The sequence below is a fragment of the Protopterus annectens genome, chromosome 1.part1 (genome assembly GCF_019279795.1).
Source record: "Protopterus annectens isolate FY-2018-M chromosome 1.part1, PAN1.0, whole genome shotgun sequence".
Lineage (NCBI taxonomy): Eukaryota > Metazoa > Chordata > Ceratodontiformes > Protopteridae > Protopterus > Protopterus annectens.
Window position 1 is genome coordinate 1,776,688,366 of NC_056726.1, and position 72,089 is coordinate 1,776,760,454.

Below are 72,089 nucleotides of genomic sequence, written 5' to 3' on the forward strand. Positions count from 1 at the left end.
TCAACATGCAGGTGGTGCTGTCACGGATCCTGGACACTACTCGCCCCATATGTCTGACTAGCTTTGTCTGCAAAGCTATGGCAAGGATCATCATGAACCTCACATATCTAGATATTGTGGACCTGCAGACATGTCACCATACACAGTTTGGCTTTGTCAATGGCAAATCCTGCCTATCAAACCTGTTTGCTTTGTTTGAAACAGTCACCAAGGCCACTGTCAAGGGGTAGGAGGTCCACACAGCCTAACTGGACCTTGCATAAGCCTTGGATATAATACCCCACTTGTGCATTCTAGGGAAGCTCACCAGAGTACATAATAACCCCTATGTCACTATGGGTATTGCACAGTGGCTCAAGGGCAGAACACACATGGTAGAATTGCTGGAGCCATGTCATCCTCCAACCTGGTACAAGTGGTGTCCCACAAGGCACAGCCCTAGGAGCTGTCATGTTCATTATATATTTGTCATAGGTACAGGCCAACATGGAAGTACTGTGGCTCAGCAAGTCGCAGGTGACTGCAGACCGAGCACCATAATCAACTCAACAGCTAACACACGCATCCTCCAAATGGGACTCTTGCAAACACACGACTTGTGCCACAGCCATGGCCTCAACGTGAATGACAGAAAGAGTATAGTCATCCCCTTTGTCAAACACTAAGTGACCACAATGTACCACATATGTGTTAATCCAGTAAGTGCAGACCAAGGAATTATGGACCTTGGGGTACGAGGTTGATAGCATTCTACCATTTGACAACAACATGGACAAAGTGGTTAGGTAAGCATGTTATATGGGCCACATCATCATGGGATCCACATGTAGGCCAGGGAGGACATTGTGCCCCTTTACTCATCCCTCATCATGCCCATAATTGACTATGATGAACCTGTCGGCATGCACCTTACCAGACACCTGCAGCAACTGGGGCTACCACATATGTACCTCGACAAGGGGATCAAAGTGCTCAAACAGATGCCACATACTGACTGGTTAAAGTAGCAGCAGCTCTACTCAGTGACATACTGCCTCTTCATAGGCAATCTGTGCCTGACATAGAAGGCCAGGTCATACCCTCACGTAATGGCCATGCTGCATCTCAGAATATCCAGATCCCACCAGGATACACGCTGGAAATACTTGAACCTCAGGAGTGATATACATAGGACATGGTGGAGGGGCACATTCACAACTCAGAGGCTCCCTTCATTCCTGATTATTATCCCAATAGAGGTTAGGCGGACTGACTCAGTGACTATCTTCAAGAGCGATATTAATGACTGGATGTGACATTGTAGGGTTACCCTGGGTATCACTTATGTGTCACTGTGAGAAAGAGGCACAGTATACTAACCTTGGAAAAGGGCATAGCAAGACAGATTCACAATGCATGTTGAAAGGCACGCACATTTTGGCTAGGTGGATACATGCCCTGGGCAGATATCCCTGTACGAACCTATGGACCTATGTCTCTTTTTCACCATTGGCCCTATGTGCTGTCAATCACCAATGTAATCTCAATACTCCGGTAGCATGTGCAAAGGTCAGTTGTCAGTTACCTCTATGGTACAGTTGTGGAATATGTGTGTCATGTAGTAATGTCACAGCTGCCACATGTACACAGTCAACCCTATCACCTACCCATTGATGTACATCACATGTATGAGATGGAAACACATGGCCAAACTGTAACAACAACATACAAGTCAGTCAGATGCATGGACACATGACTCAGTCATTGTCCATGCCACCACAGCTGATGTGGGATGTCGCTCACTGGGATACATGATAGGGAACATGGAAGGGATCACTGAGCAAGTGACACAGGCTGGTAGACCCCTGACCTTGGTTGGCATCAGACCCTCACCAGGGATTCCGACAAATTAATGAATGCTAATGAATAAGTGTAGCTACAACACCCTAGCTGAATGGTTCTTAGCATGCAGTCACTGCATTGCTATGGAATACTGTCTTACCACTCCCACAACAGGTGAGAACATGCAGCTCCTGTACATTAACAACATGTAGACTTTATGCCCCAGACCAGGTGTGCATCCCTCACTACTAGGCTGATAGCATCTACATCTCACACTGTATATACACATCCCACATGCAGCATCTGCACAGAAGACCACGGTCATAATGTTACCCTGTGCAAATACCATGTATTCACATGTGGCAGGCATCAAACATGGTAACTATTGAAAGTCACAGGTACATATGTGTATTTGGCACACACATACAGCATGTGTTCATTGCCATAACTGGTGTAATCAATGTCATGCATTACTGTGAGGGACAACCCACACACATGGGCATTCTGTGTGTGCACAACACACATGGCATGTCTGTAATCAAAAGCCATACATAATTGTGATATTGTTTAGAAAGGTGTATGTGCATCCTGTAGTGTGTTTTCACAGTTGCCAAAAGGGATATATCAATCATACACACTTACCCCCCTTCACACACACTTGCTACCTGCTGGATTCAAACCCCTATCTAACTATGTTAAGACACTACAGACGGACGCATTAGCACAGCGCGCTATTCGCATTACTGGGGGATTTCCTTTCCCCTGATATACTTATAGGGTGCTGACATCATCAGAGTCTAGAAAGTGGAATGATCATCCTGTGGTGTGTTTTTCCAGTTGCCAAATGGGATGTTTCTTTCATACACACTTACACACACACTTACCCCCCTTCACACACACACTTGCCACCTGCTGGATTCAAACCCCTACCTATGTTATGACACTAGAGACGGACGCATTAGCACAGTGTGCTATTCGCATTACTGGAGAATTTCCTTTCCCCTGATATACTTATAGGGTGCTGATATCATCAGAGTTTAGAAAGTGGAATGATCATCCTGTGGTGTGTTTTCCCAGTTGCCAAAAGGGATGTTTCTTTCATACACACTTACACCCCTTCACACACACTTGCCACCTGCTGTATTCAAACCCCTACCTAACTATGTTATGACACTAGAGACGGATGCATTAGCACAGCATGCTATTTGCATTACTGGGGAATTTCCTTTCCCCTGATATACTTATGGGGTGCTGACATCATCAGAGTTTAGAAAGTGGAATGATCATCCTGTGGTGTGTTTTCCCAGTTGCCAAAAGGGATGTTTCTTTCATACACACACACTTACCCCCCTTCACACACACTTGCCACCTGCTGGATTCAAACCCCTACCTAATTATGTTCTGACACTAGAGACGGACGCATTAGCAGAGCGCTATTCGCATTACTGGAGAATTTCCTTTCCCCTGATATACTTATAGGGTGCTGACATCATCAGAGTTTAGAAAGTGGAATGATCATCCTGTGGTGTGTTTTCCCAGTTGCCAAAAGGGATGTTTCTTTCATACACACTTACCCCCCTTCACACACACTTGCCACCTGCTAGATTCAAACCCCTACCTAACTATGTTATGACACTAGAGACGGATGCATTAGCACGGCGCGCTATTCGGATTACTGAGAGAATCCTTTTCTCCAATATACTTATAGGGTGCTGGCATCATCAGAGTCTAGAAAGTGGAATGATCATCCTGTGGTGTGTTTTCCCAGTTGCCAAAAGGGATGTTTCTTTCATACACACACACTTGCCACCTGCTGGATTTAAACCCCTACCTAACTATGTTATGACACTACAGACAGACACATTAGCACGGCGCGCTATTCGGATTACTGAGAGAATCCTTTTCTCCAATATACTTATAGGGTGCTTACATGATCAGTGTCTAGAAAGGGGGATGAGCATCCTCTGGTGTGTTTTCACATTTGCTAGGGGTAACATTTGGACCAAGTGTGTGAGCATGCCCAGTTCAGCCTTCCCGTGGCATGTTGTGTGAAAGATGTCTCATTTATCTAAGTGTGTGAGCATGCCCAGTGTGGGCTTTACATATGTTGAACTCTGCAGCCCATCACATTTGTGGATGAGTGTGACCTTCAGCAAATACCTGCAGTTTATGGTTGTGTGTTCTGTGCCATGTTGTGTAGTTACTGTCCGAATGCTTTTTGTGAACAAAACAGGGAGTATACTGTGCCTGCAGGTTTTGCATGGGATACTTTGCACACAATTGTCAACATCCGTTCATACTGACCTAACACTGTAGCACTGTCTAGTGTAGTGTTTCAGTACTTTCACTGTGGTGGTCAGTATCCTGGGCTTTAGTCCTATCACTGCTTTACATTTCCATAGTGTGCACAACAGCCTGGTTAGGGTCCAGTTGTGCACATCTGCACAAAGGCAGTGCCTCTACAGACCCTGTTAATTGCTGCCCCATAAGCTTAACAAGTGTAGTCTGCAAATCTATGGAGAGGATCATAATTGAGCTCATAAACAAAGATATAGGGGACATGCAGACATTGTACCCATCCCATTTTGGCTTGGTCAGGGGCAGATCATGCCTTTTGTACTGGGTTGACATCTTCAAATTGGTCACTTAGGCCATTGTTGGGGAAAGGCAGTCCATACAGCCTACCTTGGCCTTGCAAACACTTTCAACACAATACCCCACTCAGGTATTGTGGAAAACCCTAACAACTGAAATGTAAACCCATATGTCACAAGATGGGTTGCAAACTGGCTTAAGGATGGGACCCACAGGGTTAGAGTTGCTGGCACTATGTTAGACTCCAGGCTGGTCACAGGTGGTGTCACACAGGGCTCAGTCCTTGGCCCCCATTGTTTGTCATGTACTTCCCAGAAGTACAGGCCAACATGGGAGGACTTTGGATGACAATGTTAGCAGATGACTGCACACTGGGCACCATAGTGGACAGTGCATCACACACAGATATCCTTCAGAAGGGACTCACAGTAACTGATAGCTGGTGCCAGGGCCATGGCCTGAAGTCAGAGTGCACAACATGTGTAGACATACCCTTCAGGAAAAGCAAGGTGACCCCAAGCTACCATATAGGTGGCAATCCTCTAAGCACAGAGGAGGTTATCATGGACCTGGGGACCCAGGTCAACAGTCACCATTCTTCTGAGACTCACATTGCTAAAGTGGCTAGGAAGACCTTCTACATTGCCCACCTGATCAGGATGGGATTCACATCCAGATCTAGTGGGTCATTGTTCCCCTGTACTTTTCACTTATCAGACCGGTGATCGAGTCGAATGCCCTATTCTGGCTGTATCTCACCCAACATCTGCAGCAATTGGAGACACCCTGACTGTCCCCCACCTAAAGGATCAAGGAACCCCAACAGCTGTCATATGCTGCCAGATTGAAGACACTCACACTCTATTCACTCACATACCGTCTGCTTAGAGGTGACATGTGCCTGACATGCGAGGCCATGTCCAAACAGAGATTAATGGGCATGCTCCACCTCAGACTCAGAAGATCCACCTGAACCACTAGTGCAGGTGACTTACACCTTAGCAGGGATGTATGTTGGACATGTTGGAGGGATGGAGTTATCACTCAGAGACTCCCTATGCTGTGGAATACAATCCTGGTCCATTTGAGGCAGAGCACCTTGCTGGCTGTGTTCAAGAGGTATCTTGACCTAATGCTAGTCGGAGAATGTGTTTGTCCATCAACACATTGTAAGCGTAGTTCGACATGTCATATGTCTTGTTTAGTATACTGTGCCTCTGTCTACCTGTGACATAACATTGATACCCAGGGTAAACCTCCCATCTCCCATCCACTCATTAGGATTCCTGTTGAGGGGACTCAACCAGTGTCTCTATGGACAACCTGTTCTGGTAGTTTACTCATGTGTGCGGGTGGCTTCTGTGTTTTGGATAATGCAGTACAGCCTGTCCTATATATGTCAGTGCTGGGGTTCAGGTCCCTCATGTGCATAGCTCCCTGCCATTCAGATTGTACAAGGTGCAGCATGTGCATTGATTCCAGCTTGGACACGGCTTTCTACATCAGGCACAGCTTGCATCTGGGTGGACAGCATGGCAGTGTGTGGAGCTGCACTCTGTTTAATCAGACTACACATTACATGTGTTCCAGCTCTGTCATACTCCTGGTGAGGTACTGTTGTGGACTTTACAGGTGCTGGATGTGTGTGCATGAGGTACACCCACAGGGGCTGTTGTGGTCATTTCTAATGCTGATGAAAGATAACTGCAGAACCAGAATGACCTCCCTTAGCTAGATGTCAGACAGCATGGACCATACAATCACAACTGAAAACAGAACCCTCTCCACAAAGGGAAAGTGTCCTGTCTGGTGGACCCCAGCCATAAACAAACTGTATGACAGATGAGGGTTACTAATGCAAGACAGAGCTACATCTCCAAAAGGGAAGACAGCTGTGATCAGCACTAGTAGAAAGCTACATTATCTCATAAAGACATGCAAGGTCAACTTGGGGACATAAATCACCAAAGACAATGAAGGTAACCACACTGCTTTCTTCAGTTATGTCAGACACCTGGTTGTGAACCCTCGGATATGCTCAGAGTTGGTACACAACAACATATATTCCAGTGACCTGACAGATATTGGCAACATTCCCGCGGACAGCTTCAGTGCCATTTACCCCTCCCTCACCCCCAAAACAAGATAGTTATCACTGCTGTATGTAACCTCACTGTCATCTTGGATGTCCATGTGAGAGCCACACTCAGCAAAGACAAGTACACAGCATCCATGGGACCTGCTGGTATCTCCAGTTGCATGCTATGTGAACTCCAGAAGGGGCTGGACCCATATATACAACTGCTATTTAACCTTAGTCTTGCTACAGGATATGTACCTGAACACTGGAATACGGCAACAGTGGTCCCACTCCACAAGGCGGATGCCTCCACAGACCATGGCAACTACCACCACACAGGCTTAACCAGCCTTGTCTGCAAAGATATGGGAGGAGTCATGGAGCTCTTACACAGACACATTACTGACCTACGGACCCTTGTTCCCACCTAGTTCAGCTTTGTACAGGGCAGATCCTGCCTTTTGCACCTTTGCACCCGAAAAGTACCTACCATGAAGATCAGGGTTCTTCAACACATGTCATATGCTTCCAGAATAGAGGAAGTCCAGCTTTGTTCAGTGTCATACCGCATACTTACAGGTGACCTATGCCTGACATACAAGACCATGTCCAATCAGGATTTGGTGGACATACTCCACTGCAAGCAATCCAAATCCACCAGAGCCATGAGAGCTGAGTATTTGAACCTCAGCACATACATGTATAGGACATGCTGGAGGGACAGAGTCATAACTCAGAGGCATCTCACACTCTAGCAGAGTATCCCAGTTCATGTTTGACAGAGTCCCTCACTGACTCTCTTCAGGAGACATCTGGACAACTGCATATGAGACGGAGGCACAGACTAGACAGAGACACAGTCATGTTATTCAATTACGTAAGGGGTCATAATGTGTCACTACTAAGTCAGAGGCACAATATTCAGAATCTATTCTGTACACTTATTACCACTATAAGGGGTGGCAATAGCCACATCACTATGGCTAGGCTTATACATGCACTAGGGCAGATAGCCTAGTAGTACACTATGACACTATGAAACACCGGTGTATGTGTAGCTATTGTCAATCAAACAGTATGATGTGGTTTGGGGGGCTTGATATCTCCCTGTATTCCAACATTGTTTTGTCTATTCCTTCTAGCATGTCTAGGGATCAGTTGCTAGTGTCCTCTCCTGCTCAGCTGGTGAACCTGGCAATATTGAGGCACTGTTACAGTTGCCTCATGTACACTGACAACCCTCTCCTTCTGCCATAAAACACACATACATGTGAGAGATGCAACTATATAGCCAAAGTGGAGGCTGAGCTCTCTCAACATAGGACTAGCAAGACCAGAGAGAGGGTGAAGGTAACCACACACACATCTTTAATCCAGTCTCACATGGCACTGTCACAACTTAAGATCATACACATAGACACACAGAGACACTCTCGGAGGCTCTGATCAGAAGTCTACCAGAATGGCGGTGGCCACCACAGCAGACACTCACACAACTGCCTCCACAGGGCACAGCACATGCAACACATTGACCACAGAGTCGGTGTGCCAAACAGTCACAGCCCTTAAGGCCAAACACAATGCCAGACACACTTGTCATAGGTGACTCCATAGTCAGACACACTGATGTCCCACTCACCAGATCAGGTACAGAGGAGGTCACAGTAAGCTGCCTATCGGGCACTGGAATCCACCACATAATGCAAGCACTCAGGTCACTAAACTGCAAGTACAGGTCTGACCCAGTCATAATCCATGCTGGTGTGAACGACCTGAGATGTACCTCCCTGGACTACATGGAAAGAGACATAGAGGATCCCTCTGATTATGTAGGCCAGGCAGGTATGACCCTGACCTTCGGCAGTATCCTACCTTCACCAAGTATGATGCCACATAAACAGAGACAAGATGATCAGCTGTAGTATTTTGCTTAGACTATGGTGTCATTCTAAGGGGGTCCAATGTCTGTCTACCTGGGATGACATGCTGGACAGGCCACGGTGATTTACAAGGGACGGCTTGCACCTGTCACCCCTGGGCTTCCGGATTTCAGATGATGCTCTTGCCACCCCATTGTGCCTTTTTTATACAAGATTCAGATTCTACACCTACCACCCTAGAACACAGTAAAGGAAAGACACTAAGGGTAATGCTGCTCAATGCCCAAGGTCTCAACCTCAAGCTGCACACACTCTATGCCCTTCTCAGTATGTAGCACATTGATGTCTGTGCTGTGCCTGAAACCTGGTTCACAGCTTCTGACAGCACCCCGGCACTATCGGGTGTTACCTCATATCATGCATTCCGGCACCAGCATCCTGACAACACCAAGAAGGATGGTGGGTGTCCATATTCATCAAGGACACCCTCACCTCATGGTTGGTGGCAACACACGATGCATCGGAGACCATCCAGGTGCCAGTGACCGTAGGCAAGACTGCTCTGCAGTTTGTAGCATGTTACATGCCACCCGCTCAAACTCAGGTACCTCACACAGCTATCCTGCAAACACTGAAGGGGATAAATGTATCTCCAAACACCATCCTACTGGGTGATTCCAACTATCCACATATAGACTGGGATCACTAATCATGCCACAACACTCTAACACAAAGGTTCCAAGAGTTCATACACTGAAATGCCATGGAACAACTGGTCCCAATCCCCTCAAGTGGAGGCAACATACTAGAACACATCATCACGAACATGGGGTCACACTGTTCAACACCAGACATATACCCATCATTGGTGAGATCAGATCATGGACTACTCTCAGTGGGAGTCCACATCCCACCCACACCCCAGATGGGAAATGAAACGGTGAAGACCTTCTCAAATGCCGACTTCACATCTCTGAGGACTGGTGTGGTCTCTTTCAAGGCCCCCAGGCCAGCAGACACCATTACCCAAGCCACTGTATCACTTAGAAATGCCTTCTACCAGCACCTCCAGGACTGCATGGTTCAGGCAATCCCAAATAATAATGACTCTTTGTACCACAGGCAAGCATCCAGTCTGGTGGACCCTAGCCATAAACAAGCTGTACAACACAAGGAAGAAGCTACTACAAGATAGAGCATAATCTGTAGGGGGGAAGACACCCCTGCTCATTGTGAGTAAAACACTGGGTTCCCCCATACAATCATCCGAGGCATGTTTTGAGAGTAAACCCACTCAGGACTCCAGGGACAATCATGAGGCCTTTTTTACCTATATTTGAAACCTGGGAGGAAACTCCCAGATATGCTCAGACTTAGTTCAGAATAATGTTGATATCACTGCACCTACAGACATTGGCAACATACTGGCTGACAGGTTCAGTGCAGATTTCTCCCCTCCCCCCAACTGGGGGGGTATGTTCACCAGAGGATTGTAGCCCCCCCCAAACATCTCCACTGCTGGGGTGGGAACTGCTCAATCCAAGGCAGAAAACACTTTATCCATGGGACCAGATGGTGTCCCCAGTTGTGTGCTCCATGAACTCAATGAGTAATTACACCCGCAGTTAGGGCAGCTGTTTAATCTTAGCCTCACCTCAGGATATGTTCCCAAGGAGTGGCATACAGCAATGGTGGACCCACTTCACAAAGGAGGTGCCTCCACCAACCCCAGAAACTACTATCCCATCAGCTTGACAAGCCTGTTCTGCTAAGCTATGGAGAGGATCATAATGGGAATTCTAAATGAAGACATAGGGGACTTGCAGACATTGGATCCAATCCAGTTTGGCTTTGTCAAGGGCAGATCATGCCTTTTAAACTTGGTTGACTTTTTCAAAACACTCACCCAGGCCATTGACGTGGGCAAGGCAGTCCACACAGCCTACCTTGACCTGGCAAAGGCTTTCGACACAATACCCCACTCAGGTATCATTGAAAACATCACCAGCTTAATTGTGAACCCATACATCACAGCATGTGTTGCAAACTGGCTAAGTGACGGAACACACAGGGTCAAAGTTGCTGGTGCCAGTTCACACTCCAGAGCTGTCACAAGTGGTGTCCCACAGGGCTCAGTCCTGGGCCCACATTTGTTCAGTATCTACTTTTCAGAAGTACGAGCAAACACAGGGGGATTATGGCTGACAACGTTTGAAGATGACTGCAAACTGGGAAGCATAGCTGGAAACCCATCTGACACAGACATCCTTCAGAAGGGTCTCATAGACACAGATAACTGGTGCCACGGCCATGGCCTTACATTAAACACTAAACAATGCATAGCCATACCCTTCAGGAAGAACAAGGTTACCACTACTTCCCATCTAGGTGGCAATCCTCTAAGCACAACGTAGGTTATCAGGGACCTGGGCACCCAGGTTGACAGTGACCTTTGCTTGACACTCACATTGCCAGGGTAGTTTGGAAGGCCTTCTACATTGGCCACCTCATCATGCAGTGATTCACATCTAGATCAAGGGAGGTCATCGTTCCCCTGTACTCATCACACCAATGATTGCATACACTGCCCCATTCAGATTGGATGGGCCCACAAATTCCTCGACAGGAGGTGAAAGGGTCTCAAACATATTTCTTATGCTGCCCGACTGAAGGTATTCCAGCTGTATTCAGTCACTTACTGACTGCTCAGAGGTGACCTGTGCCTGACATACAAGGCTATGTCCAACCCAGAATTTATGAACATGCTTCACCTCAAGACCTCTACAGCTATCAGAACTACAAGGGCAGGAGACCTAAACCTCAACACAGATATTAATAGGATGTGCTGGAGGGACAGATTCATCACCCAGAGAGTCCATATGCTGTGGAACATGTGGGGCTGAGCACCTCACTGGCTTTGTTCAAGTGAGATCTTGACCAATGGATGGGAGATTGCAGGTATACCCCAGGGATAACCTCAGTATCACTGCTTGACAGAGGCACAGCAAAATAATGGGCATATTATCCATCAACTTGCAGGGGTGGCAGAAGCCACAAAACTCTGGGCTAGGCTTATTAATGCCCTAGGGCAGATAGCCTAGTATGAACCTATGGACATAGGCCTGGGGCAGTTCCTGCTATTAGGACAGTGGTCTGCAGCAGGCTATATAGTAGTAGTCGGTTTTAGCCATTGGTTTTTGACCATGGCTATTCCATGTTGCTTCTTGTTGTGGTACAAACATGGGTGTGTGGTTATCCATGCTATTTATTGCTAGACACCCTCATTTTGTATCTTGTTCCATGTTTTTGCACATGTACATCACTGTATGACATGCAGCTGTTTCCGCAGGGTCATATGCGTGGATATGGATGTTAGTTGGGGTCCTCAGGTGTGCATATTGTACATGATATTACATTACTTAACACATGGCATTCATGCCTCAGGTGGTGCTGCAGGGCCACCTCTGTCGGATACACATACTACACTCCCTGTACATTTGGAAGCAGGTTGTGTCATGTTAGGCATCCCTGTTACTGTATGAGTGAGTCAGAGCGGTATCAGTCCCAGTGTTCCTACTGACCAAGCGTATGTGCTATCGTTGCCTCTTTGCCAAGGCCAGGGCATACTGGGCACGCCTCCTTCTGCCTACTGGGACAAGGTCAGGTTGTTCCTCCTCCGAGTCACCCCTGCCTGTGGTGGCCTTGGCAATGGTGGGGATGTTTGGCCCAGCCCTGTGCTGGTCCTGCTGCAGCTGTTTCCGCAGGATCATATTATGTAGCATAGCACATATCATGATCATTTGGGTACATGTAGTTGGTGTGTACTGCAAAGCTCCACCAGATGTGTCCAGACACCGGAACCGTGACTTGAGCAGCCCAAACACACGCTCTATGATATTACGTGTTTGTGCGTGTGCCTCATTATGGCATTCCTGTTCAGGTGTGTGTGCATTTCTGATGGGTGTCATCAGCCACGGCTCAAGTGCATAACCTGCATCCCCACTAGGTGTCCGTGTGGGAAGTCCCCATTGGCAAATGATTGGTACAGCTGCGTCAGATGCCAGATGTGGGAATCGTGGTAGCTCCCAGGGCAGCCAGCACACACATTCATTATTATGCCCTGGGCATCACACACGACCTGGCAGTTGATGGAGGGGTATCCCTTGCGGTTAATGTAGACTCTACCCGCTCACCGGCTGGTGCTTTGATGCATATGTGCGTGCAGTCTATTGCACCCAGCACCTCAGGGTATCCCGCTATTTGCTGGAAGAGACGCATATTGCTGGACACAACCTCACGGTCATTAGGGACATATATATGATCACTGACATGTGGTGACATGGCATCCAGGAACTGGTGCAGTACCCTGGAGGCTGATGCCTGTGATATCCCCATCATATCGCCAGTTGGTCTCTGGAAGGTACCTGTTGCTAGTATTCTTAGGCCAACACATACCTTGGTTTCCACTGGGATGGGTTCCCCTCTGTTGGTTCTGTGTGTGAGTTGTGGCCTGCACAGCTCAACAATCTGCTGCAGGAGCTCTCTGTCCACTCTATAGCTCTACTATCTCCAGCTCATGTAACCCATGGTAGGTGACCCTGGGCCTGTATACTCTTCTCCTTCTCCTCACTCTGGGTTGTCTGTCAGCGTCTGCATTGTCACCACCCTCAGCAATTCGCCTATGCCTGATTATAATAGCCATGGCAGCCCCTAGCATTTCTGCTCTGAGTTCAGCTTTTTTCAGTTTTCAATTCTGATAGCTTAGTTTCTGGCAGTATCTCTTGTGAGAAACAGCCTTCACTGCTCTTTGTTGTGTTTTAAGTGCTGGGCTGGGCTTCTAGTCTGCCTGTGTAATTGCCTGCTTGTAATTGTTTCCACCAATTAACTCCAGCAGTATTCCTGGCAGTTTCCTGTATTTTGGTTGTTTCCTGTTTCCTCTCTGTTTCCTGAGGGGAGCAATGTGCACACCAGCTTAAACACGCTCACAGTCACTTAAACGCGTACACATCCCTACATGGTGTTACACGCGCGCACACATCCTTACACGGTGTTAGCTAGGCTGATTCATGCTAAAACACGCGCACACTGCCTTACACATGTGCACGCCCGCGCAAACCGTTGTAAACAGTTTGCAACACGCTCCCACATGTTGAACCTGCCTTACACGCCAAGCACGCCACAAGATGCACGTATATCAAGAAACTTTGAGTGTAGGGATAGCGTACACCCTCAATTTCTTGACTTTCCTAGTGTTCTGTTGGGACACACCTCCCTCCCTGATGTCTGTCTGTCATCTGTTACCTTACATTGCCCTCCAATCTGGTACATTTCTTTCTATCCTTTCCCTCCGTGATGTCACCTACCTCTTACTCTGTTCCTCCCCCTTCTCTAACTCTTACACTACTCAGAAAGTGCTCATTACCTATGTGGCAGTGTGATTCAGTATTGTAACCCTCATTTACATAGGATTGCCTAGTAATGCTTAGTTACATATCTTACACGGAGCTTCCCCCCCTTGACAACCACTAAACGGAGGCCATATTGTTTTTAGTCTGCAAGTCCCTCCATTGACATTCCATGTAATACATAAATCCCACAATTGTGGGCTTATAAGCTTCGGTTTTCAGTTTTAGGTAGCGCACCCCATTTGCGCGGGTGTGCGCTGCAGTTAAACACAAAATCCCGTGAAAAAAAAGTTAAATAACTTATTTTTGCAACACTTTTCATGCCAATGGCCACATATTTGGCCATTGGCATGCTTAATGACACATATGCACCCTTTATTTGGAGCTGACCTAGCTCCTTTTTGATTTTGCAGAAATGTACTCAGTTGTCAGCTGAGTACATTTCTGCAGCTAACACGTCCGTTACACGGACTGGTTTCTGCTTCGTGGATCGCTCAAATACCTCATTTGCATATCTTGGAGCTGCAAATGAGGTATTGAGCATTTCCGCCAGTCCGTGTAAGAGACGTGTTAGCTGTCTCTTACACGGAGGTTTGGGCTGTACCTGAATCGGGAGGCTTACACGGAGGCTTACACTACTCTTGAACTCCGTGTAAGCCTTCCTGAATCTGGCCCAACATCTATAACAACAACAAAAAATGATTTGATGGTAAAAAGAACAACATCTAGTCTGTCTATAGGAGAAAGTAAAAAGAAAAAAGAGAATGTCAGTTAATACTTTTTTTTAATAAGGTTGTTGTTGTTGTTGTTGTGTCTTTCGGCTTTTCCCAGTTAGGGGTCGCCACAGGGGAACTCCAGTCCGCTAATGATTGGCAGTTGATTTTTACGCGCTGGCTTGCCGGGCCTAACGCACAACCTTCAATGAAGAAACACCCATTCACGCATGAAATACATAAATTAAGAGATTTCTTAATAAGAAGTTGTGGGAAGATTCATTCCTTATATTTAAAAGTAAATTTATACTAAGGTAAGAAGGGAAATAAAGGAATCAGTTTGTTATATTTAAAATTTACCCAATATTTTGTTAAATTATATTTGATTTTATTAGAATACAATACAATTTTGCAGGCTTTTAAGTATTAAGTAGCCATAAAATGCATCCAATGTAACTGACTTTAAGTATAGCCAGGTTTTAGTAATGATTAGGAGTATAACCAGAAATGAAAATAACTATAAAACAAAGTTGCTTCAGAAGTGCAGCTGTACAAAATAATTGTACATATAACTTCAAAACAGAGTTTGGTTCTTTTGTGATCTGCAGAAATAACTGTGAAAAATAATTCACCTAAAAGAGTATTCTTTTTTCCTGAGGTGGTGTCACTAAGCAGGGGTATGTAGGGAGACATAACCTGATATAATGAGGGAGCTGCTATACTCCTTTCTGCAAAAGCTGCCTTTCAGGTTTTTCAGGTGATTTCCATTTTATATTTATACATAAAATGTGTTACAATATGGAATTCTGCTTTGCTGTTATGCTGACTTCAGCTTTCATTTGACAACCCCCTAAAATATGATATTTCTCTTTGTGCTATCACTAAAAGACAATGGATGGCAGCAATGCAGGAATGATGCTTAAACTTCCTTTCTGAAGAAAAAGAAAGTAAAATTGTGTAAAATCTTACCATAACAGTACATGTCCTTCTTTTCACGTTGCAGTATTCATAACATGTGGGATCTCCTGCCAAGGATATCTCAAGTTCCAGCCAGTATGCCAAAGACTTTGCATCCTCCTAGTGTTATCCGTCAGATGTATGCTCCCTGTGTAGGCATAAGGCATAAAGGTGACGCATGAATGATCCATACTCAGAAATGAAGCACCACAGTAGAAAGAACAGGCACAGCCAGAAGGAAAAAGAAACAGAAGTCAGAGTTAAAGAGTTTCCAACAGAAGAAGAAAACAAAGGGGGCAGGAGGTAGGTACTGAATATAGCAACAATGAAATGAAAAGAAGGATGTCTACTGTTATGGTCAGATTTTACAAAACTGTTATTTGTCTTTCCATATCACTATTGCAGAATTCCTATTATATGGGAGATTACCAAATCTGCTGAAATGGAATTGAGGAGGAAAGCAGAAATGAGCTTTCCACAAACCCATAAAGGATAGCTCTGGCAAATCCTGCCCTGGCTTTGGAAATGGCATCCAACGTGTAATGTTTGGTAGACGTGTGGACAGAGGACTAAGTGTCAGCTTCAGGGATGAACTCAGTATCCAAACCATTGAAGAAAGCAACAAAAGAGGCCACTGCTCTCGTAGAATGAACCCTAACTGAAGCAGAAAGCTGTTTTTCATGAAAAGAATAACAAAAGGAAATGGCCTTAGAAATCCATGAGGATATGGTTTGCATAGAAACCGCCAACCCAATGTCCTGCTATGAAAGGAAACAAAAAGCTGCTCAGATTTGCAGATAGCCTTTGTCTTATCCAAATAATACCTGAGCTGTCCTATGAAGATCCAAGGTGTGAAAAACCTTCACACTAGCATTTTGTGGGGAAGGAAAAATAGGAGGGAGGATGGATAGATTGATTACAAGACAACTCACTGATTGCCTTAAGTATAAACAAAGGATTAGTATTGTGAGATACCCTGTTCCTGTGGAAAATCAAAAATGGAAGAATTCGTTTTCTTTGAGGTCTGATATGAAGGATGCCTCTAAGGAATTGTTTGACCTCAAATGGAGAGGCCAAAGGTGGGTTTAAGGTCAGATAAGTCAAGATTGCAAACAAGTGAGCTTTAGCAGAAGAATATGCTAAGCCAGCATGGAACAGTTCATGCAAGTAAGTAAAGATTAAAGGGACCCCCACTGAAAAGGAATCCTGGTCATGCGTGACATACCAAACAGAAAATCTGTTCCTTTTAGTCATATAAGATTTTCTGGTAGTGGGTTTCCTGGCATCCTGCAGAACTCTAAGCACATCCTCAGAAAAAATATGTCTAAATGGGATCAAAATCCTATCACCAATAGTGTCACTTGGAGAGTAGACAATTGATGGTGAATGACAGACCTCTTGTCTTGTGAGAATATCCATCCCTGAGGTAACTTGTGATGATTGCCCCTGGCCAGGTGAAGGAAAAGGGGGATCAGTGCTGTCTGGGCCAAAAGGGAGTTACCAGCAAGATTCTTGGGGAGCCCTTCCTGATCTTGTGCAGGACCCTATGAAGAAGAGGAAGAGGAGGTTAAGCATAGAGGAACAGCCTCTCCCAAGAAAAGGACATTTCCACCTTCCAAGTCAGAGGACTTGGGACTCTGTAACAGATGCGAGAAAGTTGCCTGTTCACAGGGAAGGCAAAAAGATCCACATGAGGAGTATCCCACCAATGTACCATGTCCAGAACCACCTCTCTGTGAAGCATCCATTCATGAGGTTATGTCCTGGATGTGCTCATTGAGTCTGCCACTAAGTTGTGTTCTGAAGGGAAGTAGACCACCTAAAAGATTACCTGATCACAGTTAGACAAATTCCAGGCCTGAAGGGCTAGTCTGTAAATAAAATAAGACCTTGTGCCCTCCTCTTTGTTGAGGTACCACCTAACTGTGTGTTGTCTTTAAAGTTCTATAAAGGACCTGGAGACCAAAGAGAGTAGAAGGCCTGAATAACAAGAATGAGCACCCTCCTTTCTTTTATGTTGATGTGTTCTGACCTCTGATGAAGGGTCCATAAAAGCTGAACACAGAGATTGTTGGATGAAGCTCCTCACTCTAGATCAGGAGCATCTGTGAATAGCTCCTGAGTAGGGATAGGAGTCTGCAAAGGCAGTCCTAGATTGAGGGAGATTTGCTGAATCTACTAGGGCAACTTGAGTTTGAGACAAGAAAGTAAGGGAAATTAAACTCCAGAGAATGCAATGTTGGAGCCACTCAAGCTTCCTCATGTGACACTCGGCAAAGGGGAGCACGGGAATGGCATATGCCATGAAAACAACGATTCTGAGAAATTCCTTTGCAGGAATGAAAGAAAGGGCAAGCAGATATTGGAAGTAGGTTGTCAGAGACAGAACCTTGGAAGAAGAAAGATAAACCAGCACTGGAATGGATTGAATTCTGCAATGCATAAACATGTGGTCTTGCAAAGAAGTCAGACTGGAGTTCTTGAGATTGATGGTAAATGCCAGACTGCAGAAAAGGTGCATGGTGAAGTTCAGACCCAAAAATCTGGATTGAGAGGGAGCCTGAGAGACAGAGGAACCTGACCAAGGGGGGGGGGGGAGGGGGAGAAAATATGTCAGATTGAAGCAGATTTGTCCTGAAAAGGGATCTTTTGAGTTTTAGAAGTCTGGGTAGGGTTATCAGCAAAAATATGCTTAGGAACCCTCTTCTGTTTAGAAGGTTGATGAGTTTGCCTATGCACAAATGCAGACTTAGAGGGATAGCTTCTCTGAAATTTGGGTATAGGAGAAACAAAGATTTGCTTAAGATCCTGCATCACTTTACTTTTGTCTTGTAGAGTCTTAAATAAGTCAGCAACGGCTGTACCAAAGAGATTCTGATTGTCCAAAGAAACATCTAGGGACCATAGAAAGACCAAATTGCAAAAGAAAGATCTGAAAATGAGAGGAAGAAACAGAGAACTTCTTGGTCATCTGTTTAAGAGATGGCTGTACCCTGGAGTGGGCAGATTCATCCATGGTAGCTTGGGTCAAACGTTTGAGACATTGGTTTTCAAGATAAATGGACAGAGATGAGAGATGGCTGCAAAGTGTTTTGGCCTTAATATAATCAGGCAAAGCCCTGAGGCGAAGCCAAGACTATCTCCTTATAACTGATGCAGAAGCAGCAGCTCTAGAGAAGACATCAACTGCATAATAACTACATTTGATGGAGTGATGGGCAACCTGAGAAGTAGAACTCAGTAAGGAGTGGGCAGCAATCTCTCCTTCAGAGTCTGGAAAAATAGACAAATGCCTCCTCCACAAGCTGTGACAAAAAGGCCAAAACACCTGTGGTAATATGGGTTGGATAATTAATGGCTCTGAAGGGCAGAGTGGCAGAAGTATACATTTTTCCTCAATCTCTCCATAACCCTACTGTCATTATCAGAAAGAAAGAGTTTAGAAGAGGGCAAAATCTTGTCTGACTTGTCAGCAGAAAGAGACACCACAGCTGGGTCTGAAGAAGAACACTTGTAGAGGAACTGAAAGGCCTCAGGTAATTTATAAAAATGGTCAGGCTTCTTAGGGGTTTGAGGTTAGGAATTGGGAGCCAAAAAAGAAGCTGCAAATGTACCCAACAAGGCATCCAACACAGGGGAGACAGCAGAAGGTTTAGGAGATTCAGTCTGTAACACCTCATAATACCTCTTTTGAATATCTGGGACTTGTGAGCAGTCCCACTTAAAATACTCCATCGTGTGAGCTACTGTGTCCCCACAGGGCAATTCCTCAAAGGGAGATTCAGGACTTAAGGAATCCTCTTCCATGGACCCATAGTCTAAAGGAGAAGTAATTTGTGAGGAATAGGCCAACAGCTCATCCCCTGAATCCACCTCCTCATCTGAAGAATCATACTCCATAGCCCTTTTAGCTAGAGTAGGGGACCAAGGAGAAGCAAGAACAGACACTCCCTGAGGTGGTCTTAAGGCCATAAGGGCATTGAACAAGCCCTGAGTAAAATCCTACCATTCCCTCTGAGGATCCTGGGCAATACAAGGAATGTGCTTAGTTTTCTGCTTCTTCAGTTGGACATCTGCTTTGACCAACCTGTAAGGCCTGGAGCCATGCCTAGACTCAATAAGGGTATTAGAGACCTCTTCCCTCATCAGAATTGGGAAACCCCTAGGCCCTTCAGAAATGATCGGCCGTGGTTTACCCTCAACATCTACTGCAGATGTTTGCATTGCTTCAGAGGACATGTGAGAAGCTGGTTCCGTGCTAGCCTCTGATAAGATTATCGTAGAGGAAACTGGTGTTTGCCCTGGACAGTCTACAGAGTCTTTACTTACCTTGACAGTGATGTCTGGCAGAAGATGGACAGCAGCAGAGTCAGACTGAGGCTTGGTCATCTTTTTAAGAGATGGCTGTACCTTGGGATGGGCAGATTCATCCATGGTATCCAGGGTCAAACGTTTGAGGCAATGATTCTCAAGATAAATAGACACAGATGACAGATGGCTGTGAAGTGTTTTGGGAACAAAGGACTGACAAATGGTACACTGATCCTATGAATCACATAGGCAAAACAAACACTTCTCATGACTATCTTTATTGGGAATCTGCCCCCCCATACTGACACTTTTCCCATTGTGGATGACATGAACCCCAAGTACACAGGTAAAGGAAGAAAAAGAATGAACCCCAATGGGGCTCTTATCTGTAAATGGCGTGATAAAAAACAGCTCAGTGAAGGGTGTTCAGACTGATGTTGAACTCTGGCTTTCAGACTGGTGACAAAAAAGCTCTGAGTAAGGAGTGTGTGCATATGTCCTACACTTACACAGGGTGCATATGTCTGATGTACTTCAACAAAGTATTAGTTTAAGGGTGTGTACACACAACAAAGTATTAATTTAAGGGTGTGTACACTTATGCAACCAGTGTATTGTACGTTTTTTATGTTTTATATTTTTCCCCTAACAGATTTATTTGTTTTTCAATTGAATTGTACAGGTTATAGGTCACATTAAAAGTGAAAAACATTTTGAAATGATTTATTGTGGTCTCATTTTTTTATATCACAAAAACCTGGCATTTTAACAGGGGTGTGTAAACTTTTTATATCCACTGTATATATGTCTGCTACTTCTTCTGTGAGTTTTAAGTCTAGAAATGTTTGCATCTCTCCAGTATAGTATTGTTTAAACCCTTTAAGGTTTGCTATATAGACTAGAATTCTTATGATTGTAAGTTTTTCTCTTGGTTAAAATCTATATCAAAAGTTATTGCATTATGATCTGAGAAGGGGCAGGTGATTGTTTTGACTTTGCTTATTTTTGTGGTAAGATGTTTTGTTATATACACTATCTGTTTTGGAAAAGGTGTTATGTCTATGTGAGTAATGTGTGAATATCAATTAATCTTGTTCAGCATATATGTTAATGTCCATTAAGTTATATGAGTCAGTAAACTCTATAAGCAATTTTGATAGTAGAGATTTCTTGCATGTGTTTTTAGCATTTGTGTTCTCTTCTTTCATTATACAATTGAAAATCTCCTGCAATTATTGTATTATCTTTGGAATGTTGTATTATGTTCTCTAAATGTTGTTTGGTTGGCCTGACACCAAGTCCTGGTATGCAATAGTCGTTTACCAGGGTATAAGCCAAACCATTTATTAATATTGACACTAAACAAAACATTCCTGAGTTATCATTGACTGCATTTATGATCTTGGGCATCAAGATAGTATTTCTAGATAATATTGCTACACTTTGCTTTTTATTATATTCTAAACTTGCTAGTAATGTGTTATTATAGCAATAACCCACGCCTGGGTGTGAGTAATGCTGGATTTACCCACAGTTGGTGTGGTTTGGTCACGAGGGCGAAGCCCGAGTGGCCAAACAAAGCCAACCCTGGGTAAATCCAGCATTACCCACACACAGAAGTGGGTTATTGCTATTATACAATGACATTATTTAAGGAAAAACAAAAATTACTTTTCTTAAATAATGACATTGTATAATGCCTCCTTGCTGCCCTTCCGCAGCTGTCTGGTATTCTGCGGCAGTTATGATGTACTGCACATGCGTATGCCTATGCTGTACATCAGAGCTGTGGGCAAAAGCAACAGAGAAAGCAAGATCTCCATTGCTTTTTACTGTTTCGCTATGTTAAATGGGTTTAACATAGCGAGACAGCTTTAAAAAAAGCAACGGAGATCTCCGTTGCTTATTTTAAAGCTGTCTCGCTATGTTAAACCCATTTAACATAGCGAGACAGGTTTAAAAAAAAAGCAATGGAGAAAACAAGATCTCCGTTGCTTTTTACACACTGTCTCGCTATGTTAAAGCAGTTTAATATAGCAAGACAGCTTTAAAATAAGCAATGGAGATCTCCGTTGCTTTTTTTAAACCTGTCACGCTATGTTAAACTCCTTTAACATAACGAGACAGTGTTTTAAAAAAAAGACTTATACTAATGGAAAAAGTCCGGGCGACCGGACCTTTTTCCATTAGTATAAGTCGATTTACAACGTGCACGCTGACCAATCAGCATGCACGTTTTGGAATATTAATGGAGGGTCATGGTATAATATGCATATTAATCTTTTTATGTCTTGCTGTATAAGATGTGGTTCTTGTAAACATACTACTTGCGCTTTACATAGCTTAAGATATCTTTGTAAGCTTCCTCTTTTACAGTTGTTATTTAAGCCATTGACATCGATAGAAATGCATTTCACAGTTGGACTAACTATACCTTTGTATTTAACCATTGTTCTGTTTTGTGTTTGTACATAACCTTGTATGTGTGCTGAAAACTTTTTACCATTCATTTCATTCTCTTCATAGGAAGACCTGCTGGAAAAACGCTATTCTGCGTTATGACAGCATTCATCCTCGTCATGTTTTTAGAGGAATAGTTAAGAGCCAATTCAGTAGATTGTTAAAGGTATGTAGGGACAATATGGTTTTGTCAATGGAAGCAAATAAGATGGAGAAAATATTTGCCGACAGAGGCTATGATACTAAGATGGTTAAACATGTCAGAGCCCAGGTTTTGGGGGATGTTCAGATACCAAATAAGACCAGTACCTTTAGGGGATATACTGGTGGGCCTAAATATAAGCATGATAAGGGTACATTTGAGACTCTGCGGTTTAATACCACTTACACTAATGATAGAGCAGCCATTAGGAGGATTATAAGCAATAATTGGGGAGTATTAACAGTTGATGATAGGACAGCTAAAGTGGTTGGTTCCACTCCCTGTTTTATTTACAGGAATAATAAGAGCTTGAAAATGATTTTATGTACTAACCCGAGGGCTGATGATGTATTAAGGGTTGGGGTTTCAATGAAGCTAGGCACGTTTCCATGCAAACGGTGTAACTATTGCAGTTATATTTCAGATGAACAAGAGTTTACACATCCGGTTTTGAATTATTCATTCAAACCTAGGTTTTATGCCTCGTGCAAAACCATGGGTTTGATTTACTTAGCTACCTGTTGGTTATGCCCCACCTTCTATATAGGGCTAACAAAGAGAAAGCTTAAACAAAGAATTTATAATCATATCTACGACATAAGATGCAAAAATGAACTTAATGCATTAGCGAAACATATTTGTCAAAATAGTGATCACGCTTTCGTATTTAGAGTTTTACAGATTGTTCATTCAAATAATAGAGGGGGGGATTATATGAATTTCCTAGAGCAAAGGGAACTTGAGTGGATCCTTAGATTAAGAGGTCATCATCCACCTGGACTGAATGTGTATGTCTCTCTTAGATCCTTCCTTAATTCCCTCAGGTAAAAGAGGTCAGTGGGACGAACTCTGATATTGTTGTTGTTTCTTGGTTTGGCATATTCAGATACATGTGCTCCAAGAGTGTTTACATATAAATTTGTACTCATCCTCAAACAGAATATTTTTATTTATTACATATTTTATAATATTTTCATAATATTGTCTAAACGGACATTTTAATATTTAATATGTGTGTTTTGATGGAATTTATGTTTTTACATTTGATGAAATACATGATTTCGTATTGTTATTTTTATTTTTATTTTTATTCAGTGTGATAAAATTGTTGGGTTACTCATATATACACTCTGCCACTCAGAAGAGTGATTTGTTGGGTAAATTGAACAATGATTTAATTGTGTATTGACTAATTACTTAATTGAATTTAATTGAATGCTTTTGCCAGTATATATAAACTTGACAATTTCATTGTATGTCATGATCTGAAGAAGCGTATATTTTATACGGGAAAACGGTAATCTTTTGTGAATTAAAGCTTCTGCTCAAAACGTTGGTTTGTTCTAGCTGTTTTATATCTGTGGTGAGTCTGGATGTGTTGCTGGTTCATTTCATATATGTTATAAATGTATTGCATAGACATCCATTTACAAGGTACAAATAAAAACTGTCTGCCTTAAAAGTGGTTTTCAAAATATAAACAACCAATCATTCTCTTCATGGGAAAAAACACCCCGTCCTTGAATAGGTTTACCATTCAACTGACCCCTCTTATCCCTAGTCACTATCTTCCCTTAGCAACAACAAATATAACTAAAAGCATCAAATTCTTATTGCTTGTGTGCTATCAAACCTTAACTATTGAACTGTATAATATTCAATTAAACACTATTACAAAGATTGTTATATGATATTACTGTCTATAGTTAAATAAAATAGTGCAACCAACTTTAAATACAACATTATTCTAGCATATACATCTTATATTTTATCTCACTGTATTATTTAATGTCCTTCAACCAACATCTGTTTTCAGTGTAACCGTATCTATTGTATAGTGTCAACATTGTTTTAGACAGCACTTTATTATCAATGCATTTCTTGCTTCATTTATCAGCATTGTATACATATATATCATTTGTCCATATGTATATTTCTAGGTAACCATTTTATTTTTAGTGTTTCTTTACACCAGATTTAATATACTACTAAGATGACTGTTAGTATTTGTTGCAAACCCTATGTGTACACAGTCCAAGTAGGTTCATATTTCTTACTGTTAAAACAACAGAGCCTTATGAAACTTCATTTGTTTCAACATCCAGTCAAGTTAATGAAACCATTGTTATTGTTGTTATAAACTGTAGATTTTAATATATAATAACATTCTGGCTTCTAATGTAATTTCTATATATAAAATAAACAACACTTTTATATAGTACATTCATCTGTTCAGTTGAATTCTTTACATCTTTAAATTTAGGTCTGTTTGTATTTATATTATAGGCTTTCATAACGTTCTTGTTTAATATATAAGTTATATGTAATTTTTGTGATATTTTATACTTTAGATAGTATCAGCAATTAATATGAATTTATTAAGGCTTCATCTGATTCATGTAATCTCTTACTTTTAACTTTTCTTGCACCTTGTTTTTCTCTACGAAGCACAAAAGAATCCTAAGCATTTCATAAATAATATCTGAACTGCTCTTAGTATATTAAACATATCGGTATTGCTGTATGTCTTGTTTAACAATTGAACTTAATCTAGTCATCCCCATAGTTAATGACTAACTGTGGACTGACATCAGACTTATTCATGTTTATCACATATGAGTGTTATTTCTTATTTACCAGTCTTGTTAAGTATGCCTATTCTTATAATGCTTTCATGGCATTTAAATTTGTGTAGATATATATTTATGTATTTATTGGTTTCTTAGCTGTTAAATTATTATTACTTTTGTTGTTATAAGTAGTCATGCTTTCTTTTATAGCCATGTGTCCTAGTATGCATACATGTGAATTTGCAGTAACTGTTTACATCAATTGCTTCTATCTTGTTCATGATGTAATTTTCTTTGAATATATTATAGTACTTTTGTGGTAATTTCTCTTATTTCCTTTTAGAATTATTAAATCTATGCTATGTATATGTACATACTCAATAATGCTTTGAAGCACTTGCATTTTGGTGCAAATATGTACTTGTCGCTTTAAGAGCCTTTTGGTTTAAGTTCATAGGTTCATAAGTTAAGCCCCATACTGCTTTGCTTCAAGTGCTAGTCACGCTCTGTAATCAAGTACTTTTGTTTTTGACCATTTATGAACATGCAAATGACTCTAATGGACTCTACCATTTTTTTTTTTACTATAATACCTCAAGATGCATTAAAAACATATTTTTCCAACTTGTGGCTTTGGCAGGTAAGCAGAAAACTATAAGTGAAGCTTTTAGACTTCTAGAATAGGCCATGAGCTTAAAGAGCAGATTTTTTTACTTTCAATTTCTTCTAATTCATTTAAAATGACTACCAACACCCACTGCACCACAGAAAAGTGCCCCAAACAACATTTTTTTATATTAATAGCTCTCTTTTAACTATTATTAAATAGCTTACAAAGGAACAAATCATGAACATTTAGTTTTTAAAGTTATATCATTTTATATTTCCTAGACCATTCACACTAGAGTCAAAAGCAGTATAGCATTGTGTTATCAAACTATTAAATCCTGAAAGCATGTATGGTAATTCCATATTTCATAAGTTAAGACATGGCAAGTTAGTACTACTTGTTCTAGATATTAAAGCAGTTCATTGATATTTGTCTTATTTTATATACTTAATATTGCATTAGTATAAATAATAAAAGGCATTTACCTTGTCATTCATACCAGAGTCAAAAGCAGTATAATATTGTGTTGTTAAACTATTTAAGCCTGAAACCATGTATGGTAATTTAATTTTTCATATGTTAAGACATTGCAAGTTAATAATATGTTCTAGATATTAAAGCAGTTGTTTGATATTTGTCTTATTTTATATGTTTAATACTGCATTAGTATAAATAATAAAAGGCATTTACTTTGTAAATAAGATTATTTCCAAACAGTATATGTCACCCAGCTCATTTTTATATTCATGGTGGTTTTGTTGTAAAATCTGGATCTATCTAACTAAACAATTGAATGAGTACTTCTACTCTAATATTTGTTTAAACATCTTTAGATTTTCATCTTTGTCTCTCAGCTTATTTTTCTTATTATTTCATACCAAAAGAACTCCAATCCATTTCTTCTATCTTGTCTAAGACTTTATTAGTTGATAGGTGAGTCACTGATGTTTCTATTGAGTCAAATATTTTTGGGGCATCACTGAAGAAGATTTTAATTCTTCCTGGAAAAAGCAGATGTACTTTTAGTTGCCTTTTTTTAAGTTCTTTTATTAGTGGTAAACACTCTTTTCTTTTAGTCATCACCCCAGATAATCATTATCAAACCGGATTATGTGCTTTCCAAATTTGATCAGGGAATTAGACCTGCCAGTTTTTAATATAAGTTCTTTATTTTGAGATGAAAAGAGTTTGACTATGACTAACCTGGGACTGTTTGTTGTTTTGTTTGATGCTGAGCTTTAAGGATCTGTGAGCTCTCTCAATCCCATAGGAGAGAGCCTCTGGAAGCTTCAAAATGTCTGGAAGCCACATATTAAGAAGGTTCACCATATTACTACCCTCAGTTCCTTCTGGTATTCCATAAATCTGGAGATTGTTGCGTCTGGAGCTATTTTCTAGATCTTCAATTTTGTCCAGTAGTGAAACATTTTATCTGTTTAGTGTGTCAATATGCTTGTCATAGTCAGAAATTCGGTTTTCTATATCAGTTAATGTTTCTTACATATTTTCTATCTTCAAGTTCTGTTGCTTTGTAAAGTCCTGTATTTGGTAGATTAGCTTTTTACTATTCTTTTCAAAAGTATCCAGTTTCTTGTTCATTTTATCAAGTTTCGGTGATAAGTCCTGAATTGTCGTTAATAATGATTGTAAATCCTTCTTTATTGTTTGGTCAGACATAATATTTTTTGTGAAGCTCATTTTTTCTCTGGTCCTGATGCTTTCTCTTCATGTTTTTGACAGAAATATTTGTAGAAAATGCCAACATTTTTTTATGTAGACTTCTTAAACCACTAGTTGTGATTTTCCAGCAAAGTTGAACTGCCCGCGATCCTGTCAGAAATAGATTTTAAGGACAGAGCTGAAGAACTGCCAATCAGTTCACATGCTGGCCACACCCCTCTGTGCGCTGCAGATTTAACAACTTTATTATAGCTTTGTTCAAGTTTTAATTTTTTGTGAAGCCTGGATGTCAGTATGGATGGGAGCACAATAAAGAAAATTAGTGGCAAGTGCAGTTTTAATTGTATTGGTGTGAAAGTTTTCTTCTTCTTCCATTTCTCTCAGGAGTTATCTAGCAGCTTAGAATATCAATGAAATAATGGTCACAAACACAGTGGGCATTTCTAGTAGTGCAGCAGAAACAGACCTACTCCAGGAGAAGCATAGATTTTTTTGTTGTCATAAAGTAAGCAGTTCTGTTATGGCGGTACATCTTTGCCACAACTTCTTCACATTTGGAAAATCCAGGTTGTACATGAATAACTTAGTTTTCAAGGTTTTGGACCAAACATTACAGACAGTGGATTAGCAGTTTATTATTAGGTGCTCACCCTGAGCCCCCTTGTAAATAGGCTTTGGCCATTATAGCTAACAAACCCAGTTAACTAAATATAAGTAAGCAAAACAATCAACAAATAAATACATTTTACTTTGCTGACTGGGTTGGGTGTATTGATCACAAGTGAACACTCTTGCCATGACCTGGGTGTTACTACAGATACCTTTAATCTTACTTAGTTAACTTAAATGCTTTAGTTTTATTTTTTGAAGTAACCACTAGGATAAGCTAGTTCAAACAGTGCCCCAGCCCACATGCAAACACAATACCAATACTTGTAACTGCAAATGTTACTTTGAATCCAGATGATAAGACAAAGAAACAAATGCTGAATTATTACACATTTATCCTAATCCTTGTTGCTTTGCACTTTAGGAAAAAAAACTACAATGATGTCACAAAAAATAAATACATAAAATTGCTCCCCCACCATGTCCCTTTTTTTTCCTTATTGTTCACTACACCCAGCCTTGGGTTGCCACCTTTTCAAATGGCCAAAGTGGGACTTTTTGTAAAAAAGTGAGATTTTGCAGGACAAAACATACCTACGACCAGTGCAAAGGACAAAGCTTCACTTTTTTTGTCAAAATAAAAGCATATTCTTGCAGCATTAGAATTGCTTATGCTATTTCATACAGCATTTAGTTGCATACCTCTCAACCACTTAGATCAAGAAATCAGGAAAAAGCCATAAATAAAGGGGGAAGTCCCACAAATAGGGACATTTTTAAAATATTGCTCTTACAGACTTAGAAAGTTGATAGAAAAGCAGGTTTTGCATCTGCATGAATTTTCTGAAGGATATAGGTTCATAGGTTGGTACCAGGCTATCAGCCCTAGGGCCTATACAATCCTAGAACCATAACAATTCCCTGGATATTTTTCCCACAATATTTACTTTCCTGGACCCCTGTCTAGCAGGGTGATTAACTTGATCCCGGGGGTGAATTTCCTATCTCCCATCCAATCATCAAGGTTCCTTTTGAAGAGGGCTAAGGAAGTGATCTGCTTGACATGTATAGGCAGTCCGTTCCCGAGTATGGGAAGTTTCTGGGTCAGGAACCTATCCCTCCAGCATGTTTTGTTCATTGTGATGACAAGGTTTAGATCCCTGGAAAATGTGGCTCTGAAGGATTGGGATTTCTTTAAGTGGTGCATGTCCAACACCTCAGGGTTTGACATGGCCTTGTATGTTAAGCATAGATCACCTCAGAGTAGACGATATGCCACAGAGTATAGCTGGAGTTTTTTTAGAAGGTCAGCATAGGGCATCTGCTTTAGGCCTGTGATTCTTTTAGTGAGGTATTTTTGTGGCCTTTCCAGCTGTTGCAGATGTCTTGTGAGGTACATACCAAATGGGGTGTTGTACTCTATAATGGGTCTGTGATGACTGGGGAGGGATGGGCGAAGGTTGCCAGCCTAGTCAAATAGAATTTGGTATATAATTCTATCAACCGTATAAATAAATGTAAAATGCAGGCTTGTGTTTTTAAATGTAGGAAAACACTGTGAAATGTGGAACTGCAAAATATGTGACAACATTGCACTTTACTGGCCCAGTGAAACATGTTGTATCCTTTCATGTTAGAATTTAGCCCGAGGGCGGCTGGATGAATTTTTCATGCCCATTGTTTTAGGCTAAAGTTTATGACTAGAATTTAGATATGGAAGGTGCTTTATTGCTTTAGTTTCTGTTAGTATATACATATGAAATGTCTTCTATTGTTGTAAGTTTCTGTGCAGGTGTTAGATTGCTAAATAATGCAGTTTATGGCCTGAGAACTCAGACCAGGTGTAAAGATGATGCAATATGAATACTTCGAAAACCTAAGTGTCAAAAATGATGTAATTTTGGGAGGGCCTTAGAGACATGTTTGTTAGTAATGTTTAAATACTATTTCTCACAAGAGACCAGAAAGCATTTTGATCTGGACAGCTAACTTATCAGTACTCTGCTTATGCTCACATGTAAGTTTTTAGCACTGTGATATCTTGTAGGAATAGTTAAAGCTAGTAAAGATTAATTAGGTATTTTTCTTTGAAACCAGACCTGTCCTACTGTATTATTTTTAAGTTTCTGTTTGATCTGTGAACTCTTAGATATCTCTGTGGTATAGTAGATTTGTCTTGTGTTTTAATTATTTATTATTAAATATTTTTAAAACCTTCTACCTGTGGTTGCTTTGTGCTCTAGAGTACATTGCATATTTATATAGAGTTTATTGTAATAGGCCACTCTGATAAGCCTTAGACTGTATAGTCACATTACCATTGGATATTAGTATTGCATAGTAATAATTGGACACCCTTTTAAGGGCCTTTTAGTAACTGGTATTATTAACTGGTTGGTGGCAGTAATTACTACCGTATAGTCTGGGTAAAGGGGCACAGCTGGAAAATCTGTGTCAGCCTTTCCCAGGAGTGTCTGCGAAGTTGTATAAATACTTATCTCAAAGTGTGTGTGTGTGTTGTGTCAGCTACTTGGGCAGGGACATGAAGCGCTGGTTGGACAGAGAGGGTACTGGAGGTTCTAGCTTGCCCAGTTAGGCTGAGACCTGGACCCTATAGCTGTGCCAGTGGGGAGTCTTATTGGGGACCTGGAGAGCAAGGGAGCGACCAGCCCCAGACTGACTGTGATCTCTGTGTGCACTTAAGGGAAATTGTACTTTACAGTGTGTATTTGTTATCCTTTTCTCCTCTAGAAGACAACCTCCCTGGTGTTAGTGGTGAGGATTGAGGCTCCTTGATTGCTGGGACAGGGCACGGTCATCACAAGTGTTTGGCATTAGTGGGATCTACTTCACATACTAATTGGCTTGTAGTGGTGTGGGGTATAGCGAATTCCTGTAGCTTATGTACAGTGATCTCTAAGAGTGTTTTGTACTCTAAAACAGCCACGCAGTGTATACTAAGAGTTCAGTTCACAATTGTTTATTTCTTTTGTTAGCTTAGTTTTAGTCGGGGTGAGCAGGCAGCATATCAGCAGAAGAGTATGGAAAGCTGACAAGGAGCCGGCTGGCGGAGATGTGCCAGGCTAGGGGGCTGGTGCATGGAAAACTGACTAAGGCAGACCTGCAGCCCTGGTTACAGCTGCATCAGAAACAGCAGCCTGGCAGATAATCAGACTGACAGTGAAGATACAATATTCTCGGAGAATGTACATCTCAACCTTTCTGCAGTGGACTTAAAAATCCAGCTGGAGCTAAAGAGACTTAAGCTGGAGGCCAGGCGCATGGAACTAGAAGCAGCCAAGAGAATGAGGAGCCTAGAAGCTGAAGAACAGGAACAGCAGAGAAAACATGAGAGGGAAATGCTGACTCTTCGCCAGAGTCATGGAGGTAATGGGGAAGGGAGTAACCAGACCCCAGAAGCACAAAAGGTCAGTAAATTTCTTCCACAGTTTAAAGAGGGGGATAATTTTGATAGCTTCATTCATTTGTTTGAGTGGGTATGTATACAGTATGAAGTTGACCAAAGGCTCTGGGTACAGTTCCTGACCCCCCTTACTCTATGGTAAAGCTGTAACTTCTTTAGCAAAAATGCATGACACTTGACTGTTTTGATTATACTGCTGTAAAAAGACATTTGTTAGAATGTTTTAAGCTAACACCTGAAATGTATAGGAAAAAGTTTTGTGAGCATAGACGCAAGGCAGATGAAAATGTATGTGAATATGTTGTTGAACTGAGCACTTATTTTCATAGCTGGGTGAATGGATGTCAGGTCACTACTTTTGAAGGGCTGGCAGACTTTTTGGTAAGGGAACAAGCCCTTAGCACTTTGCCTGAGGACATGAGGATCTGGTTAGCTGATAGACAGTGTGCTACTTCAGAGGAGTTGGGGAAGAAGAGAGACCTATACCTAGCAAGCAGGGCAGCCCTGCACAAGAAAGGGACCCCCAGTACTGCTCATGGGAATAAAGGAACCCATGGTGGGCAGCACAGACTGCCCCAACAGAATCCGCCAGAAGCAGGGAAAGCCGCTAGTCCAGGTATATGTCCAGGAGTTAGGGTTAAATGTTTTGAATGCAACCAGTGGGGCCATGTGGCATACAGGTGTCCATGGAGGCAAGGTTGGGAATCCAAGATGAGAGAACCAGTAAGTGGGAAAGACAAAATGCCAATAGTAGGTTGTCTTGAGACAACAGGGGCATGGAACTACCATCCTGCAGATGCCCTGAGAGGGAAGGATTTGGATGAGGCAGTACTATGTACTTATGCAGATACATGCAGTAAGGCTAGGAGACAAGCATGTTAGTCTGGTAGCCTGGGGGAGACTCAGACAGACTGCATACTTGCAGCCAGGACTGCTGAGGTGGTTACTTCAGGGAGTGAGCTACGCTGTAGCAGTGAGACTGAATGTGAGCCACAGCTACTTGTGGGTACTGATGTTCCCTTGGACAGGGTAACTGCAAAGACAGAGGTGAGTAGTAGTACCCAGGCTGACAGTGAGGCACCGCTATCAGAGGATGCCAGACTTCCTGTGGAAGGAGAGCTGGGAAGGGTTACAAGGAGAGACTTGAGACAGGCTTAACTCTCAGACCCTACACTGCAAGGCCTGAGGCAGGTAGCTAGGTAGGCACCTGATTTTCAAGGGAAGGGGCAATCTGTATACTGGAACAAAGGGTTACTGTACAGAGAGTGGACCCCTGAGGGAGGGCTAGAAGGTGAGAGATTACAGCAGTTGGTAGTACCTAGAGCTTACCATCTGGCGCTTCTAGCCATAGCCCATGAAATTCCCTTCGCAGATCATATGGGCATAAAATGTACAAAGAGGTGTATTATGCAAAATTTCTATTGGCATGGAATTTCCAGAGATGTAACAGGGTACTGCAGGACCTGTGAGCAGTGCCAAAAGGTAGGCAAGGCAGGGGACAAGGTGAGAGCCCCTTTGATGCCTTTGCCTGTGATTAAGGAGCCATTTCAGAGGGTAGCTATGGATATTGTGGGTCCTCTGAGTACCCCAAGTTCCACAGGGAAAAAGTATATCCTAGTGATTGTAGATTATGCTACACAATACCCTGAGGCAGTGGCTTTGTCCTCCATTGAGGCAGAGAAAGTGGCAAATGCTTTGCTAGAGATTTTCAGCAGGATAGGTTTCCCAGAGGAAATACTGTCAGACAGAGGTGCCAATTTTATGTCAGACCTGCTGGCTTGTCTATGGAGGTCCTGTGGGGTGAAGCACATGAAGACCACCCCCTACCATCCCCAGACTAATGGTCTTGTTGAGAGGTTAATCTCTACAATCAAGTCCATGCTACGGGCATTTGCAGATCAGTTTAAGAGGGAGTGGGACAAATATTTGCCCCATCTGTTGTTTGCTTACAGAGAGGTTCCCTAGAAATCCACAGGTTTTTCACCCTTTGAGTTGCTGTATGGGCATAGGGTGAGGGGACCTCTAGATTTAATTCGAGATGAGTGGGAAGGTGAGTGTGAGTCTCACAAGGAGTCTATTGTGGCATACGTCCTAACCCTCAGGGCAAGGCTCAGGGAACTCATGGGCTTGGCCCAGGAGAACCTGGCAGAAGCTCAACAACAGAAAAAGGTGTTGTATGACAGGAATGCTCAAGCTAGGGAATATGCTGTAGGGCAGCAGGGGATGGTTCTCATTCCTGTCAGACACAACAAGTTGCAAGCAACTTGGGAGGGACCCTACAAGGTGGTAAGAAATGTAAGTGAGGTTAACTACATGGTGGCAGTGCTAGGCAGACAGCAGGGGCACAAATTGTATCATGTTAACATGATGAAACCTTACCATGATAGGGAGGCCCTTGTGCTGAAAATCTGCAGTGGATTGCAGGAGGAGTCTGAGGGAGATCTGGGGACTGATCTCCTCAGTGAGGCTCGGGCTGACACATCAGTGGAAGGGGTAGCAATATCCCAGCAGCTATCTCCTACCCAGGATCGAGAAATCCGAACAGTGTTGCAGGAGTTTGGGGGCATGTTCATCGGGAAACCAGGGAGCACCCACACAGGGTGGGAAACAGGACCCCAAAGGCCTATTAGGCAGGTCCTTTATAGGGTGCCTGAGAGAGTCAAACAGACTCTGAGGGAGAAGGTACAGGAGATGTTGGAACTAAGGGTGATTCAAGAGTCCAACAGTCCCTGGGCCTCACCAGTGGCATTGGTGCCAAAGAAGGATGGCAGCAACATGTTCTGTGTGGATTGCAGGAAATTAAATGGTCACACAGAGTCAGATGCTTACCCCATGCCTAGGACAGATGAGGCCCTAGAGCAGCTGGGTGGGGCTATGTATCTTACAACCATTGATCTTACCAAGGGTTACTGGCAGGTGCCCTTGACTCCCAGTGCTATGGAGAAGTCAGCCTTTGTGACTCCTTTTGGCTTGTATGACTTCACAAAGATGCCCTTTGGGATGCAGAATGCCCCAGCGACTTTCCAGAGGCTGATACATCATATCTTAGTAGGAGCAGGAGGGTTTGCCCTTGCTTACATGGATGATATTGCTATCTACAGCCATTCCTGGCAAGAGCACCTTCAGCATGTCAGGGAGGTACTGGGCAGACTACAGAGGGCAGGGTTGACCATTAAGCCGAGCAAATGTCAGGTGGGTATGGCAGAGGTCTCCTACCTAGGACATAGACTGGGGAGTGGTAAGATAAGGCCAGAACCTGTCAGAGTGGAAGCTATTCAGGCATGGCCTGCACCTGTTGCCAAAAAGCAGGTGAGGGCATTCTTAGGGACAGCAGGGTAATACAGAAAATTTGTTCCCAATTATAGTACCATAGCTGCTCCCCTCACAGATCTGACAAAGAAGAACAGGCCAGATAAGGTAGTGTGGACCCCAGCATGTGAGCAGGCATTTCAGAAGCTTAAGGAAGCTTTGGGAGGACCCCCTGTGTTAGCCAGTCCAGACTATAGCAAAGAATTTGTTATGCAGGTGGATGCTTCAAACTATGGGGTGGGGGCTGTACTTAGCCAGATTTCTTCAGAGGGAGAAGAGCACCCTGTGGTTTATCTCAGTTGTAGGCTTCAACTCAGGGAGGAATACTATGCAGCGGTAGAAAAGGAATGTTTAGCCATAGTGTGGGCACTACAAAAACTTCAGCCTTATCTGTATGGAAGAAAATTCACTGTGATGACAGATCACAACCCTCTAACATGGTTAAACAGAGCCAGTCAGCAAAATGCCAAGTGGCTAAGATGGAGTCTGGGGTTGCAAGCATATGATATGTCAGTGCAGCACCACAGTGGGAGTAGCAATGCCAATGCAGATGGGCTCTCAAGACAGGAAATGGGGTGAGGTACTCCCATATAGACCTGACACTCTCAAACGATGTTTCTCAAGGGGCACTTGAAAAACTTGCATGAGTTCCTCGGGGGGAAGAGATGTGATGACTGGGGAGAGATGGGCGAAGGCTGCCAGCCTAGTCAAGTAGAATTTGATATCTAATTCTATCAACTGTATAAATAAATGTAAAATACAGGCTTGTGTTTTTAAATGTAGGAAAACACTGTGAAATGTGGAACTGCAAAATATATGACAACATTGCACTCTACTGGCCCAGTGAAGCATGTTGTATCCTTTCATGTCAGAATTTGGCCCGAGGGCGGCTGGATGAAGATTTCATGCCCATTGTTTTAGGCTAAAGTTTATGACTAGAATATAGATATGGAAGGTGCTTTATTGGTTTAGTTTCTGTTAGTATATACATGTGAAATGTCTTCTATTGTTGTAAGTTTCTGTGCAGGTATTAGATTGCTAAATAATGCAATTTGTGGCCTGAGAACTCAGACCAGGTGTTAAGATGATGCAATATCTCCCATGTTGGTAATGACCAGGTCTAGGATATTGGAGCCCCTGGTGAGACAATGGATTAGTTGATCCAGGGCGCTGTAATTTATGAATTCCAAGAACCGTTGGGAAAAGGTGTTGGTACCCGAGTAGTTTTCCAAGTTAATGGCAGGGTAGTTGAAATTACCCAGTATTAGGGTGTTTGGTTGTATCTTAATATTTTCCAATATGTTTAGAAAGGTGTAGTGAGAATCTTGGGGCATGGTGGGGTATCGGTAGCAAGCTACACTTTGGATTGCAGTCTAAGCTAGTGTTGGTTGCACCTGGAGAATTTCAGATGCATTGTGCTGGAGGTGTGAATATCCTTGGTGAATATGGACACTCCCCCACCTTTAGTGTTTCAGTCTTGGTTTGGTGGCCGAAAAGTGTGGTAAGAGTTGTAGCCTGGTATTGTAGGGGTGCTCTCTGGAGCCTTGTACCAGGTCTCAGTTACTGCACAGATATCGATGTTCTCCATTTTTAGGAGTGCCTTGAGAGAGTGCATTTTGAAGTTTAGACTTCTAGCATTGAATAGAATTACCTTCAGATTTCGCATGCTTGTATTTGTTATGGTGGTGGTTTTGTTCTTTGAACCTTGCCTAAAAAGGCACTATAGGGGTGGCAAGAGCTTTAGCCAGTAACCTGAATCCCAGGGGTGACAGGTGCAGACCATCTCTGGCAAAACATTGTGGTTTGTCGATCATGTCATCCCAGGCAGACAGATACTGGTTCCCTTTGAATGACACCAGAAGCTTAGCCAATTGTTGAAGTCAGTCATTTTGTCCTTATACTGTGGTATCATTCTGAGCGAAGGCAGGATGCTGCTCAGGGCTAGGGTCATACCTGCCTGGGCCACATGATCTGAGATCTCTTTCATTTCTCTTTTCATGTAGTCCAGGTAGGTACATCTCAAGTCATTCACTCCAACATGGACAATGACAGAGTCATATTTGTACTTGTTGTGGAGTGACTTGAGTGCATGCATTATGTGGCGGATCCTGGCACTCGTCAGGCAGCTGACTGTAATTTTCTCCTTATTCAGACTGCTGATTGGGACATCAGTGTGCCTGACTATAGAGTCACCTATGACTAAAGTGTTGGGTACATTGTCTTGCCTTAGGGGCTGTTGTTGGGTGGCACATGGGTGTTGTGAGCTATGTGTCACTTTGGTTGTGACTGGTGTTTGTTTGTGTTTCAGCTGCGGAGGTCCTTGTTGCTTGAGCAGGTTAATGTTAAGGGCTTCCACATATGAAGTCTGAAACTCAAATATCTGTCATTATTTTCTGACGTCAACCCTCAATTATTTGCCAGAGATTTTCCAGAAAACCACAGTTTTATGGGAAAAAGAACAAAAATATGAGGCCAAAATCTGGACATTCTGTGAAAATCTGTACAGTTGAGAGGTATGTTTAGGTGTTTCAGATATGAAATAACTTTTATGCAACTATTACAGAAAACTTATGGAATATTTTTTCTCCTAAAATCTCAGGACATTTGCCATTTTTTATTTTTTTCACAGAACACAACATCCCAAAGTGGGACCATCCCTTGCAAATAGGGACAGTTGGTAACCCTAACTCGGTCTTAACACACCAGAGGATATTGCAAAAACAATGATGAGCCAAGCTACGGTAATTTGCATGCAAAGTAAAAATCATACAGCTCACTCTACTTTTACTCCCACTGCAAGGCACAAGCAGTCAGGCAGAAAGAAAAAGTCACTCATTGCCCCTCCCTATATTCAGTGAAACTTGTGCCATTCTGTTATTTTTTTATGTATTTGGTTATCTTTGTGTGTCTTAGCAATCAGTTAATAAAAGATAGAATGTATTCAAATTTGGAAATGAACACATCTATTAAAAATCTTGGGGTACAGAAATACTTTGTTAATTTCATTGTTGAAAATACTAATATTCTTTGTTTCAAGCGTAACATTTCACTGCTTTCTTCTTCTGCTGAATAAATAAGAATCAAAGCTGATATACGATGGCATAGTGATTGTCTTATAAGTTTGGAAGTTTTAACACCTGAAGATATTATTATTTTGTTTTATGCCTCAAAGAATTACATTAAAGTATACAGGACTGTTATGACAACTAAAAGTAGAAATATCTGGAATATGCTGGGTTAAGTCCTACATTTACTTATAGGAGATAGAGTTGCCACAGCTTATTAATGTGGAAGTTCTAGATCCCTGAATGGTTTCATTAGGGGTGGATTTATATCAGTAGCCAGGGAAAGAAAGAGCTGGTGTATGCCTTTTAGAGCTTTGAAAATCTAAATAGAGGAACTCAGAATATTAGCAGTGTCAGTAGTTGTAGTACAACATCAGGTGCGCTCCTGTCCACATTTAATATCATTTGGATGAGATGTTAAACTGGGGACCCATCTGCATGTGAGGGTGGTAGCGTAATGTTTATGCTAAAGCTTCTGAGGCAATTATAGAAAACAGTATGGGAATATTACCAGTGGCCTAGCCATATTTTCCTCTATCTGTATAAATACAGCATCAGGGCTTCACTGACAATAGGCCACAGGACAAGTGGTTAAGCAGGCCAACAAAATATATTATCTGAATTTGCTGTTTGAAGAAATCATTTTTGCAAAGAATAGAAACAAGTTCATCAGATGTCAAATAATGATCTAAAAGTGAATGTGAAATAACATTTGTCTGTTAAGTGAATGATTATATTGTTTTGATTGTTGTTTTTATAATGGATGTTAGAAATGAGTTGTTTAAGAGAGGAAGTGAATATGACAATAATGAAGGGTAATACCATTACCTTTATAAGGCAAAACACCAGAAAGTACACATTCAGAAAGCTAGAAGTTAATAAAGGAACAATTCTCTGTCTTTGTCCTGGATCACAGCCTACATACTCATTGAAAGATCTAGTAATGCAGACACCATAGGTCAGAACAAGCCTTTTCATGATACCTGATACAGTTAGACAGTTACAACTGTCCATGTACTAGTAATGATATTGTGCCACAGTGTGCTGGAAAAGAGTTAGGCTAAGGATGACAGCCCGCTGATGTAAGGTTATTTCAGTTTCAGTATGTCAAAGGAAAACTTGCTCCCATTCCAGAAATGAGGTGAAGAGAAGCATCTATGTCAGACATAGTCAGTTTATACTATGATTTGGACTGAAAAATAATGTTATAGTCAACGTTGGTGCACATTCACTGTTTCCTGCAGCTCACTATCTTTCTTATTATCTGCCATTAAAGGCCTTCATGGAGCAGCTACAAGGCGATGTGACAATATGAGGCGATGTGAATGTTAGCTGTCACTGTGACAGGAGAACATCTTTTGTAGTGCTTGTGGAATCCCAGCTTAATTGTTATTACTGACATTACTTGACTAAGCATAGCAGCAAGAAAGTGTACTTTGCAGACTGAGTGACTCACATCTGTATATTTATGACTGCTGTCATCCTTTCAAGGAGTGGAATAATCACAGAACAAAGCTTCCTTCTATGGATCTTGCAGCTGATGATTACTGTAGTTTTTTGTTGCTTAGTACTTGCTGAAACCATTTTTTTGCTAGTTTCATCTTTACTGTGGCTAAATATGTCTAATTGGGAGAGATAAACTATGCAAGACAGCTACACCACACAACTGTAATACATGAACCATGCAAGACAGCTGTACCACACCTTTAGGAAGCTAATAAACATTTTCAACAAAGCTTAACGGGACTTTCCAAGTCTTCGGTCATGCATATTACTTGAATGCAAGAGGTATAGAAAGAATATAAAATATTCTTAAATTAAATAAATGTGACTACAGGTCAAGCAGCTCTTTTGTGCAAACAGTATAATCAGTCCACATTCATTTTTCCAAATGATTAATGTGCTGCTAAACCGTACTGCAGTTTAACTGAGAACTAACAATAGTTAGCATTACATATGTGTAGCATCTGCATGCAACAATTATAATAGAATTAATTTTGAGATAAAATCAAAGGTTCCTAAATATTTTTTAAATGCACATTGCATACACACACAAACACACATACATATATGAATACCCATATACATGCTCATATCACACAGACACAGACACACACACATGCAATGCACACACAGACGCACACACATACACACATAAAACACACAAGCAAACATAAGCATGCACATTTACACACACACACACACACACACACACACACACACACACACACACACACACACACACACACACACACACACACACACAGGTACTCACAAGCAATGCACACACAAACACACATATACACACTCATAAAACACACAAACATGCACAAACACACACGCACGAACACACACACACACACACACACACACACACACACACACACCCCTTGGTGAAAATAAGAACTTTTACTGCAATTTCCACTTTTTTGAGTACAAAAGAAAGGAAGTGATACACATAGCACAGCATTAATAGCTTCACTGCTGCATTATCTGCTACAATACTCTTGATAGAAACTATGAAAACTTAATTTGCTTTTGAAATTGCTCTCCCACTGCTCTGCTGCTGACTGTATCAGAAGGCGGGATTTCTGAATTCTGAAAGGTTGTTATTGTCTTAGCATAAATGGAAGAAGGGGATGAGGGAACCTGTACATATGCATATAATTTCTTATAATTTTTTCTTTGCTTCTGCTACAGATGCCTACATATGATAACTCATAAGAAGAAACAAGACTGCTTTAAATGCAGTCATTTGCTAAATGATCAAAAGTATGGATTTAGGCAAACTATTGTCACAATAACATCAAACGTGTTAGGCTGCCTATAAATACACTTAAAACTTTGCACAAAAGTTTCCTAACAGGTTCAAATAGTACCCAGCTGAACATACTTTATATAACTGTTTTTTCATGCACACACAGCACCCCCTCTCCCAGTGTAAAAATGGCAGTTTTTTTATGATGCCCCCCCCCCAAACTTCACTCAGCATGTACTGTTCCCCTTGTTCTCCATGACTTCCCAGTTGGAGATCTTTCTATTACTCCAAACAGGTACCCCAGATATAACCCTTCACTGTGTGATCCCTCCAACTTCTTGGGGTGTTGACCTTGTGGTGAATCAATGTTAGTCATAGAGAGTGAGGGTTCCATAGAGGAGTTACAACCATGGAGCCGGGAGACATCATTCTCTTGGTGGCCATTCACTGACCTTAGTTGTGGGAGTGGCTAGTACAATGAAGTTAGAATGTCATCACCAGTCCCTACTTACCCTGAAATGTCCTGTGAGGTGGCTGATCTCTTCCAGAGGCTGTCCAACCACTGGGTTCCCTAATCTTTCCCCCTTAGAAAGCAGAGCTGACTGCTGGCCAGTTTATACTATCCCCCACCCTGGTCAACCCTACCAGTAGATAAGTCCATTCCTGAAGTTGTGTAACCAGTGGTAAGGATAGACACCCTGCCATTGTACCATTACCAGCTGATAAAGTACCTTTTTGCTGTTGCAGCTAAGTTTTTGAGTTATTTTGTTTTACCTCTTGGGTGCTGTTTTGTTTAAATTTACTTGCGTGCCCTGTGTCAGCATGTGCTTTATTTGGGACTCTGGTTCCTTTGACACCATGCTTAGCTGGATTAGTTACTCAAAGAGTGTTCTTAGATTTGTTTTGTGGGGTTCATATAATGGGCACCCACAGTAAATGAACTTTCAGCTTAAAGTGACTATCTGCTTAACAAAAGTTAAATAAATAGTAATAACTGCATTTATAATGCTTCTACAATTCTTATGTCTACCTCATGACATTTTGTGTCTAAAACGCTTTTCTGTTTACATTACTGCTTTCACCTTGAGGCAGTCACAGGCATCATTCATTTTTAGTAAAGAGTAAGCTTTTTCTTAAGTATTATTTCTTTTTCTTTTTTGATCCCTGATGGTTGCCAGCCATCATTTCTTTGTGATCTATATTGCTTGTACATTGTTTCCAACAGGCAAGAGCTGTCCCTAGACTATTTATTACCACATGTTAAGAGCTGATCATGAGACTTTCAATCACCACGTCTGTTAGGCCATTTATTTTGTTATGGCCTGCCAACATTGTTCATTCCACTGCAAGCACACTGCTTTCAACAGCAAGGTGTGAACTGGCCTGCTGTGCAGTTGTCCACACCTCTGCATGCGACTCAACCAGAGTTCTGCCCCCCAAGCAGACAAAACATCCCATGTGATCCAGGTCTCCACCACTGGTTCAATTGCGGAGTTGTGCCTGGGCAAGCACCTTGCCCTAGTTCTTCCCACCACCAGATAGATGAGGTGACACAGCCTAATCAGTCCCAACCCCCCACCCAGCTCATTCAGTGCTCAAACCACCAATTAAACTTGAATCATCTGGATTATAGTAATGGCTTCATTCTTCTATGTCACAAAGATGGCCAGTAAAGAAAAAGCTTTGTACATTTCCCCATATTAGCTTCATTGCCTCCATCTTCATGGAAGCTATTGACAGCTATTGTGTTAAATGTCCATAATAAAACCTTAAATCTGAAAATCAATAAATAAGTGCTGTCTAATGTTATATATGAGTGAACGTATGTTTATACTTTTCCTGTAGCTGTTTTATTTTTTATTTTTATAATTGTTTTTTTAACACCTTTATTAAATTATCACTTAAGACATAAGCTAACATACGTTTATGTAAAAGAAAACAAACCATATTAACATGTTTCCAGTTATGAAAATTATGCATCACATATATTCGGCTTCCTATTGAAATGTCGGCACTTGAAATGCCGAATGCTGACCAAAACCCAGAGAAGAGTGAATATCAAAAATTGCTATTCTCCTTAAAACTTCTTTTTGCAGAGGAGGCAAGCTTTCCCGTACCCCCACCATGTGGGGGGCAAGGCCCCTCCGAAGTTATATATACCAACTCAGCAATTGCCACACCTTGGAGAAAAGGGAATATTCCAAGAAATGGCATCTCAGACTTATATGTAATTTGTTTTTTGGCCATTCAGTCTCCATATTTCAGGACTTGCTGTAGCGGGTCCCGACGTTTAAAATGGTTACCCAGATATTCATTTGTATAATTGTCATAAATCCTACATTACAAACACTGCTCAATTCCTGCCTTCCCTTAAATCTCACTCTTCCTCCAAAACATTATTCTGCATATATTATTTCCACAATTTCTATTTTTCCTATGTAATTTGTTCCTACTCTTTTCTAAAGATCATACTTCCAGTTATTTTATCTTTGTTAACAATAGTCAATACTTCAGATACAGTTGGTTTAAACTTTGATTTAGATTTTCTAACAATTGCTTTTTTGGCAGCCACCCGAATTAAACTTAACAAGGTCTTAGTATGTCTAGGCAATTCAGATCCTGTATCCCAGCTCAAAAAATACCTCCTTAGTTACACCCATTTGCTCCTACAATATTTATGAAAGAGTATTCTGAAAGAAAATTTTAAAGTTTGCCAACTCATTACACTCTCAGAATGTTTCCATTTACCTCTTTCTCCTCTATCATACCTTTAGCATTTGCCATCTACCTAAGGAAACATTTTTTGGAGTATGCTTAGGTATAAAAATACCCATGCAAACACTTTCAAGCAAACAAATCAACAAAAAATCCCAAACCAGGGCACAAATGTAAGATTTAGAATAAAACCAAGCAATTTATTTAAGTCATTACTTAGAATGTTTATTTATTTATATATATTTATATATATATTTGTATTTTATATACATTTTTATATTTGATATCTATTATTATTATATGTGATGTATTCATTAGTAAGGTTAACATGGTAGATTTTGATGCAATGTTCAGATTTTTGCATTGTAATTTAATATATATATGTTTTTTAGGATTTATTGTGTATATGAGTTTAAAGTGTTTTTGGAGGGAAATCTATGCATTTATTCATTATTCCATTATTCTATTAATCAATTGTTTCATCACTTTGTTGGTATAAAAGGTCACAATGGATTTTATACACTGACTCTGAAGAAGCCAATTGTTGGTGAAAGCGCTTAGTCAGTGACTGCCAATAAACTACCTTTATTTACAGCTGGTTGTATTGCCTGGTTCTTGGGGCAGTTTTCATGTTCCTGTCTTCTACTTTCAAGCAAACATCCTAAATAATCTAGACTTTGTTGCCTATTTGGGAGGAATATATATGTCTTCCCATTGTTTCCTTGTGAATTGCTTATTCAGTCTTCTCAATTTTTCTAACCTCCCCTACTTGGTTCTTATAGTTACTGTGCAATATTTTATATGTCCTACTAATTACACCTTTTCAACAGCAGCTTCTCTTCTAGATTCAAGTAAAAATTCTACCAGAGCAGGTCTTTCACTTAGGATTCCCCTACCCCTTTCTCTTTGCCTATACTTTGATATGAATCACAGATAGGGAAGGTGGTCTCTAGCCTGCAGTCAAGATGTCTTCTTGGCCTCTTCCCATTCTATTACTTTCCCTCTCAAGTTATTTGCTCCCAATGCCTTGGTTTCTTGGCCAGTTTTCTCCAGTAAATTCCAGCCACCCTTGCCTGTTCTCTGTACCCCTAATTGCAGTCATACTTATTGGCAAAATCTCCTTTTTCTATTTTAATGTTGGCTTGGTTCTTAGAATACAATCTTCTGCTTTATGAATATAATATTCTATATGGCTATTGTTAATTTCTTTAAAGATTTCCTTTAAAAATTACAGTCTGTCTTTATTTCCTTGAACACCCCCCTGCTTCATTGTCATCTTGCTCCATTTTGAATTATAGCTTTCTGCTGGTGCTACATATATGACCTTTAACTGTGTAACTCAAAAATATTCCTTCAAAACAGGGAATCCTAAACTACCTTGTTGTACTGGAAGGATCAACTTAATCCCCTTTGACAATTGCCCTCTTCCACTCCCCAAAAATCCTTCAACTCTTTATTAATTACTGCCTACAACATCTCCTCTGGTTGATCAAAATATGCCTGACCTGTATATAAAATTAAAAATACTAAAAACATTTTCACTGCTTGTATTTTGCTATCCATATCAATAAACAACAGCCTCCAGTTTCTCAGTTTTTGCATTATCTTTTGTTTAGTCTCTAACTACATATCCTTAGCTACCATAAAAAATCCTTTTAATCCAAACTCCTAAATAAGTAACTTTATTGTGCCCCCATAAATAGGGGCATTGCTGAAACAGTTCTTGTCTAGGTACATAGTTTACAGCTATAGCCTTAATTTCATTTTCATTAATTTTATATGTTGGAAAAAGTTGAAACTGTCAAAATATTCCACAACACTGAGATGTCCTTTTCTGGTTTAATCAGATACAAAATAATATTGTCTGCAAATAAAGCCAACTTTTTTGATTACCATACTAATTATATTATTGAATTTCTGAGTCCCTTTTTCCCTTTGCCAATGGCTCTAAATATAATACAAATAACAAAGGGAAAGAGGACACCCCTGCCTGATTCATCCCTTCATACACAACTTATCAGAGGGAAACCCTCCAACTTTAGTTTTTGCCTTTGATCCCTCATATATTCTCCTAATTAACCTTATTACTGTACCAGGGAATGCAAATGTTTCCATTGCCCTAGTCATAAAATCTTAGATTACTCTGTCGAATCATGAAGACCTACCAACAACAGCAGTATTTTCTTATATTCTACCTCCCTCTGTATCATTACTGTTCTATTAATATTGTCAAATGTTTGCCTCCCCTCCACAAAACCACACTGATCCAAATTTATCAATTTTGGCAACACTTTTGCCATGTTTTTAGCTATTATAGGCATACATACTTTATAATCATGGTTTAAAATTGAAATTGACCTATATGAAGCTGAGGGTCTACCTGAGAAGGCCGACAAGCAAAGTCACAGACAACAAGATGACCGAGAGCGAAAATATCCAAGTGGAAATCCCGACACTGAAAATACCAACATGCGAAACGAGCACGACTGTGTAAGTGTGCGATAGTGACGGACTTTAGGGTTAGGGTGCGGGTAAGGTAAGTGTGCGATAGTGACGGACCTTAGGGTTAGGGTTTGGGTTAAGGTTAGTGCATAGAAAGTTGTGTATGTAAGGTTAAGTGTAGGTTTATCAGGTTTTTGGTGTGCTTGTGTTGTGTGTGTGTTTTTCAGAATGGGGAATTTGTTTTGTTTTGTTAACTGTCGGGATTGTGCTTTGTCGGGCATGTGAACTGTCGTGTTTTTGCACTTTCCTTGTTGTTGTGTCGGTGATCTCATTGTCGGCCTTTTGAGCTTTTGGTGTTGCCAGGTAGATCCGAACTGAATGGGTCTTTACCATCTTTAGGTATTGCAGTTACCAAAGCTTTCTTCCAGGATATAAAAATTACGGCAACCACAAAGTGCAGTCCAATCCACAATAAGCAACGTTAAAACTGAAAACTGAAACTGAACCATTCAAGTTAACAAATACTGTGTATTTATTGAAATAGAACCACGACTAAGCACTTTCGCTAGCAATCTGGCTTCCTCAGAGTCGTTTACCTTACATTCAAGTGCTCTTTATATATTAAACACTCAAAGCTCATTGGAACAATTCATAAAACACACCCCCATACATACAAAACCCCACGATCTTTACAAATAAATTATATCAACTACTTAAATCATTATTACATATCTACCTATTGCTAAGTTAAAAACAACAATAAGAATTAAATGAAAAAATAATAAATAAATAATTATAAATTCTATAACACATACATGGTGATGTCATTGCCATAATATAGTGTGTCTGATGTTAATTCCTAATGTTCTAGTAATGCATTATTACACAACCTCCTGTGTATTTAATACAAATGATTAACACAATAATACTATCATAATAGCAACCAGATAAAATACCAAACATTTCCTTAAAAACTAACTAAAAAAACTTGTACATATAAAAATACCACTACAATACATAGAATATATGCATATAATGCCCATAATCATTAGGTCCCATATAACCATTGTGTACACTCTTCATAATAACTGAGACCTTAGTTTTAACATGGGTTTGATCAAAATATAGTCATTCAAGCCCGGGGGCCTGCAGGCATCCAATCTTAGTTGCCATTCCGTTTCTAAAGCCCCCACTTTATTGACTATATCTCCCCCTTCTCCACAGTCTAAAACACGTCCTATCACAAAAAATGTAAATTTGTTAAAATTCAAACATTTAGTACTGTGTAAATAAAGTGCATTGTGCTTGTCCTTCTTCCTGATAGATCTAACATGTTCTGCGATTCTATCCTGCAACCTTCTAATGGTCTTACCCACATAGTATGCCTCACAAGATGAACATGATGCCAAATAAATTAAATTCTTCGTGCAGCAATTGCATTGTCCTGGACAAGAGATGGTGTACTTGTAGCCATATACACATACATAACTACCCTCATTAATATATCTGCACCATCTACAAAAGCCACACTTTTTCATGATGGATTTGTACTGACTCTTACTTTTTCTCTCCAAAATACTTTTTAATTTATCCCCCCTACTGTGTACAAAAACTGGTTCTAAACCCAGTATTTTCTTGATCTCATCACTTAATACAAAATTCCAAATATTTTTTATTATATCAATCAATTCAGGTGATTTAGGGTTATACTTTACAATCATCTTTATGTCAGACCCCTTTATTGCAACATCCGGATTCTGTTCTTTCATGTGTCCTAACCCAGTGTGAAGAGCAGGTGCATATCGCCCTTTCCTTTCCCTCAACACATCCCTTCTTACACTTAGTAGGAGCTTAAGTGGATACCCACGATCTAGGAACAGTCCTATCAATTTAAAAAGCTCCATTCTAAATTGTACATCATTACTAACCAATCTTGAGGTTCTCACCATCTGTCCCTTAACAACTCCTTTGCGATGGTGAAATGGATGGCAGCTAGAAAAGTGTAATAGTGAGTTTGAATAATTTTCTTTTCTGAAAATATTACTTTCAAATTCTCTATCTGTTTTACTGATAGTCAGATCCAAATAATTAATCCTATCTTTATCCCATTGAAATGTAAACTTCAAAAATTCTGTTGTAGTACCCAAATACTCAACAAACTCAACCGCAGTACTCTCATCACCTTTCCAAAAAATTAAAATGTCATCCAAAAATCTGTTGTACATTAATATATTTGTCATGTATCTATCTGATGAAAAAATGTGCTCTCTCTCCCATGTAAGCAAAACCGCATTAGCAAATGCTGGCGCACATCTCGCACCCATCGCCACTCCTGACATTTGTTGAAATAAATCACCTTCAAAAATAATGAAATTATTTTTAAGCACCAATTCCATCAAATCACATATAAAATTGGCTTTTGTACCTTCCAACAGTCCATCCTTCGTAATGGCTTCAAAGAACATCTCCAACCCTAAACTATGCGGAATGACCGAAATAAGTTTACAATGTCAATAGTGAGAAACCCAAAGTCACTGTTCCCTCTCTCAAAATTCTTTATTCTGTCAAGGCAGTGCCATGAGTCTCTAATGATGTGTGGTGCTCGATTTATAATAGGCTTAACTGATAAATCAATAAATGAAGCTAAGGTTTCTGTTTTGGATCCCTTGGCTGATACAATAGGTCTAAATTGTAACTTATCAGCCCCTTTATGCACCTTGGGGATACCAAACAAAGTAGGTATTCTGGGAAAATTAACCTTCAAGTAATCATACTCCACTTCATTAATATTACCTTGAAATAATGCGTCATGTAAAAATACATCAATTTTATAATATGCCCTATTAATCTCGCCCCTCGAGACCATGGCATAAGTATCATCACTGTTCAAAATCGCAGAGATTTCAGAAATATAATCAATAGTTGACATGACAACCATACCTCCCCCCTTATCTGGTTTCATAAACCTGTAATGTCCAGATTTTTTAAGGGAGTCCAACAACTCTCTCTCCTACTTTGTTAGGTTGTCATTAAATAAAAAAACATTCTCCAAACATTTTCGTATCTGTACTTCGACAAGCTTTTCAAAACCCATCACCTCCAAATTAAAAGGTGGTATAAATGCACTTTTTCTTTTAAACATACTTGTTTTGTCAACAACCCCGGTATTTTCACTGGTTGCACCCCCTCCATTAGCTGCAAAAAACATTTTTAAATGCATTTGTCTTGTAAACATTTTGAAATCTAATAAAACCTGGGCTATGTCAACTCTAAACAGTGGTACAAAACTCACACCCTTACTAAACAACTCAAAGTGTGTTTCTCCAACCACTATGTCCGTGTAGTTGTAGATACAATACCCATTTTTCTTTAGTAACTGATGTTTGAGACCTTGAAAAATTAACATTTCCTTATTACTATGTAGTGGACGATTCTTGTCCAACATATTTACATCAATGGCCTCATCATATGTTACAACATTAGTCACAAATGAATCATCGTCACTCCTTGTAAAAGTGTCCAATATATTGTCACCATCGAAGTTACTGTCGTGTGAGTGACATGGCTCTCCACATACACAAAATTCCATTGACATGGGTCTTTGTGTAGTGTTGTCTTTGGAAGTCTCAAAAATAACATCACCATTGTCCAAAATATCAATCAATATCTCCCCCTCCTGTTCATTCTCCCACCCCTGTGAAAAAAAAAAAAATATTTGGAATTTTGTATTAAGTGATAAGATCAAGGAAATACTGGGTTTAGAACCAGTTTTTGTACACAGTAGGGGGGATAATTTAAAAAGTATTTTGGAGAGAAAAAGTAAGAGTCAGTACAAATCCATCATGAAAAAGTGTGGCTTTTGTAGATGGTGCAGATATATTAATGAGGGTAGTTATGTATGTGTATATGGCTACAAGTACACCATCTCTTGTCCAGGACAATGCAATTGCTGCACGAAGAATTTAATTTATTTGGCATCATGTTCATCTTGTGAGGCATACTATGTGGGTAAGACCATTAGAAGGTTGCAGGATAGAATCGCAGAACATGTAAGATCTATCAGGAAGAAGGACAAGCACAATGCACTTTATTTACACAGTACTAAATGTTTGAATTTTAACAAATTTACATTTTTTGTGATAGGACGTGTTTTAGACTGTGGAGAAGGGGGAGATATAGTCAATAAAGTGGGGGCTTTAGAAACGGAATGGCAACTAAGATTGGATGCCTGCAGGCCCTCGGGCTTGAATGACTATATTTCGATCAAACCCATGTTAAAACTAAGGTCTCAGTTATTATGAAGAGTGTACACAATGGTTATATGGGACCTAATGATTATGGGCATTATATGCATATATTCTATGTATTGTAGTGGTATTTTTATATGTACAAGTTTTTTTAGTTAGTTTTTAAGGAAATGTTTGGTATTTTATCTGGTTGCTATTATGATAGTATTATTGTGTTAATCATTTGTATTAAATACACAGGAGGTTGTGTAATAATGCATTACTAGAACATTAGGAATTAACATCAGACACACTATATTATGGAAATGACATCACCATGTATGTGTTATAGAATTTATAATTATTTATTTATTATTTTTTCATTTAATTCTTATTGTTGTTTTTAACTTAGCAATAAGTAGATATGTAATAATGATTTAAGTAGTTGATATAATTTATTTGTAAAGATCATGGGGTTTTGTATGTATGGGGGTGTGTTTTATGAATTGTTCCAATGAGCTTTGAGTGTTTAATATATAAAGAGCACTTGAATGTAAGGTAAACGACTCTGAGGAAGCCAGATTGCTGGCGAAAGCGCTTAGTCGTGGTTCTATTTCAATAAATACACAGTATTTGTTAACTTGAATGGTTCAGTTTCAGTTTTCAGTTTTAACGTTGCTTATTGTGGATTGGACTGCACTTTGTGGTTGCCGTAATTTTTATATGTTGATTCAGCCCCAGTGGGTGGTACGTTCTTGGTTCTTTCTTCCAGGATGTTACTGATTCCCCTCCCTTTAAAATACTGTTAAACAAAATATTCCATATTCTATCAGTTTCCTCACTCCTAGCTTCCAAACTTCCACAGGAATGCCATCTATTTCTGGAGATTTTCCAGCAGATTGTACAACACCATTTTTATATCATCTCCTCCTATCTTAACTGTTAATTGTTGAGCCTCATCTACCTCTAACCTTGGCATACTTACGTTTTCCACAAATATTTCCATTTTTGCTCTTTTTTGATTTCCACGTTTTATACAAATTTTCAATAAAATTTAAAGCCATTTCTAATACTTCTACAGGATCTCTGTTTTTTTCCAGTTATAGGCTCCCTAAGTTTGTCCCTGATATTCTGCTGAATATCCATCCTGAAATCTTTTCTTTATCAAAATTTACATGCTCACTTTTTTCTAAATGTGTCACCTGTAGCATTGCTATTTATATGCTGCATTTCCTAATACAATTCAATGATTTTACCTTTTTGTCTATACCTGTGAAGCCATTCACATACCAAAGTAATATGAATAGTGTAGCCGCTATCATAAGAAGTTATTATTCCCACTTTTTATATTTGACAGTTTTTTAAATGTCTATGTCCAGGTTTTGTGATACATGTACCAACTAATGCTTGGCAGGGTGATCCTTTATGCAGTTGTTTCCTGTCATCTTCATTTGAACCTATATCACATTTTACAAGACATTTTATTATAATGAAAACATTTAAAAATACACCTCACAACACCTTCGCAATCTGTTAAGTTATGACATATTTTGTACCTGTGGTGGGATTCAAACAACCATTCGTCACATTATTTGGTGACAGTGGTGGAATGTTTGCAGCCTGCTAAGCAGTCTTGTCACAAAGAAGTGTGGATACCCTTGGAGCCACAAGGAAAACAGACAGTAGTATACTTTGCACAGCAGTTAGTTTTTTTAGTCATAGCAGTTAAAACACTGGCAAGATGAGCTCTGTGGATTATTCTAAGATATTAAGAACTTATCTGGTTAAAGAGTACAAATCAAATGGACATTCACATGCTGATTTAAATAGAAGGACTTAGTTGACTTGTGTGCAGTTGAAGTTCAGCCCACCAGATATGGAGACAATGTGGCAGAGACGGTAGGTTTGCAGAGTGCAGCTAATGGACCATCCAGTGTATCTCCAGATGATCTTAAAATTCATCTTGTGTTAAAAAGAGTAGAGGAAGAGTCGGAGCTGAGAAACATGGAGCAAGAGAAAGAAAGCAAGTAAGATCAGCATCAGCAGCAATCATCTAAGATCAAGAACTGGCTTGAGCTGTAAAGGCAATGAGAGTTGAAACAGCTCGAAGCGCAGGAAAGGGAGAAGATACAACAGCACGGCAGGGCACATGTGAGCAGCAGAAGGGAAAACGTAGCTCCAGATGCCAATTTCAGTACTAAATTCTTTTCTCAATATAGAGATGGCCATGGCCTTAACAATTTTATTCAGACATTTGAAAGAGTATGTAATGAGAGGCAAACTGACCAACTTTTCTGAGCATGGGTAAAGCTATGCTTGTTATTTGTAACATGTCAAATGTTGATTGATAATAGTAAAGTCTGTCCTTTTGAGAATTTTTTTATGCCCACACCTCAAACCTGTAGACCAAAATTTAGAGAACATAGAAGAAAATCTGAAGATAGTGTCAGTGATTTTGTTGCAGAAATAAGAATTTTCATAGGGTGATGAGTGAATGCCTAGTTACCACATTTGAAATATTGGGAGGCCATCTGATTAGGTAGCAAGAATTACAGTAATTTGGCTGAGGATATAAGAATCTGGTTGACAGATTGGAAATGTGCCTGATTGGAACAGATTGGTAAAAAGGGCAATCTCTACTTAGCAAGTAGGGCACCTGCATAAGAGAGGTTTACTACTTCCCATGTGTGCAAGGAACTCCATGGGGTAGTGTAAACCTATCAGGTTTCACAGGCAAAGGAAGAGGTTGCTGGTTCCAGTACATGACCAAGTCCTGGAGTTAGATGTTTCCAATGTAATCAAGTGACATATACTATATGTCTAAATGCCCAGAGATATGGTAAAGGGAGCAAAAGACACATGAGGAAGCTAGCAGATGTAGTATCATGGTGATGATAAATTGTCTTGAAACTGCAGTTGCTCCAGATTACCACAAGCGCCTGTACTCTATCCTTGTAGAGAGTTGAGAAGCTCTTATAAAGAGAGATACTGCATCAAACACCACACATGCAAACTGGATTTGCTCAAGAAATAATTCAATGGTTTCAGAACTATATTGACAGTAGGCCCTTTGTAGTACACGCTAACAATGGTATCTGAGAGACAGGGTGTACAACAAAAGCAGTCTGACAGGGACCACTTCTAGGATCCCTGTTATCCTTTCTCTATTTATCCACTGTTAGATAAGTACTTTAAAGGGGTCTATATTATAACATCGAAGTGTCAAAACTTAGAATGTTATAACATTGAACCGGAAACCTTGAAGACTGACAATATCGAAGCTGCGGAACATTGAATTCTTTCTGAGGGAAAGAATTCGGTAGGCCATTTCCACGGCTTCGCTATTTCCTCCACTGTGGTGCGATCTCGGAGTTAGTATATTTAAGTAGGGGGGTTGTGGGGGGTGTGAGGGTGAAGCCCCCCACATTAGAAATAGTTTGTAGTGTTTGTGTGTTTCATGTTTTGTACTGGAACTGTCTTTTCACAGGGAAGAAAATCACTGTTCTCAGTCTTTGGGGTTTTCAGCTTTCATGGTTTTGGGTTTGATGTTATAACTTTCAAAGTTTTGACACTTTGATGTTATAATATAGACCCCTTTAAAGTGCTGATTTGATTTATACTAGAATTGTTGTTATATTTGCCCATTTTACAGAGTTTTTGCCCTTTAAAACTCTATTTACGGATTATTGCTTTTACCACTGCATTTGACTGTTGTAATAAATCCAGATCTATTTTACAGATTATTGCTTTTACCACTTCATTTGACTGTTGTAATAAATCCAGATCTATCCAAGTCTGAAGAATACTCCACATTGCTGAATTATACTTTATCTTGTAAATTACTAGTGCTGATTTAATATCCGTGCATTATTTGTTGTGTTCTTTTCCTCTTTTCTAACTTTTAGTTCATTAGATTACAACCACAGCTGTCTACTGTTAGTTACTGCATTTCTATTTGATTTTATAGTTCAAACTTAGTTAATTTCTGCATTTTTGGAAGCCTCAGTGTTTTTACATTAAGAAGCTGATAGTCTGCACTGTAGTGGCACAAGAGGGTAGCCTGGTCTCTTCTGAAATGGGAGTCACTGTTTGTGACCTCAAAGTGTATGTGTTTGCTACTGGCCAGAGGACTTGCTTGTGTGTTGCTTTTCTCTGTCTTTATTAAATCATCATGTTTGAGTGACACTGCTCTTCACACAGTGGTGGTTAGCAATGCCCTGTACAGACACAGGTGTTTAAAAATGCATATTCCCCATAAAACCTACCCCTAACAGTTCCTGAGCACGTATATGCTCGATGGGCACCAGGTTTGCATGAAGAGGGACACCACTCCATGAAATTGGACTACGTTTGTTTGCCTTAATCAACTAGCTCCCTAGAAAATCTGTTCTCCCTTACAATGGTCACACAAACAGGAGCTTAAATCCTTTGATACCACACCACTCACAGCCCTCAATGTTTATGCCTGAAGTTATGGATCAGCACTTTCCTACTGTCTCTGTATCCAACATGGTGGAAATGGGAGTCTTATGTTTTCTGACAGCCACCTAATTATTAAACAGTCTGAAAAAGTGTGTGAGAGGTGTACTTATTGTAGATCAGAGTCTGTGTATGTACCTTTAAGAAGCATTTCCAGATGTAGCTTGTGTATATAAATAGTGAGCACGTGCAGGCAGCAGTGCCATTCTGAGAGAACAGCCTGAGTGTTAATATGTATGAGTGTGGTAGTCAGTCTTTTTAAAAGTTTATTTAAATTTAAGTTGCAAAGCCTCATTCCTGATATGTTTGTATGTAATAAAGCTGCTTGAACTGAACCCACAAATGTTCAATTGTTTTATCCTGTACAGCCAAGTGACATGGTGTCAGAACTGGGATTAAGAGAGCAACTTCTTTAAGCCATGAGGTGCATAGTTGAAGGTAAAGACAGATTAAGCTGGTTGAGTGAAATGGAGCTCAGACGAACAGAAAAGGGCCAGAAATGAACTTAATGTAACAAAAAACTGCACAAATGATTTATTTGGCAAAGAAAATGAAACGGCATATTTGTAAGGCACAAAACGCATTATTAATCAAATGAGTAGCACAAAATGTATTATTAACCAAACAAAAGGCACAAAATACATTATTAATTAAACAAAATGTTTGAAACTATGATATTTTTAAAACTAGCAGTACTATTCATATGGGTCTCAGAATTACCTTTGGTTTGCATAATGAGTATGTTTAAAGTAAAACGGGCACATGAAAAGTATAATGCATATGATAAGAGATTAAAATGGCATAATGAGTACAATGAAAGGGCAAACTGAGCTGTAAGAGCAAGGCAACTGCATGTTCTTTAGTAAAAGACTGTGTTTTGGGCATCAACTACTATTTCGCATTGACCAAAGCCATTCAAAGCATAACCAGAATTGCTCAAAGTATCTCAGAGTGTGTTTGCAGAGTGTGTGCTTTATTACGGTGCAATTATTTCAAAGAGTTTGCTGCATGCAAAGTGCAGTTATATTCTAAAGTGCAGTCAAAGTAAAGCCATTTTGAAAGGTTTCTTGTATTGTGTACATTTATTTGCAGAGTGCTGCCATTTCAACGTGTTTCTTATATGGTACAGAGTTATTTCACAAAGGACAGCCATTTTGAAAGGTTCTTGTTGCGTACAGTTTATTTGCAAAGTGCATTAATCTCAAAGTGTTTCTTACTCTGAGCTTATTCAACTGTGTTCAGTTTATTCACAAAGTACAGTCACTTCAAAATATGTCTTACACTTATTAGGAGTGGTTTCATAAAACACAGTGATTTCAAAGTATTCTTGTGCTATGGAGATCTATTTGGCAAAGTGCAGTTATTTCAGTTTGTTGTGCTCTTGGGCATAATTACAAGTACTAGCATAAAGTTCTGGCATATATACATGTATATATATATATATATATATATATATATATATATAGATATATATATTTGTATATATGCGTGTGTATGTTTGTACATAATTTCAAGCACCTTCACCACTGTGTGTTGATATGGCAGAGGCACTTTGCAGACCTAGTCCACTTCTGTTTGATCATAATATAGCAGAGGATTGGAGAGTATTTGAGCAGGAATACAATATTTTCATACAAGCAACTTTTTCTAACAAAGATTCACGTACAAGAGCATTCATTTTGCTTAACTTAGCTGGGTCAAAAGCCATTAAAATAGAGCGTTCCTTTGTGTATGCACTGGCAGTATATACAGGAGAGGGGGAAACTGCCATATTGTGGTACCAGCTGAATCAAGGGAGGACCCTGAGTGCTTAAAATGTAAATTTAGAGAAATGTGCAACCCCCAGACAAATATTACATTAGATAGGCACTTATTTTATTCAAGAAACCAAAAGTCAGGTGAAACTTTTTCAGCTTATATCACTGATTTGAGAAATAAGGCCAAAATGTGCAGATTGGGTGACTTGAAAGATGAGCTAATAAAGGACAGGCTTGTGTGTAGTGTTAATAGTGCTGCAGTGAGAAAGATTTTGCTTCATGACAGCTTTAGAGATTTGTCAAATCCATGAACTCACAGAAAGGCACACATGTATCCTTGCAAGTGATAAAAGCATGGTTTCAGCAGCCTCTAGAGCAGATGTAGACAGCATGCAATGCATGGCAGAAGAAACACACCTAAGCACGTGGCAGCTGCAACAACTGCAAGGTTTCTTGGGAGGTTCTGTAACCTTATAGCAAGTTCCAAGACTAGCTCAGTAAAAAAGAGCATGCTCAGTGCAGTATAAGGGAGAGTCAGCAAAACCCAAGTCAAGTCTTATTGTTAACTGTCATAACTGTGGTGCCAATAATGAGTCTAAAAGAGATAACTGCTTATCATTTGGTCAGTAATGCCACAAGTGTAAAAAATGGAATCAATTTAAAAAGTTTTGTAAATCAAGCAAGCGTCATTCAGTTATTAAGGAAGATCACTTAAAAAAGCAAGTTGATCATGTAGAGAGCTGCAACTCTACTTTCTGTGTAGATGATGTATCAGTGGTCGGTGAAAAGGTTAATACAGTAGATTTGTTGGCAAAGAATGAAATATTTTGCGCTTTCCTGGTCAATGGCAAACCTACATATCTCAAAGTAGAAACTGGTTCAAAGTATAATGTTATCTCAGCAGAAACATTTGCTAAAGTGAGGGCTGGTGAGCAACTTAATTTGGTTAATTGTGCGAAGCTTGTTGCTTATGGAGGTGAAAGATTCAAACCGAAGGCTCAGTAGTGCTTTTATGCTATTTGGCTGGGAACAGTTGCAGCTTACAATTTTATGTATTCAGAAGACCTGTGCAGTCATTATAAGGTCTCAGAGATAGTTTGAGAATGGAATTGCTTTCTTTTACCAAAGAAGTCCCTCATGTATGCACATGTCCTGGTTCCAGCTTCAGTGATGTTTTTTTTTCAGAGTATGCTGATGTTTTTGATGAGAAGCTAGGCAAACTTCCAGTTGTGTACTCTATGAAAGTAGACCCTGAGGTTGGTCCAGTGATCAGACCAGCAAGAAGAGTTCCAATAACTATGCAGGACAATGCCAAGGTTCGGTTACGCAAAATGTACAGCAAGATGTGATTTGTCCAGTCACAGAACCAACTGAGTGGGTGTCTTCCATAGTGACTGCTCATAAGAAAAATTCAGATGAAATCAGAATACGCATTGACCCGAGAGACTTGAACAAATCATTAAAAAGACCACATCATCCTATGCATACAGTCGAGGAAATTGCCACCCTCATGCCAAATGCCAGTTTTTTTCTGTCTTAGATGCAAAGATTTAATTTTGCCAAGTAATGCTTGATCACAGATCTTTACTACTGATTACATTCAGTACCTCATTTGGTAGATACAGATTCCTCGGGATGCCTTTTGGAATAAATTCTGCCAGTGAAGTCTTTCATTGTGAAATGGAGCAATTTTTTTCAGGCTACCCATGTGCAGTAATAGTTGATGGTTTACTGGTTGGAGGTAATGGTGAAGCAGAGCATGACAGAAACCTCAGGAAAGTTCTAGACAGAGCCCTTGAAAAGAATTTAAAGCTCAATCCTCTGAAATGTAAATTCAGACTACCAGAAGTTACTTATGTAGGTCATTTATTTACCAATACAGGCTTACGATCAGATCCTTCTAAACAAACAGCCATTCATGAGATGCCAGCTCCAGACAATGTCTAAGCTCTACAGCATTTTCTTGGTATGGTTAACTATTTGGGCTAATTTATCCCAGACTTTAGTGAGTTATCAGTCCCTTTAAGACAGCTGACATGCAAAAGTGTTGCCTGGTCATGGTTAGAACAACACCAGAGAGCATTTGATAACCTCAAACAGCAAATTGCCAACCTGTCTACATTAAGGTACTATGATGTCCGCAAACCAGTAGTTCCTTCCTGTGATGCTTCAACGTTCGGTCTTGGTGCAGTTATTCTTCAAGAGGGCAGACCTGTTGCCGATGCATCTAGAACTCTTACCCAAACTGCGATGCAGTATGCTCAAATTGAGAAGGAACTTTTGGCAATTGTGTTCGCATGTTTGAAGTTCCATGATTATATTTAAGGCCAAGCTATCTGGATAGAAACTGAACATCAGCCTCTAGTCACGATTTTAAAGAAGCCTATGCATTCAACTCAAGCAAGACTACAAAGAATGATGCTCAAATTACAAAAGTATAACTTCTTTATCTGGCTGATACCTTATCCAGATTGCCCAGAAATACCACAGAACAGATCAATGCAGAGAATTTTGACTTTAATGTCATGGAAGTGCATAATTTTTCTACCATGAAACTTGATGAGCAAAGACTGATCCAATTTTGCAAAAGCTCAACCACTTCATCAATGTAGGGTTGCTGTCAAAGCAATCCTGTGTACCGCCAGAAGTGCAACCTTACTTTCCATACAGAGATGAGATGCTGATGGAAAATGGTATCATTTTCAAAGGTCCAGAAGTTATTGTTCCTACTTCCTTACAACATAAATACATTCAGATTTTGCATCGTGGCTACCCAGGATCCAATTCTACCAAAATAAGGTCAAGGGGACTAGTATTTTGGCCTTCTCTATTGAAAGGCAATGATAAAGTGCTTTCTTCTTGTTCAGTGTGCAATAGTACTAAGCTGCATTTGCAAAACGAGCCACTTCAGCTAAGCCAAATTCCTGAACTACATTGGTCAACAGTAGCAACTGACATATTTGAGTGGAACAATCAGCATTACTTAGTGTTGGTAGACTCATATTTGAACTGGTTTGAGATCGATTTGCTACCTAACCTAATGTCCAGTGCTGTTACTAAGATGAAACATCATTTCTCAGTCCATGGTAGTCCACACAAAGTTATCTCTGACAACGGTTCTCAGTTTACCAGTCAATTTGTTTCAGAGATTTGCAAAAGAGTGGGACTTTATCCATGTTATTAGCAGTCCTGAATATCCTCAGTCAAACGGCCTTGCTGAACATGCAGTACAGAGTACAAAGCAATTACTAGTGAGGTCAAAGCATGACAATACTGATATCTTCTTGAATTTACTCAATCTCAGAAATATACCCAGTGACAACCTACTTGGCTCGCCTGCTCAGAGAATTCTATCTAGACAAGCCAGAACAACCTTGCCTATCAGTTATAGTTTGTTGGTGACTAATGCTAAAAGCAACACAGCAATCATCAAAGCCCAACTTTTTAAGAAGTGTTCTTTTCAGAAGTCCAGCTAGGATAAATTGAGCAGATTTCTTCATCCATTAAAAGAAGGAGATACAATGAGGATGTAAACAGTGAAATGCTTTGATCTAATTGGTCAAGTAAGATGTATATGTGCTTAGCCGAGATCCTACTTAGTGGAATCTGAGGGTATAGAGTACAGGAGAAATCGCAGACCTCTTCTTTGTGTATCAGAAATGATATTGCAGCATCATCCCTGTGATACAGACTCTAGATATCAGAGCAACCCTGACAATGTTCATACCGAAGAACATGTCTCAGTATCCATTCCTGTTCCTGATGATGTCCCAGTTGTGCCCAAACTTGAACATTCCTTGAAGATAGTCCCTGTTGCTAGATCCAATTCTGACTTTTATGTTACATGATCAGGTCGTATTTCTAGACCTTACATAAAATACACAGCAACCTGGACATGACTGTTTTATATGTGTCTAATTTTGTATGATTGCATGTCAAATAGTTCTGTATAATTGCATGTCAAAAGACCATTTCTGTAAATTGCATGTCATTGAATACTGTCATTTAGTATATGAATCATGTCGCAAAGATGGAGGATGTAGAACAGAGCGTGTGTATGTACCTTTAAGAAGCATTTACAGATGTAGCATGTGCATATAAATAGTGAGCATGTGCAGGCAGCAGTGCCATTTTGAGAGAACAGCCAGAGTGTTAACATGTATGAGTGTGGTAGTCAGTCTGCTTATAAGTTTATTTAAAGCCTCATTCCTGATGTGTTTGTGTGTAATAAAGCTGCTTGAACTGAACACACTAATGTTTGTCTGTTTTATACTGACCAGACGAGTGACACTTATACCCTGTCTCTGGAGGCAATGCTGTCATACACAGCCACTACAAATGCTAAACAGATTGCCAGAAACTCACAACACTACACAATACTTGCTTGACACACTACAGGAAAAATACATAGACCTACTTATGTTGAGGCTCTTAAAAGTAATCTATCCATCCCAAAACCTCAAAGGCCTCCCAGACACAATAATTACAATAAATACTCACAGCAGCCTCAAAAACACACTACCAAAGCAGCACCCACCATGGCACATTCAGCCTCAACTCTCAGTGTCTCTAAGAATAAGCCCATAAGGCAGGCCACCACACAGTCCAACCAATCTTCTATTTGTGATGGGTTACATGAGGAGTGTCTCCAGTTCATTTAAGCGTGTGTTATGGGTTTGCTGGGTCATAGAGGGGGGACCTATAGCTTGCAAGGATATGATATGTGTCTTTCACTATAGTAATTTGGATGTGGAAAAGCTCAAAAGTATCATACTTTGACCAGCCTTGAGGTTGTGCGTTTTTGATCTAAATTGCGACATCTCCATCTTTTGTCACTTCCTGTGCAATAGCTGGCCTGAATATGTGGAAGACATTATAGCCCTACACCAAGGGGTCCTCTCTGCAGTTATATACCATATCTCAGTAACTGCACAGACATCTACATTCTCCAGAGTGAAGAGAGCTTGCAGGGAGTAGAGTTCCTTGTTTATAATATCTTTAGATTTTCATAGGTTGGTTTTGCCATGTTGGAAGGTTAATCTGGTTGGCAGTGCCTAAAAAAAGCACTATGGGGGGTAGACAAAGCTTTAGCCAATATTCAGGGACTGGTGCAGACCATCCCTGGCAAAGCATTGTCATCTGTCAACCATATCCTCACAGGTAGACAAATATTGTGTCCCCTTTGAATGACATCAAAAACTAAATCAATTATTAAAGTCAGGTATCTTCTGTTCATAGTGTGACATCATCCTTGGAGAAGGTAGAATGGTTACTCAATGCTGGGCTCATACCAGCCTGGACACAGTCTGAGAGCACCATCATGTCATTTTCCATATCATCCAGGGAGGTATGTCTCAGGCTGTTTACATCCACATGGATTATGACTGAGTCATACTGGTACTTGTGGTTCAACAACCTGAAGTGCATTGGCCCCTGATAGGCAACTGACCATGACTCTGTCCTTATTTAGTCTGGTTAATGGGATCTCTGTGTTTCTCACAATGAAGTTTACTATGAACAAAATACTGTGCTGTATGGTGGAATGTCTTATGGGCTTAGAAGTTGAGACACTGTGAGATATTGCTGTATGTGTTGTGGTGGGTGTTGTTTTGGTAGAGTGCTTTTGAGGTTGCTGAAGATACTTTTGTAAGTGCAATGTCTGTTAGGCCTTTGAGGTTTAGGAAGATTACATTTAAGAGCCTCAGAATATGTGGGTCTATGTGTCTGGTGCTTACTTTCTACTCGATTTGGTGGCTTTGTCCCCTGTTGGGACAGACGTACAAGCAAATTCTCTCTTAGAAATTTTCAGCATATGTTTCCCCTGGAAAATATTGACACACAGAGGAGTTAACTTTATGTCAGGCCTGCTGACCTCTTTGTAAAAGTTTGGTTGGGTAAAGCAACCACCAGACATCTACAGATGAATGGTTTGGTAGAAAAGTTTAACTCTACTCTTAAGACCATGCAGAGAGCTTTCACAGACAAGTTTAAGCAGGAGCTGGGTAAGTGCCTGTCTCTTCTCTGTGTGTACAAGAATGTGCCCCAAGTACCTACAGGTTTTTAACCATTTGAGTTACTTTATGGTTATAGGGTGAGAGGTCTTCTGGACTTAATTTGTTATTAGCGGAAATTAAAATTCATTTCCACAAAGGGTTTACTGTGTAGTAGGCAATACATTAGAGAAAATGGCTGAGAACTCATGGGGTTGGCATAGGAAAACCTAGCTGAAGCCCAACAGCAGGCATGAAACAAAAACACAAACTACCATATTAACATGAAGAAGACCTACCATGATAGAACTGTTGTCACTCTGTATTTGCAGTGGATTACATGAGGAAGTAGAAGGGGATCTTCCAGTAGACCTTCTCTGTGAAGCTAAGTCTGACACTTCAGTAAATGAGATAATGTAGTCACTGCAGCTATTCGTTACTCAGGTTCAGAAAACCCAAGTAGTATAACAAGCTACCAGTGGTTTCCTATTTGTCATCTATTTCTTAGACCTTCAGGCCAGCACTCTTGGTTTATAATTATCTAAGTTTGCAGATAATTGTAAAGTGTTGTTATTCAATCTTCCACTGACTCACATTTGCTCCAGTAAGGGATAGACCAGGTGAACAGTCAGTGCAAGGACAATGGTCTCAAATGAAATGTGAAAAGATGTATTATAGGTCATGTTTGTAATAAAAACATTTTCCCATATTATATGGGGTGACACACCCTCCCAATCAGACACTATCATGAAAGATCTATTGTTGATACCACCTTATCTTTTGATAATTCTGTCTCTAGAGTAGTTTGCAATATCTTCTCTCTGGTTTATCTTATAATCCAAAGACATCTTTAGATCCAAGGAAGTCATATTTCCTGTTTACTCATATTTCATCACACGTGTTATGTAGCACATTGCCTCCTTTGTGATATCATGATGTAAACATATTATCCAACTTGAGAGACCTCAAACAGTCCAGTAAGATATGTGAGTATCATAGATTTACATCCAAGCATATCTTCCACCTCTGAAACAAACGTCCACTACTTGTCAAGCAAAGTAGAACTCTTGTCACTTTCAAAGCAAACCTAGATAACTGGATGGACTGCCTCAAAATCTCATTGGTCTACTTTGTATTGCCTCCTTAATGCTGGAGCGAACGTTTGAATATGGGTTATTGGCTAGGCTTGTAATGGTCTGCAGACTGATTATACCTAGTACTTACTTATGTTAAGTTAATGTACCATAGATAGGTTGCAATTAAAGGGCACAACTATTACATCAAGATTTTTATGGGGAATTTAGTAAATGCTACAGATACTCCCATATTGTTTTATATGTGCCTTGGGAATTTTAACCTACACCTAAGTGACCACTCACTTAAGCAATTGGAACCGTGGTTTAACATTTCATCTGAAGGGTGGTATCAAAAGAGGGTATTATTGTATTCTAGTACCCCACATTGTCAGACTGTGCAGAAGTGGGTGTGGCCTGCGTGATTGATATGTCAAATGGCCGTGATGTCATATGCAAATGATGAATGTTTGACTGACATGCAGATTTGCCAGTGACATCATGCATACATTAGATGTTGACAGTTGTATGTTGTATGTTGTTATCAGAAAATTGGTCAGGAGCTACTGAAAGATTTGCTGCGTTTTTACAAAAGCTGAAGAAATGTCTACATTCGATGATAATTACCTAAATTAAATTACTCTTCCTTGACCTCAGTGATATCATTTTTAAAACCATTTGCGATTCTGCCAGAGGAGAAAAACTGCCTGTGTAGCTATAAGACATCCCTTGTTGCTCATAGATCATCCTTCGCTTGGAAGTGTAGATCAAGGAAATGCAGAAGTAAAAATGGTATTCTGACTGGAACATTTTTTGAAAAAAGTAGATTGCTTCTCCAATCTCTTGTGAAGATAGTTTACTGGTTGGTTAGGAATGTCCCTGTCAATATAGCTGCAGACCACCTTGGAGTGTCAGCTAAATCAAAAGTGGATTGATATCAGTTCTTATGAGATGTCTGTCTGCAGGTGGAAATGTCTCCAGGACCCAATGTTGCGCAGGGGTCCTGGAAAGGAAATCCAGATTAACGAAAGTTTTTTTAGTAAGAGCCGAGTATAATTGTGGAAGAAACATGACAAAAATGGACAGGTAGGTGTTTGGAATGTATGACTGTAATGGAAAAGTTGGTCATCTTACCTTTGTAGACAGATGAGATGTAGCCACATTACTACCAATCATCCAACATCATGCTTTACCTGGAACAACCATTATTTCTGACCAGTGGGCAGCTTACAAAGGCATTGCTCAAACACCAGGGATGAAGTACACCCATTTGACAGTCAATCACAGTCAAATTTCATGAACAAAGTTACATGTGCCCACGCCAGTGCTGTGAAGTGCATGTGGTCCTATTTCAAGAAACAATTTAAAGCCATGAATGGTACCTGGGCACACATGGTTCCAAGCCATTTAAATGAATTCATGTGAAGAAGTAAATATGAGGGAAACTTTGATCAGCTTTTTACCTGTTGTCTTGGTCACAAAAGGAAATTTCAGGCAGCTCACCAAAGTAAGGATGCTGAGATGTTGCCACCCAGTAAAGGCAGAAATGAAGATGGTTCTGAGCTGTGCCCTGGAAATCATATGGACATGTTGGACTTTCATTCTGACAATGAGAATGAGGATCCTTTGCTATGATTCACCATTCCCTTTATGTTTTTTATTAACTTGCCAGTTGAAATGTATTTTTACTGTTATAAAAGTTGTTTAATTCACTAGACAAAGCAGTTACGGTGTAAATTTATTTCAGTAGTAAGTTAACAGTAATATTGCTGTTTCTTTAAAATTAATATAGTTGTGGTGCTGTTCCTTCAATAGTCTATTATCATTTACAGTGCTGTTCTTCTAAAATTAAGTTTAAAAGTGATTTTAAGAAATTTAATCTTAAAACTGGAACATTCAACATGTGAATACATGATAAATATTCATGAGGCAGGTGAGGACAACCTCATGAATATTCATTACATATTCATACACATCACTGGGTGTTTAATAGTGGGTGGGTTTTGGGTAGGCCTTGCTACTGTACATATGTGTGGGGTACTACAATACAATAATGCTCAAAAGAGTATAGTACCTCCAAATTCCAAATAAAAATTCAAATTCAAGTTTATTAAAGTGTCTAATAACTAGACACTACAAAAAGCTGAAATACACAAAATAAAATAATTAAAAAGGCAAATATCAAAATTAAGTTTTGAGTTATTCTGTAGGAGCACTATATAATTATAACCATAGAATTATTTAGAGATAGCTAAAAACCTGAGCGGAAATATCTGCTCCTTCTTAAAGTGTGCTGAAACATGTTTCTGAAATACATAAAATGATGTCAGATGTCCTTCCTGTTCTATGACAGTAGAGGGATCAGGCCTACAAGACTCAGAAATGAAGCTGTGACAAGAATGCTAAAAATAACAATTTTTACTTCCAAGGCAGCATACTGGTTCTGATGTTTATGGTAGAAAATACATCTCTGGCCAAGTGGTAGAGACCATCTGAGGTTCCTGGAAAGGTAGGGGGAAAATGATTCTTGAGCAAAAGTCTCTCTTTGAGCAGACCAGTACAATGCTGTCTGTGCTCTGTCCTTTGCACAAAGTGTCAAGTTGCATATGCACTGAGACCAGAAGATCCAATGAGACAGTACAAAGCACTATAAGCTTGATTCCTTCTCCAGCTCTAGATTGCTAGGACCATTGTCGAGGGCCTCTTGGACCCTTCTCCTTCCTCCTCCCAAATATAGTTAGCTATGATAATCTACTCATACAGCTAAGGCTGCTGCAGTAGTGACTGATATGAAGAACATAGTACAGTTGTGCAAATGGAACTTGCCATAACAGTAGATGTTCAAATGATTACTGCAGCACCACTGTGATCTGTCAAACATAACCTCACAGGTAGACTAATATTGTATCTCCTTTAAATGACATCAAAACTAAATCAATTATTAAAGTCAGGTATCTTCCAAATCTTCAGGGCATCTTCCACACATCCAAAATGTCAAGCAGCTTGAGCTGAGTTGACTTAGGTATGCTGTCAACAGTGTTACTGTTAGGCATGATGATTATTGATATCCTCCTTGTTTTAGTGTGTTTTTCATGCTAGGGCACAGACATTTAGTAGATGTTCAAATGATCTTTGCTGCAGTAGCTGCTCCCTCCCTATATCCTCCTTGTTTTTAGTGTGTTTTTCATGCTAGTGTGTAGACATTTAATTTTTGTTATTCCTAGCATTTCCTTTCTGTGGTCAGAATCTGTTTCTCTGCTGGCTGGAAAGATCTGAAGGGCTTAGTTCCCAAACTTGTCTTTTCAACTCAGCTTGAGCTGCTTGACAGCTTGGATGTGTGGAAGATGCCCTGAACATATGGAAGCTGGCCAGCTGTTATATGAGCCTTATGGTACACATTCCTTGGCACAACCTTAAAGCTATTTTGATAAAACAGAGCAGAAAAGGTTTGGAGTGTTAGACCAAGGTTTCTGCATTGAGACAAACCTAAGTTAAGGGTTAAATCCACTGCTGATTAATCATGAACCAAATAAGGGATTGATCCAACCATGTGACAGGCTCCTTCACCACATCAATAATTATCATGCCTAGCAGTAACACTGTTGACAGCATACCTAAGTCTATAGCATAGTAGAGACAACTACCTAAGCAAGCCTAAATCCCTTCATAATGCAAAGGAAAGCTTTAACAAAAGTCATGGGCCCCTTTTTGACTGTGACATCAAAATTTCCCATGCTGAGCCACCTGGGTGAGATAAAACCTGAGGGGATGAGAAAATCAGTGAACCTCCATTATGATGTAACGTAAAGTAAAGTCAGATCCGGAACATGAACTAGTTCTATCTCTCTGTTTCTGTATTTTATTAGAACTGAATGTCAGTTGTTTATTCCTTGATATGCTCTACTTAAGCAATAACTCACATCTGGGTGTGGGTAATGCTAGATTTACCCATGGTTGGTGTGATTTGGTCACGAGGGCGAAGCCCGAGTGGCCAAACAAAGACAACTGTGGGTAAATCTAGCATTACTCACACCCAGACGTTGGTTATTGCTATTATACAATGACATTATTTAAGAAAAAAAATACTTACTTTTCTTAAATAATGCCTTTGTATAATACCTGCGTGGTACCCTTCTGCAGTTTTCCGCTGTCCCGGGGCTTTTTCTGATGTACTGCGCATGCATATGCTTACGCAGTACATCAGAGCTGTGTTGAGGAAGCAACGGAGAAAGGAAGACCTCTGTTCCCTTTTTTAAAGCTATCTCGCTATGTTAAATGAGTTTAACACAGTGAGGTATCTTTAAAAAAAGCAATGAAGAAGGGAAGATCTCTGTTGCTTTTTTTTTAAGATTTCTCGCTATGTTAAACATATAACATAGCGAGATTACAGCAACGGAGATCTTCCGTTCTACGTTGCTACCTAACAGAAACAAAAAATTCAAGACTTATACTAATGGAAAAAGTCCAGACGACAGGACCTTTTTCCATTAGTATAAGTCGGATTTACAACGGGCACGCTGGTTGGGCTGGCCAATCAGCGTGCACGTTTTTGAATACTAATCGGCAGTCGTATAATCTCAATTAATTATCAGATGGTATGAAGCATTTATCAGACTGTTAGCTTCATTTCACTTATATTATTATTTTGAAACTGTGTGCCTTTGTAAACAAAATATGAATGTTTGCAAGACTAGATCTGAATTTTATTCTTCATCCTAATCAGGAATAGAAGCAAGCAGCCATGTGTACATAAAACCAAATAATGAAAAGCATCTGGAAAGTTAATTGGGTTAGAGAGTTCTTTATTGAATTTGACAGGGTGTAGCCTCAGTAGATCTGCCAGTTTCTTTTAGGTAGGGGGATCCAGGATCCCAACAAAGCATTTGCTATGGTGTTAGAGCTGGCAGCACTGTTTTAATCAGTGCTGAGAAGCCATCTATGACATTCAGGGGACACTTTTCAGTCCCAGAAGAAGGGTGGTTGCCAGGAGTTAGAATCTAACAGTCTCTGGTTCAAAAATTAAGGAGCTAAAACAGCATTTCACATTATTTGTGTTTGTAGACTACTGCAAAGCCAACAGGCACAATGAACTATGCAGCTGTCTTATCTTTGTGGTTTACATTTCTACATCAGTGAGAAAGGGAAATGGTTAAAATGAGTATTTAGATGGACTATGGCTGTTCTAATAAATGGTTCCACATTGTCTGGAACAGTTCCTTATTTTGCCTAACATAAACCTTATGCACAGTACTGAGAAGTTACTGTTCCACATTCTATACTAATAACTTAAAGCTAACATTTAGGTGATATTCATTAAAAATGAATCAGATAAGAAAGAAAAAAAGGCAACAAAAATCAAACGTTGACCTCATGACCATAAAAGCAAATGGTGCTTTGGATTTTTGGATCTTTAATGAGTTTCTCTACATATTAAAAGGCAATGTTCCTCATATCAACACTATAAAGCTGACACATATGGTGCTGACCTGCTAAACTGCTGTCTGATTATGTTTCCTATTTATGCTTATGTTTCATTTTGGTTGTTTTCTGACTTCCTGTGAATTTTATGAGCAGAAATATTTGTTTTGAGCTTCGCATGCCATTCTTGTCTAACAAATGTGCATATAAGGTAGAAACCTGAAATATGTAAACTGAATCCATGCATCAGGAGTTCAAATGAAGTGCCTCTAGTTACAATGCAACATAGGGGGAGGGAATGTCTACGCATTGGGCTATATTTTAATGCAAGAATCCATATACCATATACATGTATTCCTCCTCTGGTATTTATCTAGCTGGTCTGCAGAGATCTCTTGGCAGTTACTGTAAGCGAAAACAGTAATATATAATTTGATGGCAAGTGAAAGTCACATGGGCTGCTCTGTTTACCTTCTTTCCTACATATATATTTCTGCTCATAAAATTCACAGGAAGTCAGAAAACAACCAAAATGAAACATAAGCATATTTAAAACCAAACTCAAACCATACCTTAAATCACACTGGCAATGCCCCTGTGCAAAGCCAGACTAACTACCTCCCTTGTCTCCAGACACTAATCCTCTCACTCACCCAATCTCATTAATATTTTACTAACAATAATGTGTGTGTAATTCTTTTAGTTTAAAAGTGCCCTATTTCGCTTACCTTTATATATTTTCTGACATATATCCATACTTATGTAACTAGGAATGTATTTTTTTGTAACTAGGAATGTATTTTTTTTCCTTGCTCATAAGCTAACATGTAATGTACTGTTATAATTTGTCTAAACTTGCTATTGTACCTGTGTTTGTGTAATACTATTCTGATGTGCGGAGCTTTTCTCCCTGGGCCTCCACTGAAAATGGACATATATCCAGTTGGCCAGCCCGGTCAACAAATGTAAAATAAAATAAATGAATAAATAAATATGATGGATATCCTAATGAGTTTATTGAACAACAGCTAGCCTAATCATTTCTCCTTTTACCTAGGATGGCCTGGTCTTTTTATCACATTTTTTTTTAATTTGACTGCTTTGCAAAAGTTACATTTTATTCTATCATCCTCTCTACATGAAAAAAACATTCTTACATTGCTTCTGGCCCATGTTTCACTGTAATAAGTCTGCCACTTTTCTATCTTTTAAATTACTATTAATTTTAGTCCTTCTTAGTACTTTTATTCTTGTTACCATATATATGTGTCCAGCCTTCTAGCTTACTCTGGGGAGCAATACTGTGCAGCATGCTAGCTCCTTCTATTGCTAACTTTAAATTCTAGCCAGGTTACTGGGGGGCTCTGCTAGTAGTATTTCATGTCTCCTCAGATTGCCTCACATATGTCCACTGCATGTGCCCACATCCTCTAAGACAAATGGTCTATAAGGGAAAGGCCCAGCAGTGCAGTATAAGAAGTAATGTTGTGTGGTAAGGGTCGAGCTGAAACCTTGGTTTATAAAGCCATATTAAAGATTGATAATAGCACTGTGGGCTTACAGGCAGATGACCACCATCCAGAATGTGAAGGCACACACCAGCTGAGCTCAGTTATTCCCCATCCATCAAGTATATGATGAATGTCAGTAAGCTGCCTAAGGGCTCATTCAAAAAAATTAAAAACATAACAACAGTGACAAGACATGTATACAGAGTACAAAAGAAATCATCTCAAATGTAAACATATTTCTGAAACATTTAAGAAAATACTTATGGTAAAAACTATATGCTGCACAGCTATTCACAACAAACACATATAAATTTATATGACACTGAAATAACTTATTATATGATTTCTGGATTTATTTTAGAAATCTAGCATTCCCTTCTTCCTGGCTCTAATGCACATAACACTGTCTCTGATACCTTATATCAGAACCCCAGTGCTTCAGAGATCAGTCCAAATAATTGCATGCTTATAGGTTCATAGCTTTTTACCATGTTAGTGACCACAATGATCTTTTCAAGCCTAGCCATGCATCCCAAATTTCTGACAAGTTCTGGTACCCTTGAAAAGCGTAAGCAGGGGCTTGGGAGATGAACCATTTACAGGTTGCATGTGTCCCATTAGAGACACAGGTGCCAAACCAGGGATGAATTTCCTCTTCCCCTTCCAACTGTCCAAGTTACACTTGAATTGGGTTAGGGAGGAGTTCTACTTCACATAGACAGGGATCCAGTTCCAGAGAAGTGGTAGTCTCTGGGATACATACCTGTCTCTCCAGCAGGTCCTGTTTGTATCACAGACAAGGTTTAATTCTTAAATCAGGTAATTCTGATGCTGTCTGTTTTGCAGATATGCAGGAGGTCCATCAGGGTGGGGTCTGACAATGTCTTGTATGCCAAGCATAGATTTCCCCTCAGCAGCCTGTAGTAGACAGAATACAGGGATAGGGCCCTGAAGCGGTCTGCATAGGACATGTTACTTATGCCCTGTATTCTTTTAGTGAGGAACATCTATGGATGTTCCAAATGCTGGATGTTCCTGGTTAGAAACATATCAAAGGAGGCATTGTATTCAATGATAGGCCTGATGAATGTCAAATACAGTGGAACAATGATTTCCTTGGACCTAGATGCCATACCTTTGTTTATAAGTTGCACAACATATAATTATTTTCTCACCACTGTAGAGACATGATGGCCAAAGGCTAGATTACTGTCTGTATGTGTCCCCAAGTCCTTGACTACTGGGGCAACTCTTAGGGGTGCATTGTCAGTACGATAGTTACCAAGGGTGGATGACTTCCTGAGGGATACTATTATGAACTTCTTGGCATTTAGTTTTAGTCCATGTCTCTGACACCAGTTATTTGTCAGTGTCATCCCTTCCTGGAGAACATTTTGTCAGTGGGGGATTCTGTAACTGCTCTTAATTTGCAATCATCAGCAAATGTAGTCAGCTAGAGGCCACTGATATTGGGCTGATTTCAGAGAAGTAAATGCCAAATAAGAGTGTTACCAGAACTGATCCTTGAGGGGCTCCACTTGTGACTGGCCTCTTTGTAGAGGTGGACTCCCCAATTCTAACTTCCTGGGTCCTGTCAGACAGCTAGCTGGCTATCCATTGGGTGACATAAGAGTTTATACCTGATCTCTTGAGTTTGTCAACAATGCTCGAGTTGGGTTCAAATGCCTAGGCCAGATCAAGGTAGGCAGTGTGAACCATTTTACCCTCATTCATTGCTTTGGTGACCTTTTTAAAGAAGTCAACCAGGTTGAGTAGGCATGAACTGCCCTTGATGAAATCAAATTGTATTGGGCCCAGTGTCTGGAGGTTTCTTATGTTATTAGTGATCATTTCCATGATAATTATTTCCATGGCTTTGCATATGAGATTAGTGAGACTTATAGGTCTGTAGTTTCCAGGGTCTGCAGATGGACCACTTTTGTGTAGAGGGACTACTGTTGCTGTCCTGCATTCATGAGGCTTGAAACCTGTTTGGAGGCTACAATTAAATAGCAATTCCAGAGGGCCT